Below are 72,089 nucleotides of genomic sequence, written 5' to 3' on the forward strand. Positions count from 1 at the left end.
ATGGTTTGGTGCCATCTCAACCATCAGTGGGGCACACTTTGAATCTGACTGTTTAGCATCTTTTCTGCCTTAAATTATTAAAACTCACTTAGGCCTGTATGGTGGAATTAACAAAAAGTAAATTAAAGGTGGGTTGATTATGAGCTCTTCAGATGAGCTTTTCCTTTTTCTTCAGATTTTACTGTCAGTTGCTTGGAAGGAAAATCTTTAGACTTTAAGAACTGATGAGCAGATCTCTTTACAATTGGATTTTTTTGCCTGATAAAATATTCAGAGAGTTTGTCTTTTTTCTTCACCTGCATAATGAAAAAAAGTCTTGAAATTGCTTAGAGAAAAGAGGAAGGCACAGTAAGAGAAAGAGGGGAGAAACCCTTTTACTTAAGCAATATCAAGTTGTTCTGTGGTCATGAAATCAGTGTCCTGTAGCTCAGTTAAACTGAAGTTGCTGGCATAGACCAAGCAGAAAGGTAAACTGAATCTCAGCTGCCCCCATTGTAGGTGGGTGCTGTCACTGCTGGGCCACTTGCTGGTCCAGGAATTACATCTCTGCTGCTGAGCAGCCATTCCACTTTGGGTGAATTTGGCTCATACAATGCTGCACAAATTGATTCTGACACATCTCTGATTCTGAAGAAAATTTCCTTTTATTTGTTTTTGTGGTGAACTGTACACACGTTTTTCTATCCAGCAACTCCCTTGAAAACTATTAATAGTGCTACACCATCCAGCTGCAGTAAAAGCGTCTGTCCATCATGAAAGAAAGTTATTGAGATGTCAACAGGGATTCAACAAAATGATGGAATTGTGGCCAAAATCCAATCTATGGAAAACTAATTACATGTGAATCCATTACATATGGCATATATTTCTGTTCATTTCCTTTGTGCACCAAGTAAGTTTGACTTGATTTTAATATTATGAGAAGGCTTTTATCATCTACAGCACAGCTCACTGTAGGGCTGAGATTAGGAAGTGGTTTTATAACAGTTCAGTGAAAGTAATATGTGTTACTGCTCGCTGGAGAATGCTGTCATTTGAAGAAAAATACAAAGTTCAGAGATCACAGTTCCAGGAGGGTAGAAGAGAATCAGTCTTAGCCTGATCTCTATTGCCTTTAGCTTAGGAACAGTTATGGAGAAGCCTGACGCAGTCTACGTACCGAGAGCAGTGCAAGTACATCTTAAATACTTGTAGACCACCCCACTTTTGACTTTTGTACAAGCATTCACATCTGTACTCTCTGTTTGTGATGAACAGATGTGCAGAATAATTAACACAAGCCCAAAACAGTAGGAAACACCCCTTGATCTTGATTGGAAACACCAAGTGCAGCAGCATGAGAATATGCAAAAGTGGTTTGTAGAGGGGGAAAAAAAAAAAAAAAAAAATCCATCCTTCAGATGTCTTCTCCAGCAAACATTTCCTGCCCCTGAACTGCTTTCAAGAAAGAACTTTTCTGTAGAAGTCTCTTGACAAGATGTCTGATCTTTTAAGGCAGGAGAAAGAAAAAAACCTAAGTTAAGAAAAATTGAATTAATGGAATGTATTAATTCTTATCAAGACATTCCATCTATTACAAAAACACAATATAAACATGTAATTAATCATGAATATTGTGCCTATATGATGAAAAAGTAATGCCATATCTATTAAGTTAGATAATTCATTCCACAGATCACAGTCAGTTTCAGTTCTAATTAATTTATTAAAAAAAAAAAAAACTACTAGAAGCTTCATTTTATGCAGTCGAAATATCTAGAGGCTCCACAAAGGGAGAAAAGGAATGTGAACTTATGTGTTCATATTGGTGTTTTTGTATCTGCTTACTTAATTGTCATGTGCAAGACAGGTGCACAGGCAGAGTATTTGTCTAGTTGTGGGGTACTTGCTTTCAAGATATTAAATCTTAAAAGGCTGAACATATGGTAAATTCTTATATTATTTATCTAAAATGTATTACTTTATGCAGAAAGTTTTAAGCTTAACAGTTTGTATGGGATATATCTGTAATACTTCATGATTTTTTTAAAAGCTGTTTGCAGTCTTGTTTTGTACTTTCCTTGATTAATTTGCTCATTCACAGATGTCTTTACTTTTACAAGGTCTCCTCACATTGCAGCTGCAACTTAATCTGCAGAAGTACTTCCCTAAATCTTAAAGAAAAAAAAAAAAAAAGCACTTTGCCACTAATTAATTCACATATGGAATTTTCCTGATGCCAACACCATCTCTTTCATCCCAAGAGCATCTAGGGTTAAGTGCTTTTGGGCAAAAAAGAGACCTTACCTCAGTGTTTTTAAAGCAACTGTTTTTTAATTATAGGGACAATAGACCAGTTCCTTAATTGAGCTAAGTCTCCAGCAGGTATGTGCTCCCAGGATGGCTGTTACAATTACCACCCTCACATTTTTCCATTCAGTACTGTTCTTGTAAACAGAGATCTTGAGCAGGAGCAACATTGGACATTAAATGTCTCATCTGGTCATTCACTGACTGGCTATCCCAGAGGGTCAGAAGGTGAATACCTTGGTCCCAGATCAACACTGATGCCCCCGTTTAGAGACAAATGAAGGAGAGATTTAATACCCTTCTGAGATGTGTGTGATGTTTTAGGTGGTATGAGTGATGGAAGAGCTTTTGTATGGCCTCTGCAACTCAGTGAAGTCATGCAAAAATATGTCCTTTCTGTGCAGTGAAGTATAAATTAGATTAAAACTTTTATGACAATGTTTCTATGGTAAAGCAATTTACTATTCCATGATAATGTGCAGAAGTGAGGCAACTGCTGCTAATGGTAAATTTACAAGTGTGCTAATTTTTTAATGCACTGATTATTCTAGCCAAGCATAATTAAAAGCTCAGCAATCATCAGCAAACAAAATATACATCCCATATGAAGAATCTGGAACAACTATTTAAGAGCAACTGCTGCTGTGTTTTTTTGTTTTTATTTTTGATTTTTTAAATGTCATTTATTCCATTCATGCCAATTACTCATTTGTTTTCTATCTCACTGATGCTTGACTAATCTGTGTTTAAGCAGGTTGTTTGGAATATTGTGCTCTTTTGAACAAAATATGTTCAAATATGTCAAATCAAAGTTGGTCTGGTGCATTGTTTCCAAACTGGAAATACTCCTGTTCATGTAAGGTAATACACCGTGGTTCTTAAAGTTTCCAAGTGATAAAGAGTAGACTTCAACAGGAATTATCATGGTAGATGCATCTCTCCTAAACAGACAGAGACAGGTAAGGAACTAGCATGTACACTCTCAGTGCCATGATATAGAATTTATGAAGTATGTACAGTTGCATAAACATTAACATTTGATTCCCACATAACTTCTTTTAAAGTCAAATCTTATTATCTATAACTGCTCAAGTAAACTTCAGTGAAGCACACTGTGAAATTCATTTACTAGCATTTGCTATTTAATTCAATCTGGACTAAGAATTTATATAGAAAAAGGGAATAAATGCAAATAAAACAAATAGTTGTTGCAAAACATTCCATTCAGATGAGAAAAGATTACCCCACAATTTTATCTGGAAATTAATAATTTTTTCCAACACTGAGGAAAGCCTGGTGTTTCATTAACTACTGATTTGTGGTGATCTAATTTGGGAATTTTATTTTCTAACCCAGATGTTTCCTTTATTACACATCTCTCCTTTGTTACAGACAGGGAAGAGCATATGGGAAGGTGTTGTCCTATCTCCAACACATGTTCAGAATTTAGTCTTTTTTCTTTGTCTTTTGCTTACAATTTTTAAGTCTTCAGATCTATTGTATATTCTACTAGGTCTCCCCTCCTGCTCTTTTTTTCTTCATCCATCCACCAAAAGCAAAGCCACCTAAGCAAAACCCTTCAAATCCTGACAAGACAGTATACACAATGACATTAATAACAAACCCACAAACACAGACATGGAGTAAGAGGTTGTTCCACTAAGAAGTGATTTAAAAAAAAAAAAAAAAAGAGGAAAAAGGAAAAATAATTAGGATCTTTAAAAAGCTGCTGATTTAAATGAGCTAGTACATAACTTTAAATTAGTTCTAGGTGTTTTGTTTTTAGATATCTAATGACTATAGATCTGTGCTAGAGGTCTGGGTTCATCTCATTCACATGTAGGTACCTAATTGAACCACAGATGTTAGGAACCGAATCTCCCTTTGCTCTTTCCCTCCAAAGGAGGAACTGAGTGCCCAGCCAAGATCTGGTGGGAAGAAACTCCTATATTGACTGAAAAGGAAGTGTGGTGCTTTGGGATCTAGCTGGTTGAAGTGAATCTGGTCAGATGACTCTTTTCAGAAAAGTTTAGAAAGCAAAGCGCTGCTAACAGTACCTTTCAGCTTTCCATCTATTCTCACTATGGTTGTTAAATGGTGAATCAACAGTTGTGCTTATGTAGAGCACAGAAGGTAATAGCATGTGGACTTTTACATATGAGCATTTGCACTACTCAGTATTTACAATTGCAAAGCCATAACCTGAGGAAGAATGTGAGAGGCTAGGATTTTTTGCTTTTTTTTTTTTTTTAAAGGATAAAAGTCTGGCCTCCTGAATCCCGAAAGGAATTCCATCAGTTCTTACATTCTTGCAGGGCAAAGAGGAATGAATTAAAACCAAAAGTCAAACAATCCATAAGAGCTTTAAAAAATATTAGAGAATTAATTTTAAAAATTGTTTATTGATAAAAGTTTCAAAATGCTGATAAGGTTTCATTTTAGTATTAGAACAAAAATTTTTAAAATTTCCCCTCATGCCTGATTTCCAGTGGATTAAAATGTCTGGTGGAAAGATACTGAGAGAGAAAGAGTTCTTATTCTTCCCACAAAAATGAAGTTGTGAAAAGGAGATTTAAATTCCACCTTTCTGAAATTTCATCAAAATTAGGCTATTTCTCCTTTCATACATGAACATATAATTTTTCAGCTGTTTTCCATAATGAAAAAAGCTGATGGAATGTCATGTATTCCTGTTTTTTTGAAGCCAGATACACCAAAGTAATAGGCTTAGTCTGGGAACAGTGTGTAGAGTGGAGAGGTGTTATGCTCTGCATTAACCTAAATCCTCGTTGACATTCCACTGTGCTACTGCCTGTATTACCCACCAAGTCTCTTTATGCACTTCTAAAGACCCTATAGTGAGATTCTTAGATTGCTCTGTGTAGCAAACATTACGGAACAAGATTTTAAAGGGTGGGAAATAAGGGAAACGTGAGAGTGCATTTTTCAATACCTTTCTGCTTTTACCTACACTCTTTTCTTCATGTGTGCCATAGTTCTGGTGATAGTATTTCTACACTGAATTTGTGTCTTCCTCGACCAAATTCAAACACTGCTAATCAGAAAATTCAACTTAAATGTAGTTTTGTCCAGTGACCTAATTAGAAAAACTAATTAATTAGTTTTATTCATATAATATATAATCTGTAGTATTTTTAACTCTATTTTGTATGCTGTTATTAAATAAGTGGTTTTAATGGGCCAGCATAGGGGTTCATTATTCTATCCCTGCCTATTAAAGCATCTGTACTGTCATGAGATGATAGGAATGTCTGCACAGCTTTGTGGGCTCCTTAAGTTGGTTAAGGATGCCTATCATTCTCTGAGACATTTTTGTTTGTTAAAGCGTTTTATTGCTGATGGATAGGGATGAAATGTGGTACTTCCAGTTAAAACCCATCTGAAGTTGAAAGCAAAGTATGATTCCTCACAATAGTATAGTTTTTTTCAGCCTGAGAATATTAAAGCCCTTTGGATCTGGATCTTTTATTTTATTTTTCCACAACCCCAGAGGACTGGCTAACATTAAGATATAATAGGAAGATGGAAAAGATGGCTACATTTCAGGTGAATATTCTACTTTCTTGACCAGCTCTGTGAACTCTAGCAAGGCAGCTATTTGATGTCACTAACAATGCTCCCCATGCTACTTTTAGGCCATACATAACTGCCTTCAAGTCTTTTCTCCAACAGAGAAAGAGGAAGAGACTGAGGAAGAACTTGGGCAGCTTAAGCCTTTCTGCTTTAGGGACTAACTGTTATGTTCTGTTCAGCAAGTGCAGTTCATGGCTCTGGGGTGGGTGCCAAGGATCATGATTTTAGGACTATCTTGGGCCCTAAAATATTTCAAGAAGTGAGTGAACCATAGAGCCTGTAGACAACGCTGTGGTGCTAAGGTAGTGGTGACATTGAAGAATGCCAGAGCTCTGATCCTGCGTTTGCCAATACCCAATGCTGCAGAGAGAAGAAAATATTTTGGGTTGTAAAAAATGTCATCTTCTAGTTGGGGTTCACATCTCCAGATTTTGTCCAGGTGTCTGTGTACCTGCCCAGCCCTTACTCGCAGATTAACAAGAATGCAAGTGGTGACCACAGCACTGCTTTTTTATTCCACACCTTGGAGGTGCAAATGTGGGAGATTCAGACATGTACCCCCTTCTCTGTCTTGAGGCATCCTGGCACCAAAAAGTAATGTTTGAGTAAAAATGATTACTCTCCCCATCTCCTTCTAAACCACTTCTTGTTAGAATGGATTACGTAGGTGTTCACTGGGTTCAGAGGAAGAGGATTGAATGGATGAGCCTGTTATGAGGGCTCTCACTCAGGAAGGACAGAGCAAAATTTCCATCCCTTCTCCCCTGAAGAAACACTACTGAGGCATATTTTTATTCATCACACTCTGTCTAATCATGATTATTGAATCTGGTCTCCCAGTTAAGGAATATGAAGAAATGCATCATCTGTGAATCCTGTTAGAGTTTAGGCTTATTTACTGAGCATTTATGGACATGCCCTGTATCAGGTACTCAACTATTCCAAAAAATAGAAGACAACATGGCAGCCTGTAGGCCTTAATCATTTTCTAGGTCAGGTGATCACTGCAGAAGAGTTTTAAATATCTGCATTCTCAACAAGGTCCTCAAGGTGGTGACTGGGCCTTTTGTTTTCCCCCAGTTCCCTTTCCTGGCCCTACACTATATGTGTCTCTAAAATCACACTATGAAAACACTTTTGGTGAGGTGGTACTACTTGTTTTTACTAGCTTATTTTAAAAGCATTCAATTTGACTAAATCACTTGCTTTAACTCCCAAACAATGAATAATTCTTAACTTAATTTTTTCGCTGGAGGCCAATCTTTGTTTCTATCAAGGAAGGTTTTTCCGTTATGTGTATGGGCAGCTTGGTTAGTCTAGTTATTAGTGATAAAACAGTCCTTTTTCTCATCTAATGCTGGATCATTTCTCTTTTCTCCTTTCTCTTGTTTGAGAGTTCCTTATTCTGGTACAAAGAGGAAGTCAGTTACAACTGTAACTTCACATAGTTCCAATCTGTCACCCATTATTTTAGGCATAGGCATATGTATTGCATAGTTCTGTAGATTACTTTAAAGGAATTCTACTTCTGCTTCCACTAAAGTAGCAACTTGGTTACATTTTTATCATTCTCTTGTAACTACTGCCTTTCTTTAGCTTAGAATTAAAATAAATGTTTTGCAACTGTCTTCAGGGGGAGCAATTCATCCTGAAGTTCCAGATTCATTTCACTTTACTTTTCGTTTACAGTGAATTTGGTAGTTCTGCTTAATGATCCAGTTGCCTCATGTCATTAGGTTAACTGTTATTGTTCTCACCTTGTGCACAACTAGTGTAGGTCCATTAAAGTGTCAGTGGACCACCGATGTTAGCACAGTTGAGGACCAGGCCCAGGAAATTTGTGAGGAAACTAAAACCATAACACTATGTCTTTAAAAGAATGTGGATAAAAAGGCATGTGAATAGGGTCCATACATGTATTTTTATTTTATGTGTGGTTTTTGTATGCCGTGATTACCTCCTACATCTTGGAATACATACATGTTATTTCTTTTTAAATTAATCTGAAAAGTGATTAAAATTTCTGGCTTGTCACGTAGCATATTACTATACAGTGACATATGTAAGTCATCACTAAATTAAAAAAATCTACTTCGTCATTTTTTTTCAGAGTTATCTTGTTAGCATTTGTGAATTGATAGCACAGAACTTTTGCTTTGAGGAATCTTTTTGTGAAAAAAAGTAATAATCAAGCTTTATAGTCTACCAGTTAGCATATGGGGTCAAAACTATACTGATTATTGGTCCTGATCAGGAGTCTGCTGTCAGAGTTTTCCTACAATTGGCTTTACTTGTTTTTGGAACAAATCCATGCACGCACACATACACAAGGAATGCATTTGGCTCAAGACACATAAACTGTTTAGAAACAAACTGTTGTGTTAGAAATTTTGTATTATTACTTCTAGTATTGCTTACAGGATTTCTACTTATTTCAAAATGCATAGTTTACACTTCTTGGACTCTTGTATACTGACTCATCTTTCACATCTGATCTCACATTGTTTACATAAGACAATTTTCCTGTTTACCTTTTATTAGAAAATAATAATTAAGTCCTGAAGATGTGGTTTAGACCAAAAGTAGGAGGAAGATGATTAATAAGAATTTATTCTTTCCTCCAAAGAAAACATTTACATGAGTGTTTAATAAAATTATCAAGTCTGCATTTGCATGTCATATGCTTCCTCGTCATGCCGAGCTGTCTTTCTTTTTCTTTCTTTTGGTGCAATTCCTGGATCAGTTTTAATGTAGAAACAGAAGCACAAAATGACCATAATATTTCTGTCAGTACTTCCAGACCAGCTGGAGCAAAAAATTCCTAGACACCATCTTCCTCAGGTCCATTGTCTGTGGAAAATTCAGGGTAGTTTTGCAGGTGCAGATGCTTAGATAAAGTAAATAAGGATATGTCCACATTTCTCCAGTGTAAATGTTTCCATTTTGTGGAATGGTGCCCTATGCAAACTAAAAGTCCCTTCCCCTTAAGCAAGTACTGTTCTCTTATTGTTGAAAATTATTAACAAAATCTGTCAGATGTTCTATAATGATACTGAGGATGTGGAAAAAGTTGCTTTAACAAGTTAACAGAAGCTTAAGAATATTTTAGATCTCTTACATGAACATCTTGTGCACATATCCTCTCTCTTTTTAGTCCTGGTCACACACAATTTGGCTTTACCGCATTTGTAGGTATGCACTCATTAAATATAAGCATCCATCAAATATAGCTTCCCTAAAATTGATGTTTTAGTTGTTGCTAAGTAGCACTTATCCTAAGTCAAGGACTTTTCAGTTTCCCATGCTATGCTAGCGAGGAGGTTCACAAGAAGCTGGAAAGGAGAATGTCCAGGACAGCTTACCCAAACTAGCCAAAGGGATATTCCATACCGTGGAATATCGACATCAGCTCAGGATATAAACTGGGGGGAGTTGGCCAGGAGGGGCCGATCGCTCCTCGGGCACTGGCTGGGCATTGGTCAGCAGGTGGTGTGCAGCTGTATTGTGCACCACTTGTCTTTCTTGGGTTTTTATTTCTCTCCCTTTTTGATATCTTCTTTTTCATTGCAATTATTATTGCTATTATTATTAATATTTTATTTTATTTCAAACTGTTCTTACCCTAACCCACAAGTTTTTGTTTTGGTTTGGTTTGGTTTTTTTGTTGTTTTTTTTTTTTCTCTTCTCCACCCCCTCCATGCCAGAGGGGGAGAGGAGTGAGCAAGTGGCTGGGTGGTGCTTAATTGCCATCTGGGGTCAAACCACTACAACTCTACAGCATCATCTCAGACACAGCAATTCTGTGGCTCCCTCACTTTCAATTTCAGGAGAGGCAAATTACAGTGCAGGCAAATTCCACAAGTAAATTTCAGGTCTTGGATGTTATTGCTCTCAGGCCTAATATCCATGTGATCACTGATTAATCTATTTCCATTTCTTCCATTTTGGCAGAGTAATATAAATTCTTGAGAGGAACAGCCATGACATCTGGCTTGAAATAAAACATTCTAACCTACCTATTGTCACGTCTAATACCCTGGACATCACATCTGAGCTCTGTGACTGCATGGAAGTGATATTTGTTGAATATTTTTATTTTTGTGGCACATAAAAACCACCCAGGCAAGGACTGTGTTATGGCAGATGCTGTATACAATATATGATTATGCTTTGAATATGCCCCTAAGGATCTTCTGTTTAGTATCTGGCCTTTATCCACACTTAGATGCTTAGCCAGCCAGAAACAAATACAAAATTCATCTCCTTATTGCTAGCATTCTCTCAAGTATTGGAATTTGGATGTATGCTTATTAATTGAGCAAAGATACATGAGAAAGGGAGTGTAAAATAAACTAACTGAAACATATTGTTGAACATGTTAAAAAAACTGCAAACCTCTATAACATCTCCTGAGGGACTGAAATTCAAAAAAATTAATGAAGAAAACGATCTTTTTCAAACATGATTCTCAACCTTTTAAAAATAGCAAGCACCTATGCCTTTAGATGTTGTTTATACTTTATGCTTTATACTTATGGGAATATTTTATACTCAGCTCTGAGTATGTCTTGTTTAAAGTAGATATTCTGGAAATAAAATGGACTCCAAGAAAATTAATGAATTGAAAGACATCTTGAGGAGGCAAAGCTTATTTCGTTGTTATATATATTTACAATATTCTTTAAAATTTTGAGAATTTTGTATTTTAAATACTTTCTATATTTCTCATCAAGAAGAAGGAACATTGAAAAATAAACTGAAACATGAAGCATAGAATAAATTTTTTAGTGAACTTTAAAATCTACAATCTGAATAACAATTCAAGAAAACCTGAATCTATTTTTTCTATTTACTGTTGATATTAAACATTTTTTAAAGGAAAAATATTCATCTCATCTTGATGTCATCCAGATGTTGATTAAACAAGCTCTTATATATTGTTATTACTTTAATTTTATTTAAATTTATTTTATTTTAAATGATCCTCAGTGATATTTGAGGTATAATCTATGAAATGCAGTAGTGGGCTGCTACTTGTATGAAATGCAGGAAATGTTTGCATCTTCAGTTATATTGCTTCCAGAATGTAAACTAACTGATGGAATATGAAATAATCAATATAGTCAGAAGACTATCTAGGATAGGTACATGTTATTCCCTTTCAACCTGAATCATCATATAAACCTATGAGTCTAAAAATCACACCTTTTCTCCTCCTTGCATTTGCTTTAGCCAAACTCGGTGATTTATTTTCATATTTAAACTTGGCAGAAATAAAAAATAAAACCCAAAATGGCTCAAAGGGAGAAATGATTTTAAGATGAACCGTTTTAATAGAACACATGGATTAAGGAAGTACATCAAAAAGAGAGAAAAAACCCAATGTGTTGGATTAGAAGTGGTGAAACTATGTAAAAAACTTTTAAAAAACATTTCAAACTAATTAGATGTTGGGTGTGGCTTCAGCCTGTGCAGAGAGCTTTATTGTTCAGTAACATTTGTGAATAATCTGAGTAAACTTTTGTTCCTATGAGTGTTTTTGGACAGCAGATTCCAGATCCATAAGTCATGGTTTTGTCTCAAAATGCGTTCCAATAAACAGGGAACCAAAATTCACTGTGGGTGGAGCAGCTGTAGAATTTGGCTCTTCCAGTCAGGGAGCAGAACCAAAATCCTGTGGCATGGCATTTGGAGAGTAAATATCAACGGCCTTACTCAAAGGATGTCTATGCATACATAATGAAGTTGTAAGTTCAAGCAGACCAGCAAAGACAACAATTGCTCATTAATTTTGATTACCTAACTTCTTTGTAATAATAATTTCTGGTTATTAATAAATAGATGTTAAATGCAGACAGCACTGTTCTTATTTTTATTTTCTCTTAATGCCCAGTCAGTTCAATCCTGCCAAAAGCATAATGCAATCATTGACTAGACTGGCTATCCTGTATATTAAAATCCATATGCTTGCACTTAGAAACATACGAATTCTACTGATTTAACTCCAGTTGGTAACTAAGCCCCACCCAGCTGCTTGCTTACTCGTCCCTGGTGGGACGGGGGAGAGAATCGGAAGAGTAAAAGTGAGAAAACTCATGGGTTGAGATAAAGTCAGTTTAATAGGCGAAGCAAAAGCAAAGCAAGGAATTAATTCACCACTCCCCACAGGCAGGCAGGGACTCAGCCATCTCCAGGACAGCCAGGCTCCATCATGTGTAATGGTGACTTGGGAAGACAAATGCCATCTCTCCAACCCCCCCTTTTTTTATTCCCCCAGATTTATATGCTGAACATGACACCACACAGTGTGGGATGTCCCTTGGGTCATTTGGGGCCAGTTCTCCCGGCTGTGTCCCCTCCCAACTCCTTGTGCCCCCCCAGCCACCTCGCTGGTGGGGTGGGGTGAGGAGCAGAAAAGGCCCTGACTCTGTGTAAGCACTGCTCAGCAGTAACTAAAACATCCCTGTGTTATCTACACTGTTCTCAGCACAAATCCAAAGCACAGCCCCATAAAAGCTACTATGAAGAAAATTCACTCTCTCCCAGCCAAAACTAGCACATTCCCTTTAGAGGTTTTTGTGCATGTAAACACAATACAGTTAACAAAAACTAGAAAATTTAAACAAATTTGTTATTTAAACAAAACAGAATTGAAAAAGAATGCCAATGTAAGTATGCAGGTATAAATGGATAAAACCATCTGAATTTTTTAAAGTGAAATCTAAATTTAATTGTTAAAATATGTGACCTAAAATACTTTTTGTAGCCCTGAAAACTAATGATTTTCAAACAGGGTTCTTACATGGAAATATCGCTTGGAAGAACTAGCAAAATATTAAGAGGATAAGGTTCATGTGAAAAACAAACAAAGAAAAAAAAAAAAAGGCAATAGAAAAAAAGGAAAAGAAAAAAAGCCACTTCACTCTTGAGGGTGAAATTCTCTTGCAGTATTTAGTAAAACTGGCAGGGGATGAAATGTCTTCCACAGTGCTGGTCCCTATAGATTGGGATTTAGGGCCAAAATTAGGATTGCCCGAGGAATTTACATTGAGGATCTCTGTTTTGTAAATGTTCTATTAAAACCAGGATTTTTCAATTCAAACCATTCAGCTGGTATGGGGAGGAGGGTTTCCTGCTCACTCTCCCTTTTGAAGTGTTTTGTGTTTCAGTGTTTGCTCTTTATTTCTTGCTTTTGATGTCTAGATTTGTGGCTCCCTTCATGCCTGAGAAAACAGACTTCTTTCTTCTCCTGCTGGAGAACTCAGTGAAGCCCAGAATTCAACTAGTCTGGCCAGGAAAATAGGTCTAGAGGGGAACTTTCCTTCTTTAAGTGTGATTTAAGAATCTCTTGCATTCTAAGTGGCCAGTGGTTCCTGAACTACTCCAAAGAAAAAAAAAAAAAAAAAAAAAGGGAAGTGGGAGTAAAACTGGAGAGAAGAAACAGACACATGGTAATTGTCAAGAAACATAAACCTAGTAACAACACCAGCTAAGACTCTCTGTTCAGTGTTTGGATCAGGCATTAATTCGTTATAAATTATGAGATGTCAGAAATGTTTCCCTGTAATTTATTTCTTCATTCAGCAATATTTGTTTTGAACAGTGCACAGATATCTTCCTGGGTTATGTGGGAAGGTAAGATCTGTGTTTGAAGATATGTGTAAGAGATGATTCAAAAAGAATAGTCTAAAATGTGAGCTTTATGAAACATTTAGTAGTCTGATTTGTAAAATGCATATTTTATTTTTTTTTTTTTCCAGATAGCAATTCAAGAGGTAAGGGACAATGGAGCCATGGCCACTGTGTCCATGTTAACACTGTAATATAGACAGTCTGATAACTGGGGCAGCAGAAAGAATTTTAGAAATTAGAGTGAAGTAGGTATATAAACCCAAATCTACATGCATTAATATGTGTTTTGGTGTCATATCACTGCCATTGCAAGCGACTGACTCTAACAGCATTGGACTCTGGGATAGAAGAAAACTGTTTGTTCAGATAGTGAGGTACATAATAAGTACCCTAAATAGGAGGTTGCAACACTAAATGAGAGGAGTTCATATTTTTTACATTGTTACCACTGATCATTCTGTAAAAGTAAAGCTCACATTTTAAAATTCTGACTTACTGTGTAAATTGCCTCTTTATGAAAGTAGAAGTAAAAAAAACTTCATACAAATAACAGAAGATAAACATGATGATAATTTAAAGTTCATGTTGCAGTGTTTACTTCTTTTGAGACTTTATTTGCTAAAACTGAGTCTGTGGTGACTTTTTTTGAGACAGAGTTACGAAGCTCTAAAAACAGGGTTGGAAATGCAGAACAGCTGGAAACAGAGGGAATCATAGCTTTAATAATGGAGGAAGATGCACTGATGGAATATATTGTAAGTATGTAAAACCCACTGGGAACCACACAGTGTTTCACTGCTATCCACGCAAAGCAACGATTGCTCGGTGGCAAGAGCCCAGCAGGTAGCCTGCCGTAGGTGGTGGGGTGCAAGCTCTACAGATTGTCTAAGGTGCAAGGGCTGTTGTTCTTTTGAAAATAGGAATAGGGCTGTGTCCTTGGAGTCTTGTGACAGGGAAACTTCTGAGGATTGTAAAGCTTGTTATGGGTGTTTCTCTGTAGTATCCGAGTGGCCTTTTTTCTCTTGAATATTCCCACCAGCAAAGTTTCTTTGAAAGACATCTGTCCTTCTTTCCAGACCTGATTAGTGCTAGAACTGTCTCCCATACAATGTTTAATTCCCTGCCTCTTCTTTTCATGCTTTGGTCCATCTGTCAAACAGCACCCTGCATCAGACATCATTGTATTGGCTCTCACTGGCACTGCTGTGGTTGATGGTCTCTCCTACAGATGGCAATACTTGGCCATGGCCCCAGCAAATTTTAGAATGAGAGAAATGTTTTCTTAGCCACTACATAGAGAATGACAAAAATTCACTTTTCTGCTTACTCTAAAAGGTGAAATAAGCCAAAGAGAAGATTAACAGGTAATTTGCCTTAAACATATTACAGAAGTGTTCCTTTACATAGTACAGCTTAAGGAGAGCCTATGTTCATATGTTTACTATACAGCTCTGCAGAAGGCAAAGACACTTGATAGACTACAGGAAAATTGTTCATATAAGATTAACCAATCTTGTTTGATTAATAAAGTAGGTATCTTTGCAAAGAGAAAGCTTTTAATATATAGCTATGAAAGTTTTGTGGTTAGGCTAGATTAACTGAGATTTCTGAGATTCCTGTCAGCTGGAATCAGGGAGGCACAGCTGGGTCTTTATCTTGAGTCAGATACAACCTAATTCCCACAGGGAGTTTGGATAAGGGGTTTTGACCTATTGCCCTGGACCATAGCTTCATTTCAGAATTCATTGTAGCACACAAAAGGGCAAGGTCAGTTGAGCTAACTTGATTGGCATGCCACACGCTCAAGCTTTGCACCATGTCAGTTCAATTAACTTTTCGTTCCTACATAAAACAAAAACCCAAAGGAAAAAGTCTTTCTTCTGTACTTCAGAGCTGGATTGTTTAATTGTTTGGTTTTTTTTTTTTTTTTTTTTTTTTTTTTTTTCCATCCAGCTTTCAGAATTAGTCAATAGGTTGTAAAATATTAGTACCTGACTTACAGAAGGAAAATGAGGTAATGTTTCTGAGTACCGGAGTTACATGTGCACAACTGAGACAGAATTTGACTTACACTATATAAAGCTTTTCAAATCCATAACAAATCATGGATGTAAACAAAGGAAATAATCAGGTATGAATCTACAATTGTTTTGGAGAAAGGAATGGATAAATTTGGTGAAAATTTATACAGACATTAAAACAAAATGTGCTTTACACAAAAGGAAAGAAATGAAACTCTTCAAGCTCCGAGAGGTGTTCATCTAAATTTTGGTGGGATTGCCCCTGAGAGGCCTTTCTATCTCTCTCTCTTTCTCTCTCTCTTTTGTCTAACCCCAAACTGATAAAGTGTTTTTCTACTACTCTCAGCTGGGGTTGGGCAAGAGGGAAGAGGCCTATTTTACACTTGGGTAAAATCTTTTCCTGCTCTGGGTGGCTCACCTAGCCCTAAAACTTTGCCAGCTGAAATCCACCAACCAATGGCCCCATAAAAGTGGTGGCAAACAGGCTGGTTCATTATATAACAGCCAGTCCACTGGTGAAGGTCAGAATATGGGATGACTTCATTAGCTCTTGTGAAGGAAGCAGGGAATTGCTTGATTTACTGTACATACCAAACCTGTTACTCATGTAAAATAAAATTGTGTAATCACTATATGATTTTTAAGGTAACCTATCAAATTCTAATATGTGAACTGCTAGTTAAGTACACCTAGTGGAAAAGATACACATGCAGTTAAGAAATTTGTCCAATATATTCTGGACACTGAGATCTATAAAACATGTTGTCCAAAAGATTTTAATTATAAAAAAAGAGAGAGATTTATTTTTCTGTGTTCCAAAGCAAAACAAGGCTTCTATGACAGGAAAACCTGCTAAGTAATGTTGAGGAAAAGTCTTTAATTTTATTGTAACCCATCAATGATTTATGATGATTGCTGAGTAGTTGGGCAAGTCAAAAAGTTCTGAGATACATAACAAGTGTAGACGAGTTCACTCTTAACTTTGTGTTACTATTTTAGACACACAGGCCTCTATGCACAAATGGACTTACCCTGTACAGCAGAATTAAAGCCGTGTATGAGGTGGCAAGGAACTGTATAACACAGAAATTTAAAAAACTGCCAAAGCTAGTAAGATTATTTTCCTAAAGTAACCAACAGATGCTGATGAAGACAGCTGGCATTCTGTGCCACTCTAAATATGAAACTTGGTTGTTTCCCTCTGTCTTGTCTTCCCCTGGGATTAATCTTGACCCATCATTTGCAGTTAAAGGCTTAAGTACTGGGCAGGTGCCTCCTGTTCCTCCTTGCAAAACACATGGAGGAAGGTATGAAATATTTGGTCCAGTTCTCCTCATTGCATCTCTACTCATATATATTTTGTTCTGAGAAAGCACACCAACTCTGAAATAGAGCAGGGTCAACAATGAAGGCCCTGGGGCCAAAGACAGAGCAGCTTTTGAATGATGTTCAGCAGAGCCAGCAGCTGGTAGATCACTGAGAGACATTTGTGAGAGCCAGCTGTTTCCAGCTGCTGACTGCTGCTGTCTTGCTTCTTGGGAGACAGCATCTTCTGGTTCCCACAAGCACTGAAAGAGAAAAATGGGATGTGCCAAACCACTCTGGGAAGATTTTTGAATCGAGCCAATATGTTTGAGGGGTAGAGAGAATATTCTTCCTTCCCACTGAAGCTGTTCCTCCTTGCATGAATAGGCTCAGTCTTCCCAGTCTGTGTCCCCCTGCATCACCCACGAGTACAAAAATGATCCAGATCATGCTGTAAGCATGTGCCAACATTTCTGTCCTGTCAAATTAGCTAGAGTGCATGATATGGAGCTCAGGCTGTCTGTGTACTTTTGTCCCAGCTTGGCTATGAGTGTGCATGACCAGATGGTCCCTGATACAGTTTAAAGCCTCTGAGTGCAAAGTTAGCCTGAACAAATCCAAACCTCCTGGACATCCTTGACTTGGATCAGTGCTCTGTGCTCTGTGACCATTCTGTGTGACCCAGACTTACTCATCTGATCAAAGATGGTCACGTAAACACTAGGTCCCAGAGAAAGTACGCTCATATATCATGTTAGCATAGAAGTTAGGACATTTACTTCAGGCGATAGGGAAGGCAAGGCAGGATGGAAGTACTGTTATCCAGTTCAGGTACCTATCTGTAAAATATTTGCATAAGCAATATTCATAGACATGTCTCTCCTGCACACAGAAAAGAGAAAATAGTAAAATTTTATGTAATGTCTGCTTCTGAAGGGGCAGTGTTTTTATTTTGGTGTTAAATTAATTGTCTATCCAAAGATGTTTTGTATGATGCACTTTGCAACACATGCAGTTTGCAAGTAGTTTATCAGTTTGCCGTCTGCCTGGGGGCTGTCTGTTACCTAGAGGACAGAGATCCTGCAGCTCATCCTGTACGTGAAGCCCTCTGGTTTCACTACTGCTTTGGAATTAATTCCAAATTTTCCATGCTGTTCAGACAGCAGGACTACCCAAAAGTAAAGGCTCAAATAACTACACCACCGGTATCCTGAGAGCAGGAAACAGTCCTGTATGTCCTTTTCTCACTCTTTCAAAGATGACAACCAAGAGTAGCAGTGAGAGATTTTGAAGAATAAGAGGCAGCAAAAGCAACTGGATGCTGGTGCCTAGCACGTGTTCAAACATTGTGAGCAACATTTGCGTGTTTTGCCTCATTGACAGAGCACATGGAATAAAGACGTGAAAAATGAGACAGAATTGAAAGACGTCTGATGAATAAGGTATCCAGGAGGATTTGCAGATACTTCATGAATGAGACGAGCAGGAAGTCATGTTATCGGAACAAGCACACAGATATATGTGAGCACGGGACAATCAAGGTGCAGGAACTCATGGTGGGGAACTGAGCGGCAGACGAGATCTGGTACACTGGGGGATACAGAAAGGAAATGGAAGATGCAGAGGTAAAACAGAAGATGAGGGCATCTACTGCCATAAGAAAGCAGGAAGAGCTGTGGCATGAAGATAGTGGAGACGGGACCCCCATGGGAGAGAGGCTGATATTTAGGATATCTTGAGCAAGAACAAGAGAAAGCATAATCTACATCTAGAAGAAGGAAATGGAAGAGAGAAAGGATGTGAAATATATGCCAAAGCCAGGAAAAGATTACTCACTTTATGGGAGCTACCTCCTTTTAAAGAAAAACGTCAGGGCTTTTGATGAAGGGATATTTATAGGAAAATCAAAGAGTAGATACTACTGAGAATTATGCAATTATGAAAAACAGTAATTTATCAGAAGGAGATGATACTAGTAATGGTAGGATGTTTGTATAGGAAATGATAAATATATTAATCAGCTATACAGCTGGAAAGAAATTAAGCTGTTTAAGATTTGTTGGAAAATAGTGAAGATACCACATAGAAACTGTATGTAGAAAGTAATTTTAGATGAGGTCCTAGCAAACCAATTGAGTTTAAATAGAAGGAAAAAACTTGAAGTAATTAAACAAAAGAACCCACCCCCCCAAATAAAAAAGTATCTGAGATTCAATAGTCAATATTTAAATATTTAACATTCAATATTTAAAATAATTTAATATATATATATATTTTAAATAAGACTTGTTAAACTGTGTGAACTAGTTAATGGAATTAATTAGAACATAAAAATCAGGGAGCTGTATGGGATAAGTCACAGACTGTGTACCACTGATTAAAAAAAAAAGAATTCCTAAACTGTTCTATTTGGAGTTGTATTTAAATCACAGAAAAACTTTGTTACTGAAGATCTCTTGACAGAAATAGCTTAAAATTTAGGAGTAAGGGAAGTTCTTATTAAACTGGGGCAAAAAAAAAACCCAAACAAACTGCTTGGGAAAGAAAGCTTATTGTTAGGAGAATAAAAGTTCAAGGAAAAAAAATTGAGAAAAATCAATTTGAACTGGTCATTTGAAAACCTAAGATATTTCAGAGGAAAATTTTAGAGATGAACAAATTTGCATTTTTTGATCTCCCTAACATGAATTTTGTAAAGTATAGTCTTGTAAAAAGAAAATAACATATAAAATGATGAGGAACATGTATGAGGACAGATGTTAGCAGCCATCTAACCATCAGAGGATTGAGGTGCTAAAACAACCTCTCCACAGGACAACAAGAGCAAAACCCAGTTGAAAGTGGAGAGTGGTACAGGTTATAGGATATAGCACTTGGACCTGCTCTATCTGTGATTCCATAAATATATAACTTTCTTAATTTGAAGTAGAGTAGCCATAAGAGGGACACAGAAAGTCATCTTTCCCTAGAAGACTTGAATTAGAGCACTCCTATAAGATCTAGTTCTAATTCTTTTTTTTTGAAGAGACAGCAACTGACAGAAGCATTGTATCTGTGAGATGAATTTCCTCCATGAAAGTATTAATTACAGATGTTTTGGTTGGGGAGTAGAAGGGGGAGAGGGAGATCAGGGAAGACAAATGCAGGAAGACCGTGTTTATCCATCTCTGTCTTCTTAAAATTTGTGTAGACATCAATGGGTATTAGTCCCCAGAGCAAGTACATTAGGCTTTAACTTGGGACTAGGATTGAGGCAGACTGTAACTGCACAGTATTGTTCGTGTTGAGTTTTCTCTGGACAGAATTTCAGTCAGCTAGGGAAAACTAGTTTCAAAAACATAAATCAGATATGGATTTGTGGGTCAAATATTTCATCCTTCCAGCTGCAGCCTAGCCCTGAAGTAATGTAAAATATGAGTCAGGACTATGTGCTAAATCCTTCAGTAGATCTAGTTTGCAGATTTGACAATGTCTGCCTTTATAGGTAATGCTATATCAGTTCATTAAGAATTAAGCTGCCTCTGATTTTGCCTGGGTTTACTCTAGATGTCTTTTCTCCTTTAAATACTAAAAAAAAATGTCTGATTTCCTTCAGTAAATCTGCTTTTAGTTCTGGAGTGATAGGAAACAAAGCTCAAAGATGTACTGCATGCTTGTTAAAAGTATTGGTCTGATTGATTGGTAAAATGATAACAAAACCTGACACAAACCAAGCAAAAAAGTTGTGGGGAGTGCATTAGTTTTCATGCGAGAGATTTACAGAGCTAATACCAAAAAAGTTTGACTCTCTGCCAAAAAAAGCTGAAAGGGGAGGGATTTTTTCCAAGTCAGGAAAGGATATCTCAGGCTAGGAAAGCTATTGCATCGCAGTGTACTAAACACAGTCATGAATCCAGCAAAGTTCTTAAATGCGTGGGTATACCCGCTTTGACAATGGTTGACCAGACACCTACCTAAAGTGATGAGTCAATAACTTTAACTTTTTTCTCAAGGACAATAACCTGAAATTTTTTCCCAGATCTAGACTTCATACAAAATCCCAGACAAATGGAGAAGGGACCCTTCCTTATAGCTGTAGCTGAACAACACATGTTCTAGTTACCTTACTTTGTGGCAGCATTTTAAACCCTAATATGTTTTTATATAAATCATTCTTATTCATAGTAGAGGAAAACATATCAACAGCTATACTCATTATTAAAAATCTTTGTCATATTGTGAAAGGAGAAAAAAGTTTTCTAAAAGTAATATATCAATCCCCTTGACGTATAATGTCAGGGACATTTTTATAGCAGCAAACAAAACCAGTGGTTACCAAATGTGAGGCCAGTTTCAGCAGATACAGCAGGAGAAATCAAAGAAAGTTTAAATGAAAGCTCCAAAGATTCTTTCAACTGAAAATAAATGGATGATGAGCACAGAAGACTCCATAGTGTATAAAATAACAAATACTTCAAAACTGCTGACAGCAGGGCTGGACTGCTAAGGTGACGAATGCTCAGGAAGCTATACAGTATAAACAAATGCATGTTGTAAGTATCCAAGTGAGACCACACTTTGAGAGCAACATCATGTCATTTCAACCTCTGGCTGCTTGTATCTAGTATCGTCTTAGTGGCAGTAAACTGGTTGTTTACATTCAAGTCTCAAACACACTAAGACCTCAAAATAAAATACAAGTCGGCTGCATTAAGACCCTGGTCAGCAATATTTCTTTTATTGAGTATTCTTTTTAAATAAATTGGTGAGAATGCAAGCCAAAATTCAGTAACTACTGGCCCCATTCAGAAGAAGATTATTATTGTGTAGCTAAGATACCGAACCGAAGATCTATATTAGAAATATGTCATCAGGAATCCCAGAAAAAGCATAATTTAACTGATGGAGGAGACAGGAAATCCTAAATCCTAGAAATGCAAAGAATGAAGGAAGTAAGGTTAGAAAGAGTCTTGTGTTGCAAGATACATGTTAACGTAATTTAAAGGTCGTAGTAATTTAAGAACCACTACTTAGGGTAACATTATGAAGCACTGTGAAAATATACCAAAATGAAGAGAATAAACAAGGAGAGACATGTAGGCACACAGATTTCAATTGCATCAGTACACAATTGAAGAAACGATCCCTACAAGGTGAACACTGAGCAGCTCCACAGTGCCTGAGGGTTTTTTTTTGTTTAAAAGATGTAGCAAAATAACTTCCTAGCCATAAAAGGAACAATAGTAACACAGAACTGAAATAAATTCTGGTATTATGGTGTTTAATTTTTTAAAACAGTCTCAAAATTCCATACAGATTCAATCTGTTACATAGTGAATGGAATACAAGCTATCTCTAATATTTCTAACTCCTTCCAGTGAAAAAACATAAAAAGTAGATTTCTTATGATCCTCATAAAGAAAACATAAGCCAATCTTGTCAGATTTGGTTTTTTATTTTTTCTTCCCACCCCCTTTATATAGATCATACTTTGAATTCATAAGACTTAGACAAGTACAAATCAAGATCTGAGACTGGCAACATGAGGGTGGGACAAATGGGAATGATCTTCCTTAAATTGATTTGAGGAGAGAAAAAAAGGAGGGTACTCAATATTGTTAACACATCTTGAAATCCTCTGTCCTGAGAAATTTAAAACCAATGTGACAGATTTACTCAGGAGTGTTTAATTTTTCTAATTAACATGACTTCTCCTCATATTAGCCCAAACCATATCTATTTTGTCTAATTTTAGACAGTGCTTAAGGGAACAGTGTTGGAGCCATAAAGGTTTATTGACAAAAGCGAGACAAGGTTAGGAGAAAGAGAGAGAATATATTTTATAAAGCCGACTAATATAGGCAGAACAACTGAAAGATACATTAAGCACAAAAGCCTTTCCTGAGGTCATGATACATCTTAAATCCTGTGTTCACTTTTGGGTACCCACATTCCTGAAGTAGAGTTTTGGAAATAGACAGTGAGCTGATCTAATGCCAGTGTAATGTCAGTATAAATCAGTGTAACATCTTGCCCATAATTACTACCTTGCAGAAGCAGATTTTGAAACATAAGAAAATTCAATGTGGTAAGAAACAGGAAGCACTAACAATACCACAACTAATTAAAAGTCTGAATTAGAAAAAAAAAGTGTAATCAAAAGCAGTGATTACCTATGTATTCTGCTAATATACTCGTGAGTTATTTTCCAACTTCATTCTCACTATTAGAAAATATTAGTTTGTTTTGTTTTAGAGCTGTTTTATTTTGATAAATACATGTAATACTTCTCTTATTCCAAATAATCTTTAAACAGTATGAAATCTGAAATAACTTTTTGACATGCAGAAGTATTAGCTTTCACACCTCCTTTTACTTTGATTCAATGCCACTATGTAAAACACCCAAAGAATAAGGACACAATTACGTAATTATATTATTTTCAGTTTTCAATCTCTGGTATGTACATCTGCTTATTTAGATATTGTTCTGGGCATACAAACCACCTTTTACACTTTAGATAAAGGGCAGCTAAATTCCAGCTAGGTTTCACTTCAGACAATCCTGAAAGAAAGGAAATCAAATGTATGGCTACTACTGTAGTCATCACCTAGTAATCTTAATCTTTTGAAGCAGATATCCTTCCTGACTATTGTGTTTGCCTGTCAGCCAAGTAGGCTCTATCTTAGGTCAAGAAAAAAAAAAAAAAAAAAGGAACCCACAAATTTTCTAAAGCAATAAAATTTTCTTCTTAATCTGTTTTTCAATGAACACATCTTTTTTCATTGCTGAGCCCAGTATCCTGTATTCATATTGAGGCAAGATATTGGCATGTCAGCCACCTTTCTGCTCCATATTTTTTTTTTGTTTGTTTGTTTTATAGAAAGGAGGTCTGGACATGTGAACTTGCAGGGATTCCTGACATGCTCTGACAGATGTCTGAACTGGAAGACCAGGAGACCAGAACCTCGGTTTTCACTGCAGTGAATCCCAGCAGGTAAGTCTAGACAATGCATTTCTTTTTCAACTGCACATTGTGTTATAAAGCAGGAGGGATTTGATCACTCTAGCAGTTCTACTTCATTTCCAAGACCTCAATCTCAATGGAAATAAAACTGGGGAAGAGGGGGACCTCTCAATTGCCATATGGTTCGTTGCATAAAAACATCTAAAAGAGCTATTCTGCTAAAATGATTATTTCTCAAATGTCTGAAAAAATTTAGTAAGGTCTCTAGGAATATCATGTTTACCCAGAATTTTATAATGTGGCAATATGGGTTTACAATTAATTAGCACACTATCTGGGGACCTGAGGCCTCCATTTCATCTTCTTGCTATGCCAGGTTGAGGTTCCCTGAACAGCTGTAAGTAGAATTACTGAATCGTAGGTATCTTCATTCTCATGTAGATGTGGGACACCTTCTAGAAGGTTATGGTCTTCTGACGCTTGCTTATCTTTACATTTTACTTAGATATTTGTTTTATTTTTTTACATGGTGAACTCTTAACTAACAATGTACTAGATGTTGATTTCAATATAACTACGTTCATCAAAATCATCTAATTTAAAAACTACAGTCCTGTGGTATCATAGATTCATCTTGATTTTCCATGTGGATTTTTTTTTTTGTCTGCTTGCTTTCTTCTCCTTTCCTTATAATCTAGTTCAGCATTTTAAAAGGTTGCCATACTTTGTAAGCAGCTCAAATCATTATTCAATTTAACTTGAGGTTTATTTGGGCACAGTGAAAAGGCTCAGCCTATTCTGAAAGATGCTGAACATCTGTACATGTGGCAATTTAATTTTAGGTTCTTGTTTCCCAAGTTGGAATCTGGAATCCTTACAGGATGTGGGGGCACCACTGAGAATTTAGTTCACAGCACTTTCTTTCTGGGAGTCATATTAGCCAATGTGTTGTTCTACCCTTATACATATCACTTGGGGTAAGAAGGATCCAGCTGAGATTGGGATGTAAAACAGTACACACACATACCTCTTTGATCCTAGATTTATTTTCTTCCAAACATCATAGTCTTCACCAAATGCTTCAATGAAATAGCTGGAAAATGTTTGCAGTATTGGCAGAAATTTTTTCCTTAACTTAATTTTTGGAAACAACTGAGCCATTTTCAGCAATAACCTTTAAGAATTACAAAGAAACAAACTAAAAATATAAATTCTGAATCAGAAGCAAAGGACAAGCATGGAAAATTTCAGTCCAAACAATTAGTTTAGCAAAGTTATAAATATCTGCAAACTGAGGTTTTCAGTGTTTCCATTGAATTAGGCAACCTCAATTTAGACATTACTGCTTGCTATGCTTATAACACAATCCCCTGCCCCTACTCCCCTCCCCCCCCCCCCACCCCACCCCCCCCCCCCAAAATGCAAAGGCCACAGTTACTGGATTACCTAATTGATGGTTTCATACTCGAACTCTTTCAGAGTCTTTATGCAGCTAATGTAGAAATAAGACTCTGAGTGACCTAATCTAATGAACACATGAAAAAATAGAGTCAGACACTAGCGAGTTCAGGTAGTTTAGGCCGTTCACTTTTGAACTACTGTTCAAATAAATCTTTCAAAGTTTAACTTGATATAAACAATCCAGTGGTTTCTGGTGCTATTCTTGTTCAACTTGTATGTTCAATTCTCTTATTCATATAATTCTTTCCAATGCTTTCAGTGCTTGTTTTTAATGTACTATTCTTACACAAAGATCTGCCAGCTACTGTCCTGTGATTTGAAAATGGGTGCCAAACATAATGACTGTTTTATATGTTTCCTGAACTAAAAACTAGGAGGATAGTACTGATGCTATAATAATAATAAAAAGTAACCTCCAAAAAAAAGTATCTTTCTACCTTATATCTGAGAGTCCTTAGTTGTTTGTGTCCTCTTAATTATTCTTCACTGAAGAGTCATTGTCTAGGTTTGAGTGTACCATGTTTATGAATCAGGTGAGACCACAGGCTAAAATCTTTCCTAATTTTAAACTATCTAATCTCACCAAAATCAATAGGATTACACCAACACGAAACAAAGCAGTATTTATTCACTTGCCTCTATTCTCTATCAGCCTGTTATAACAGCAATAATTCTTTTGATGACTTCTGTGTGTCTTGCCTGTTGTATCTTGTAATCTTGCTTATTATCTTTCTCAGCATGTCTTGCAGATTAGTACAAAAGTAGAGGGAAAGCTTAAATAGAAGTGCTGTACAAATATCCATCACCAGCCAAGCAGGCTTGAGTTCAACAAGTTTCTCCCTTGCTGTGTTAGATATAGGTTTTGGCAGTCTTGAAAATAGTGAGCTTTGTATTTCTAAGAAATGCAGCAAGACCAAGAAAACAATCAATTAAAAACTTCATCAATACCCTTTTAAAATATGTATTTTTAAATTTACAGTGTGATCCTCCCCAGCTTATTTGTATGACTACTAATCCAAAGAAAATCAAGATGGATTTTTAAAAATCTATTTTCTTTATGTAGATTGTAAATCTCATTCAAGTGACAGTAGTAGATGCTAGTTACTGCTAGCTACTGCTAGTGTCTTCTCTGGATCATGCTGGCAGAATATAAGATAAAAGACTTCCAGAGCTGAGAGGATTTTTTGCGATGATCAAAGCATTGCACAATTTGCTGTTTCACTGTAGCATCTGCAGCTGGGTCATCAATTTCCACAGCATCTCATGCTGGCTGAGAGGAATAAAGAGAGGCTATTCAAAGATGTGTTGGAAGATACTCCTTTGCCAGGAAAAGCAATAACTGAGCCCCTGAGTGAGGTGGAATAGCTAGGTACTTCCAGAATCATATCAACTAGCCTAAGGCAAGCATGTATTCCAGCATGTTAGATCACTATCTGGTCTTCCTCAAATCTGAGATTTCATTGTGCAGGACTGTACAGTACTTCATGATTTGCAGTTAAGGAAAACGACATGTTTTTTCTTATCAGGCTAAATAAGTTTGGACAAATTTCCTTTTAATTTCTTCAGTGTATCTCCTACATTTTATCTTCCTCATTTGCCTACACAGAAAGTCTACATAAATAAAAATCTATGTATGCACATCTGTATATACATGTATGTGCAATGAGAATACGTGTATAAAACCACAGAAAAGATACACATGCATGAAGATACACACACACATATCCATCTAAAGAGAGAGTCATACAAACACATGTACACATACCAGGATCTTCACCTTTGGAGAAAACAAATGTAAGTGCAGAATATTACCCTTAATTTATAATTAACTTGATATAATGGTTTAATCCTGAGGTTTGGATCTGAGAATTTAGTCTAGGTGATGACTGGAAGCAGATTATGATACAGTGTGCTGGTTTTGGCTGGGAACAGTTAATTTTCTTCATGCTAGCCAGTATGGGTTGTGTTTTGGATTTGTGCTGGAAACAGAGTTGATAATTCAGGAGTGTTTTCATTATAGCTGAACAGTGCTTACACAGCGTTAGGGCCTTTTCTGTTTCTCACCCAACCTCACCAGCGAGGAGGCTGGGTGGGGGCAGAAGGAGTTGAGAGGGGACACAGCTGGGACAGCTGGCCCCAACTGACCCAAGGGATGTCCCACACCATGTGACATTGTTCTAAGTATACAAAGCTGGGGGAAGAAGAAGGAAAGGGGGGACTTTTGGAGTGACAGTGCTTGTCTTCCCAAGTCAGTGTTAGATGTGATGGAGTCAGGCTGTCCTGGGGATGGCTGAGCCCCTGCCTGCACATGGGAAGTGGTGAATTAATTCATTGGTTTGCTTTGCTTGCATGTGAAGCTTTTGATTTACCTGTTAAACTGTCTTTATCTTAACCCACAAGTTTTCTCACTCATTCAAGTGTTAAATGTGCCAACCAGGAATGAGGCACTGCTGGACTTCCAACTTACAAACCAAGAAAACTTTCTTCGTAATATCTCGGTTAGTGATAGTCTTGGCTGCAGTGATCACAATATTGTGAAGTTTGTGATCCTTCTGACTACACTTAATGTTAGTACTAAGACAAAGTTTTTAGATTTTAGAAGAGCAAACTTCAGCCCACTCAGAACTCAGCTGGGAGGGGTTTCATGGGAAGCTTCCATGGCGGATAAAGTGCTGGTAGTTTTTCAACTGTAAGCACAAAAAGAGTTCATTCCCTTTAAAGGGAAATAGGCAGAGGAAGAAACCTGCTTGGCTTAACTGTGAGATTCTGAATCTGCTCAAAACCAAAAGACAAATGTACCAGAGATGGAAAAGCAGATGAATATCCATTGAGAACTACAAGGGCATTGCCAGGGCATGCAGAGATGCAGTTAGAAAAGCAAAGGCTCAGCTTGAATTGAAATTGTTCAGAGATGTCAAAAATTACAAGAGGACGTTCTTCAGGTACATAATCAACAAGCAGAAAAAGAATGAAAATATTGGCTCACTGTTAAACAGTAGATGTGAATTAGTCACCAACAGTGCTGAAAAGGCAGAGGTTCTCAACACCTTCTTCACATATGTCTTTATCAGAACTGTTGGGCATTGGGAACAAAAACACAGGTTGATGCAAACACAGTCCCACTGTCAGTGAAGGAAGAGTTGGCATGTGAACTATTACAGGAAGCTTGACCCCTACAAATCAATGGGCCCTGACACTATCCACCCAAGGGTGCAAAGAGAGCTGGCTGATGTTGTTGTGAGACCATTCTCCATAATCTTTGAGAAGTTGTGGAGATTGGGGGATGTCCCAGAAGACTGGAAGAAGGATAATGTCATCCCATCTACAAGGAAGTCATAAAGGAGGGTCCAGGAACTTTTAGGCTCATCAGTCTTACTTCAGTTCCTGGGAAAGTTATGGAATGAGTCTTCTTGGGAGCTATCACTAGCCAAATGAATCATGTGATTGGGAAAATCCAGCATGGGTTCACCAAGGGAAAACTGTGTTTGACAAGCCTGACTGCCTTCTGCAATGAAGTAACCTGCTTGGTTGATGTGGGACAGTGCACTTTGTCTACCTGGATTTCTCCAAGGCTTTCAGTACAGTTCCCCACAGTCTCCTCCTAGAGAAACTGATGCATTACGGTCCAAACAAGTGGTGGGTGTGGTGGGTGGGGAACTGGCTGCCAGGCTGCACCCAGAGGGTGGTGGTGAATAAGCTCCTTTTCAACCTGGCAGCCTGTCACAGGTGGGGTCTCCGAGGGATCCATATTGGGCCCCATGCTGTTTAATAGCTTCATAAGTGATCTGGATGATGGGATCAAGTGTAGCCCTGATGAAGTTTGCTGATGATACCAAACTGTGTGGGGAAGCAGACACTTGGGAAGAGAGAGCTACCCTGCTAGGAAGACCGGGATAGGCTGGAAGTGGGGGCTAACAAGAAACTTACTGAAGTTCAACAAGGACAAGTGTGAGGTCTTGCACCTGGGAAAACATAATCCAGTTTCAGGATCTACCTGGCTGGGGGGCAGCTCTGGGGAAAGGGACCTGGTGGACAACAGCCCCCTTGTGTGGGTGTCCTGGTGGACAACAAGCTCAATCTGAGTGAACAGTGTGCTGCTGCCAGCAAAGCAAGCCAACAGGATGCTGGGTGGCATCAACAAGGGCATCACCAGCAGAAACACAGAAGTTATTATCGCCCTCTGCTCAGCACTTACCAGGCCACACCTGGAACACTGTGTGCAGTTTTGGTCCCTACTATACAAAAAAGATGTGGACAGGCGGGAGAGGGTCCAGAGGAGGTCCACAAAGATGGTCAAGGGACTAGGAAGTGTTTCATATGAGGAAAGGCTGAGAGAACTGGGTTTGTTCAGCCTTGAGAAAAGAAGGCCTAGGGGAGACCTTATCAACATGTTCTGGTATTTAAAGGGTGGCTACAAAGAAGATTGAGACTCCCTTTTTACATGGAGTCACATGGAAAAGATGAGGGGTAATGGGTACAAGTTACTTCTGGGCGATTCCGATTGGACACAAGAGGAAAGTTTTTCACAATGAGAACAATCAGCCACTGGAATAATCTCTGCAGGGAAGTGCTGTATTCTTCAACATTGGACAAGTTTAAGATTTGGCTGGACAGGATGCTGGGACATCTTGTCTTAGACTGTGCTTTTGCCAAGTAAGTTTGGACCAGATGATTCTTGAGGTCCCTTCCAACCTGGTGTTCCTTGATTCTATGATATTACACTTCTGATTCTCTGTCCCATCTCACTGCAGGGGAGTGAGTGAGCAGCTGTGCGGTGCTTACTTGATGGCTGGAGTTAAACTATGACATACATAGAGCCATGCTAAATATCATAACAGGATTACTTGTCACTATGACTCGGGCTATTAGAAACTGGCCATAAGCAACAGCTTCTAGCATCCTCCTTTTTTTTTTCCAAAAACATTGAGACTCGCAGAACAGCTATAACAATGGGGATGGCACAATACATTTGTATCTTGTTGAATGTGAGACAGACCATAGACAATTTGTTTTCCTGTACCCAGGAACATACTTTCACATTTCAGTCTATATTTAGTAATAACTTGGTGCATATGTAGGTTTATCAACTTCAACTGAGTTTTACAGAAAGGTCATGTCAAGGGTGGCAAAAGCTAGTACATTATCCTCATGACTCAGTATAAGAAATTATTCAGAGGTACATTTTGCTCTCAGGGATGGTCTGGCATCTCTAATTACTGCTAATTTTTGTTTTCCTCACTGTGGTGGAAACCCGTACAGTGTCAGGAAGCACAATTCTAGTATTCAGTAATTGAATTTGGATGGTTGGCTACATCAGCCAGTATAAAGAAATCTCTAATGAAGAGGAAGGGCTCAAGCCAGTCTTTGCTAAGTAAGTCTATCATGATCAAGTAGTTTTGCTTCCTATATTTTTGTATGTTATGCATGCATGTGTTACCCTGTTTTATGGGAGGTTGTTCGGAGAAAAAAAAAAAAAAAAAGAAGTCTTCTGATCCCTTTAACTAAGAACTATTAAGTCTTTCAGCATTTGCTGTGTGTGATTATGCAGAAAGAGCCTGTTTCTTATTTGTTTTGGTTTTTTATGAGCTAGGAATCTCCCTCAGATTCACTGACATGTTGCATGAATCACCATGACTATTTTTATTCCAATAACAATTCTTTTCTAAAAGTTGAACTGGATAAGCCGAAAACTCTTAAATGTTGTCCAGCAGTTTAAGAATGGAACTGAAGGCTGTAAGAGGAAACCGTAACAGGATACACTTTGTTTTAAAGGCTTGGCACCACATAGCCCAAATACATTCAAAATGAAGTCTGAAATACCAAAAAAGGTCACAGTGAAGATCACTTCTAACTCTGTCCCCCAAACCTTTTATTGCAGATAGGTTTGATGCTGTGGAGTCATGTATCGAGTCTCACCTCAAGTATTCTCTCCATTTAACCATTTAAATGACTTTCTTTTGACACAGCAAGAAACCATTTATATGAGTCAAAACACTATGATTAGTGGAACAGCATGACATACAGCATAAGTTCACGGGGTCAGCTGGACCTTTGTTGTAAGTGTGTGTCTTACAGTGTTTCCTAGGGTACGCAAAATGTTCATTAATGAGGGGAAAAGGAATTTTTTCTTGGGACAAATGCTTTTCTTATTATTGTTAGCTTCTTGGCCGTTACTAAACATAATCGTCTGTTCAATGTGCTATGGTGAGTCAGGTATGGATTAATGTTTCTTTTGTTGTACCAGGTTATAAAAAATGCTGAGATATGATCTGTTTGAGAGCAAGTCTTCAAGTCATCCAGAATACAGGGAAAAATCTGTGTAAACTCCTCTGACCTTAGAAAGCTGATACAAAGAGTTCCTCCTTTATAGTCTAGAGAATATGAAATTAAGTCACAGTTTGTGAAAAACAAAGAAAACTATTGTAAAAGAGAATTTGCCTGAGTGTTCTTTTTCTTACCAACTCTGCCTTTTATAAAGATAACGCTTCACTAGAATGATTATTAGACTGTCCAGCTTTCATGCTATCAGGAGGAATGAATACATCGTGCTTCTTACAAGGAGGTACTGGTTCATTATGATCCCAGTAAGAAAGGCACTCTGTAGAGTATATCTTAAAATGACATTTATTAGAACTAGCTCTATCAAGAAAGAGAGGGTGGTATGGATAACCTTGCTTCCTTTCAGGTGCTGGAAACCCTGAGTTGTGCAGCACTAAACAGGCTTCTAATCAGGCCCTATGTGTGAACTTGTTGCTGCACTGTTAGATAAAGGCAAGGCGATGCAGGTGGTGCAATCGTTGGTACCAAGTGGGAGCTGCCTGCTGGCTCCTCTGTTGTAATTACTGGCAAAGTTTATCCTACAGCTGAAGGATGTGAGCAGCACAAGATGGGTCTGAAGGCCACCCTGCATGCAGAGATAGCGCTGCATGGGCCTGCACCTGCTCAGGTTAGCTGTGATTGTGGGTCACTGACTCCTCCATCTGCAGTGGTCTTCTGGTCAGCATCACTACATACAGTTATAATGTACACCTACATATGCATCAGGAAAGCATTCACAGGGCTATACAAAAGCATGTATATTGAACAGTTTAGGTATAATGCAAAAATCTCATTATAATCTAAGAGATATTTTTCCCCAGTTACTCGCAGGGCAAAGTCAGATGAAATGTCAGGGCAAGCTTATCAGTTCGCTGCTGTTGGAAGAAGTGCTCCTGATTCCCCTCGCTTCATTCCAGATCACTGCATATTTGCTTCTTGCTTGTGGGTCTTTCCTAGTTACCTGGATGAGCCAGTTCAGCTCACTAACCAGGCAGAAAACTATACACTCCATGAGCCCCATGCCCTCCCACTAGTTTTTTAGCAAATTAATGAGTTGACCTGGCTGAAAGGGAGCCCACATTAACAAAAGACCTGGTGTAAGGGATCTAGGGGAAATTTTCTGCTGGAACAGGGAAAGCAGTGTGGTTTGGTTTTGTTTTTGTAGCAGCAACCTGATAGATCAGCTCACCTCACCTTGCCTGACTGCATTGTAAGCAATCTTCTCCACACACATACCATACTGTGTTACAGATGCGAGACCTAAAGATGATTATAAATACATTTTTATTATATCAATGTCGCAAGTTACAATACTTTACTAAGAATGTATTATAATAAGATACCTTTTATAAGTTTTTAATAACTATGTACATTTATTCATGTACACAACCTTCCATGGATGCTCTAATAACGGAAGAGTAATACTGTCACTATGACAGCCTAATAAGACTTTTATTCTGATTTTAAGTAAGATATTATCAGGATTTTTAAAAACAACTGAACAGGTTAGTACCTGTCCTTCACAGTGTGAAGAAACTTCAAAAAGATGTTATTTTTTTAAAAGAATACAATTAAATGTTATCTGCCATTTTATATAAGAAAGGTCCCTTGTATCAAATATCCAAGTCCCAATTACCATATATTTTCCTTTGTTTTCAAAATACTCAGATTTTCATCTTTCTTAACAGTTTCTTGACAAGCTTGAGAGGTAGGCCCGTGCGAACTTCATGAAGTTCAAGGTCATGTGCAAGGTCTTGAACATGGGTCAGGGCAATCCCAAGCACAAATACAGGCTGGGCGACGAGTGGGGTGAGAGCAGCCCTGCGGAGAAGGACTTGAGGGTGTTGGTGGATGACAAGCTGGACATGAGCCAGCGATGTGCACTCACAGCCCAGAAAGCCAACCGTGTCCTGGGCTGCGTCAAGAGAAGTGTGGCCAGCAGGTTGAGGGAGGGGATTTTCCCCCTCTACTCTGCTCTCATAAGACTCCACCTGGAGTAATGTTTCTAGCTCTGGGGCCCTAAGCATAAGAAGGACATGGACTCGTTTGGGTGGGTCCAGAGGAGGCCATGAAGATGATCGGTGAGCTGGAGCACCTCCCCTGTGAGGACAGACTGAAAGAGTTGGGGTTGTTCAGCCTGGAGAAGAGAAGGCTCTGGAGAAGCCTACTAGTAGCCTTCCAGTACTTCAAGGGAGCCTACAGGAAATTTGGGGAGGGACCCTTTATCAGGGAGTTCAGTGATAGGAGGAGGAGTAATGGTTTTAAACTGAAAGAAGGAAGATTTAGATTAGATATTAGGAAGAAATTCTTTACTGTGAGGGTGGTGAGGCACTGGCACAGGTTGCCCAGAGAAGCTGTGGCTGACCCCCCCATGGGAGTGTTCAAGGCCAGGTTGGACGGGGCTTTAAGAAACCTGGTCTAGTGGAAGGTGTCCCTGCCTCTGGCAGGGGGAGTTGGAAGTAGATGATCTTTAAGGTCCCTTCCAACCCAAACCATTCTACGATTCTATGATTCTCAGGCCCACTTTACTGAAAAAAAATTAATCAGTTACGAAACTGTTAAAAATTTATTTTTATAGACAATTTGGAGTCGAGGTACTTTCCTATTGATTTCAGTGGGATGTTTTGCTTGCTGGATCTATGGGATAGTAATCATCCTTGATTACCAAGTCCTTTTTCCCCAAGTTAGTAAATAGGAGTTTATGGAAATGTTGCTTATTTGATCTATTATAATATTCCAGAGAATTTCATAAAAGCACATAGTAGTTCTTAGTAGGCAAGCAGAGTGGCTTAGTCGATTGACCATTTGTGGTAGAAACAAGAAAAAAAAATCTAGTTTTGCATCAGAGCCTTAATGGTTTTTTAACTAACACTGGGAGTAAAGGTAACCATGAAGCCCATGCATGTGTTGTTAATTCTGTGGTTATAGAATGTGCATATGGTATCAGGTGTGCTTTGAGTGATACAGAGTACCACAGGAGGTAATTAGGTGTGACAGCACCACTTATTGTTTTAATTTTATAATCTGACTATCCGTTTTTTGTTATTCCACCCCCACACCTCTCAAGACTCATACTGCTGGCTGCCATCTCCAGTCCCCAGCAGCTGGGAGACATCACGTATTTATGCCTCTCCCACTTGGTGATCTGGCACATCAGACGTGGCCACTCTGTGAATTCTTTGATATTATGGCCAGCTGTGCTTGATAAATGGGGTCATGGAGTAGGGGAGAAGACATATTGTGGTACTGCTGCCAACACGCATTTCACTTTATGGAGGCCTCATATTCAAAGAAGTGCTTAGTAGGTGGTACACAGCTGCAGCTCAATGTCATAGCATCTGCAGTTCAGTGTCATAGAGTCTTCCCTGTCGCATTACACCAGGTGTCAGATGCATCACTCTCACCGTATGAATCATAACAGCAGGTCTTGCTGATGGGAAGGAAAGAAAACATGAGAGGTCTGCCTCCCAGACAAAGAGAAGTTTGCTTATTCAAAAGAAAGAGTAAGTTGAGGGTCAGTACTTCCCATGTGCAAAAGACTGTTGAAAAATAGGAATGTCCTCAATTACCGCCACACTGTCTATTCATCGCACTCTCTCTCACTCTTACATTACCTATGAAACTCAGCTTCCTTTCAAAGAAAAAGGTGAGGATGCTTACAGAATGGGTGAATATTTTGAGTGGTTCTTCAGCCAGGCTCACCCAATTTATGACAGGTGAGATTCTAACCCAGATATTTACTAATGTTACTAACATTTATGATAATTAACTGTTCAGTGCTGGTGTTGCTAGACTGAACCAGCAAGAAAAGGTTTTCAGGGAAAAACAATACCTTTTGTCAGGCCAAAAGGAATAGCTGAAAAAATTACACCAGATTTTAGAGCACACAAACCAATCTTCAACTTTATACATCAAGAAATAGCAACAGCTCTAACAAGCCACTATTGCTACCACAAGATGATAATCCTCCATATTCTACTTTATGTGTTTCCCCACTGTGTGCAATGCCTTCTGTCTTACTATCTTTTTTTGGGAAACACATTTAAGGGATGATTAATGGAGTGTTAATTGTTCTCTGTGAGGATTTACACTTCATTTCATCATTCAAAATACAGTATGGTCAAGTTGCAAACAATAAAAGAGAGGGAATGACAGTACAAGCTATACATATGCTTATACAGCTTTTCATGTTAGCAGGCTACTCTGAAAGATGGTGAATGCTTATTTGAAAGCTTATGGATAGATAAAACCCAGGTTGGGTAAAATGAATACCTAAAGTCCTTGCAGTTCTTTATTTCTGCTTTGTGCAATTCTGTGAATGGTCTGGTGTGAGATGCCTTTGTAAAGTAAACTCTTTCAATGGTAAAGAGATCCTGTGACACAGCTGCTTCTAGAAATCCCTCCATGAGATCTCCATCATAAAGATGTGGTCACAGTGGCCATATTTGTCATGTGCCCGCATTTGTCAGGTGTCCATATCTGCCGTACACCAAACAGTTAAGAATGTCTCAAAGATTATAATGAAGATTACATAGATAAAAATCATAAGCATAGTCTAAAATTAGCAAGCAAATCTTTCTTTTACTGGTGTATAGACTTAGTATCTACCATAGTCCTGGGAAAATCTAGGAAAGATAGGAATGTAGATGTTGAAGGAACCCTAAGATTTCTCAGTTTCTTGGACAACGGTCTTAACTACCTGTGACAGTTATAAGACTAAACTGCTTTTAACTGTCTCCAAAGATGGTAATTTAACAATATCCTCAAGAAAAATAATACCTTATTCAACTGCTCTTGCCATTCTTAGTATCTTAGTATCTTGCTTTCTTAGTATCTAGACTAGAGCTTGCTTGGAGTAAGTTAAGACTATTGTTTCTCATACTAACCTCAGTGAAACTGAAAAACAATCGACCACTGTCTCTTTAAGGACTTCCTACACATTTGATTAACTGTTGTATTTAATACTTGACCTTTTATTCTTATGCAGAACAAACTCATCTTATTTGTCCTTGAAGTGATGCAAATTTGTCATTGTTTTATTTAACACAATTTTCAGATAACTACACGGAAATAAGAAGTTATGATTTAAATTCAGTGTCCTATGATTGCCTTCATTTCATGGATGATAAAGGACATGGAATGACATGTAGATTCAGGCCTAAGAACAGAAGTCCTGGAACATATTTGGTTTCCCCATGAACATCTTTATTTCTACAAAAGGAACTCAAGATGGATATCCTGGACAACTGGTATCTCACCAAAGAAAAAAATATGACAGACAGGACATATGGCCAAACACTGCTTGAGTTCAAAAAAGTGTTCGTATGATATTTGTTAATCTGTATCTATTTTGGAAGATAATTATATTTTATAGGCCTCTCATTGGGAGTATGTTTTCATAAAAGGGCTAAAGGGAAGCATCATGGAAATTATAATACATAAAAAAATGTTAAGTCCAATTCTGAGGGAATTTTGCAAGCACGCAAGTATTGACTTGAATTAAAAAGAGGTCTTGAGCCAAAGCTTTCATTTATTGTGCCTCCAAAACTTCCACTGGCACCAGTGGAAATTCTGGATTGATGAATAAAACATTATCAGATGCTTTGTTTAATTCCAACAGACCAAATGTTTGATTTTGGATTCAATTTTCTTCCCTTAACATAAAAAATTCTGCTTAATGAAAATATATATGATATTCAGCATCCAAGAACACCTCTAAATTCATGTAAGTGTTAACTAAGACTGGACAGACAAATGAATAAAAGTGCTTGACCCCTACTCCAATGCTATAATGTTGACTTCAGATTCTTTTGAAAGATGTATTGTAATTAATAATTGTATTACTGTTTTCCAAGAACTACTATAAAATAAAAGCGCTAAAATTAAGTAAAGGAACTAAAGACACACCTAATCCATGACATGTTCAAGAAAAATAGCCAGATCACAAAAGACCGTATGAGCAATCCAGTTAAGAATCTTGAATGCTTGGTTCCTTTCTTCATTAGCTACTCTCACATGCAGCTACATCCCTGACAGGTATTTAGGCACATGCTTCACCTCAAGCACTGATTTGCTGATTTAGGGCCCAAGGGTTTAAACAATAAAGGAGAAACTAAGACATAAATAAGTGTTATGCTATTAACATAACTGCAACTTTAATAAATGCTTGTGTACAAACAACTTTTTAGCCTACACCAAATCTAAAAAAAAATGTTTTAAAAAATATTCTAGCACATAAATTAAGCCCCTTTTATCTTCAGCAATATTCATGTCCTTGTCATTTAGTTCAACATCCTTGTTCTAATCAAATACTCTTTACTTCAAGTAATTCAGTTCTGTTTACCATTATGATAAATAGACATTTTGCAACAGCTTACAATTTTCCTAAACTGGATAAACTTGTGGGGTGAGAGAATCTTTGTTTCCAGTTTTTACAAAATGTAAATATTAAAATAATACTTTACCTTCTGTCATATTTTGATCAAGACAGAAACTAAAAATAAAGCCTTTATTCTCATCATATTCTAAAAGATGAGCATAAATTTTATGAACAATCAGAACTTTAAGAATCTAGGAATATCTCAGAGAATCTATATGTTTTAAAGGTGAATTAACATTTGCAGAATTCTAATGGGAGTACTTTGTTTAAACATGGGCACATTCATCATCTTGTAGCACTTATTCTGTAGCATAATTGATAAACCTCATTAAAATGATGTATATTATCCCATAAACCATCCCTGATTGCAGAAGAAGTATTGAAATTGTAAGTGTATCCTGAAATATACATGACAGAAGTGTTAAGTTTTATTAGGAAATTACAGTTGAAAAGATAAAGAGTATGCATAACACTACAGGACTTGTTTTTGACTTCATACTCTCACTGTTTGGAGTTCCCTATTTTCTCAAAACAAAATGAAAACCAGTGAATATATTTGTTGGAAAATATTTTTTATTATAAAATGTACAGTATATTGACCTTAATATTATAAAACACTGTAATGTATCAGAGTCTTGTAAAGACCAATAATTTATCAAATGAGACCAAGTTCATTGTTACTCTTTCTAGTCTCATAGTCTGATTTAAAAATATATATAAAATATATAATGAATGATTTGACTGTAGTGTCCTTAGTAGCTGGAAAAGGTTTGTTCATACCTTAAGGTAACTAACGTCTGCACGTATTTTTATTAAAATAGATCACTCTTATTTGCTAAGTTAGTCCTTGATTTTGAAGAGCTGATAGAAGAATGAACAGAAAGGTTAGTAATCATATTCTATAAGGCTAGATTATGTATAAAAGCGCTGCAGGGTATAAAGAAAATTATGTTTTACTAAAGCACTTCTATCACTGCAGCTCATTTATTAACAGTTAATACTTCTTTGGTACTTTTAAGGTGCTTGTTAGAACAAGGAGTAGCTTTGGACTATTGACAAGAATAGAGTACTTTAGGTCTCAGATGCTACTGGATAGCATGAAAAACAACACTTTGCTGTTTTAACAATTTAAAGACCTTTTCCAACGTGTTAGTCTCCTCACTTTCAGTATGTCTACTGCCTCCTCTTATTGCAGGTACTTACTACCCTATTGAGTACAAAAGCAATGCACTTTTAATGAAAATAGGATTATTTCCTTTTTTTTTTTTTCCTGCCCTTGGCCTCCCTGGCTTTGTTGCAAGCTGTACTTTCCTTGTTGCACTCGCTTGGCAGTGACTTGAACACTAGTATCCAGCCAAAGACATTTGTTTTAGCATTAGAATATGTGTATGTAGGTTGTTTTCGAATCACTGCCTAGTATATTTTTAGCAGTGCATTTATAGAAGCCCGCATCCCTTTGAGTAGACTGCTGGATGACTAATGACCCCTGAGGGTGGAGGAATTTGTTTCCATACAGACGGGATTGAGGTCCTGTTGTCAGATGTGATTTGTCCGGAAGCTCCCACGTTATTTCTGCTTTAGGAATCCCAATGGCCATGCAGTTCAGTTTTACTGAATTTCCAGGCCTGGCATAAATGACAGGTGCCGGCTCACTGGTGATCCGGGGAGGATAGGCTATCACAATGACAGGCACATTCATAACAGAAGTGCCGTACTCCGTGGACACCTTGCACAGGTAAGTGCCCCTGTCAAATACAGAAGCCTCGCGCACCGTCAACGAGCCATTCTCCAGCAGGGAAAAGCGACCCACAGCTTGCGGGGCATCCAAAACCATCCCACTGGGCAGCGTCCAGGAGATCTGCGCCCGCTGATTCGGGTGGGTGATGCAATGAAGCTGCAGAGTTTCTCCATTAATGATGCTCACCAGGTTGTTGTACTGGTTGCTGATTTCTGGCCTGAGTCCCACCTTCAGGAAGACTACTCGTTCCACATAACCTCCCGGGTTTCTGGCTGTACAGCGGTAAGTCCCGGCATCCCCAGCGGAGAGGCTGCTGATGTGTAATATCCCATCCCTCTTATGGTAGAATCTGTGCAGACGGCTGCCACTTGGCACCTCAGTGCCGTTGGGGAGGATCCAGCTTGTGCTGGGCTTGGGGTTTCCCTGGACCGAGCAGTTCAGATTGATGCTGTGCCCAGCAATAGCAGTGATCCTTTCACTGACAGGGTCTCTGAAGGAGGGTTTCTCCAAATGGTCTGTGATGAGGAGCTGCACAATCAGTCTCGCTTCCCCTCCTTCGTTCCGCCCAATGCATATGAGCTGCACTGCGTCTGTCTGCCTCACCCCTCTGATGTCCAACGTACCATTGCGATGCACCGTGATCCTGTTCCCATAGTAGGGAGCTGGCAGGATTACTCCTTCTGGAAAAGCCCATAAGACCCGTGGAGCAGGGATGCCTTCAGCTTTGCAGTCAATAAGTTTCCGGCTGTCCCTGATGGCTGTCTCCCTCACAGATGTTATTGCATTGAGATGACCATTGATTCTGGGAGGCTGAACGTTAACGTGGATCCAGACGATTTTCCGATCTTCTCCAGCGCTGTTCCGCACCACACAAGTATAGTTACCGCTGTCAGATCTTTGGGCCTTTTGGATGAGGAGAGTGCCATCCCTGTATACCTGGTATTTGTCAGATAGGGCAGGAATGGGTCTGTTGGTTGGGGAGAGCCAGGTCACTTTGGGAGTGGGTTCTCCTTTCGCTTCACACGCTACTGTGACAACGTCACCATATGGTACATTAATAATGACATATGTTTTGTTCCTGATTGTTGCAGGCTCGGCCACTACTTTCACCCGCACTTTCATCTCATCCTTCCCAATCTGGTTCTCAGCATAGCAGGTGTAGTCCCCTTCCTCTCTCAGTCCAACGTCATTGAAATACAGGGTTCCATTATTGAAGACCACGTATCGCTTTGTCCGGCTGCCGCTGTCATCTGACTGCATGAAGGTATTGATCATGCTGCCATCCGGGAGACCCCAGGAGATCTCAGGATTTGGCAGACCTGTCGCTACACAGTCAACTTTCAGGTCCCCTCCGTACTTGACCTTGTGGTTGTTCTCATTCTTATGTTCTATTTTTGCTGGTTTCATCATCACATTCACTTTGAGGACCACGTAGTCATCCCCAATCTTATTGCGGGCCACGCACAAATAGTCTCCTGCATCTTTATCTGTAACCGAATGGACAACCAAAGTCCCATTGCTGAATACTTTGATTCTAGTCTCCAAGCTACTGTAAAGCAAGAAAAAAGAACAGAACACAAGCTGCAAAATCACATTTTAGATAGTAATTATTGAGTGAAACCTGGGGAAAAAAAAAAACAACTCAACAATACTGAAATAAAGGAGAAGAGCATTCCTATTGTTAGAGAATTAGATGGTCTGAAATGTCCAAGATATTCACCACCAAAAAGCAAATGGAAAAAAATAATTCTACTCACTTGCAACCAAGATATTCTGTTCCATTCAATGACTTTAATGGTGGTTTTGATCATTAAACAACCATTAAAGGTCAAATGACTGCATTTTTGACTCTCTGGACTGCATGTAACATTTAAGTACGGGATCTCTGAAACATTCCACACAAACCTATCGGGACTGTAACTATGGAGTCTTGCACTTGGGTCCTCAGCTAAACAAGTCAAGATGAGCAACTTCCTCTCACATCAGGTATAACATTTTAAACCTTTAGAACAATCACAAAGAAGCAAAATACTGCTTAGCTTTGAAATATGGAAAAAAAGATTTTCAATGTCATAAAAAGCTATTATTCCCTTCCACATCACTATGAAATTGGTGTATTGTGCTCAAAACTAATTTCCTCAGTAGCCCCAGCTTTGTCCCGAAAGAAGATCTCCTGTATATGAAAAACAGCCCCCATAAAGAAATTAAGGAAAAATTGTAAAACCCAGTATTTTGTTGCTATCACTGTAAGGCATAAAATGAATCCTGAATTCTGTGCTATCTATAGGCTATATACATTTTTTGTCAATATGAAAAAAATGATGACTACATTCAGCTATTAAGGAAGTTGTTGACAACTGTGCATTTTAGGTTCCGTATATTTCTCATCTGTCTATAGCGGTCAAAGAATGAGTAATGTATAATGTATAGAGCAGAAATTGTGTTTTCAGCAAAGTCTTAGAACGGCTATTGTAGGTTTGGAGATGTGATATTTTAATTGATACTATGAACATTGGAGAAGGTATTGTTTTAGGCATTTATATGCAACTGGGTTTACACAGACCCTATTGCAAGGTAACATTTATTTATATGATAATTAAATGATCATGCTTACTTAAATAATTATAAGATGATTTATTTGCCCCATATTTACTGTGTATAATGGTTTGTACAACAGATAAACAAAGTTCAATGATCCCATTTCTCCTGGGGAAAAGCAGGCACCTATGCAACTCTGTACAAACTAAGCACAATGGAACAAGCACTACACAAGCTGTGTATCTTAACTTTTGCCATTAGACTTTTTACTACAAGTGGCTGTAAAAGACAGATAGTGGCGGCTTATCCTAAACACTTGAAGCTGACTTTTCAAGACTGTTTTCAAGAAAATTATGCTAAGTTATGACCTGGCTATCTTGATGTAATTTCAAATTCTTCCTTAAAGATTGGGGCCTTATTCAAAACTCACTGAAGTCAAGAAAAAAACTTGACAAAATATGGTCTTTTTCCGTAAGTTCATCTAAACTGTAATTTATCTGTGGCACCTCAAATAATAATTTACCTGTGTAAGGCATCAATCATCCTTTTGGAAGGTAGCCTCCATAATATCCGAGGCCAGGGATCACCAGAAGCACTACAGTCCAAATGCAGGATGCTGCCGTATGTTACATCTGTTCTCTGAGGAGAGCTCCCAGTGATCTTAGCATTCGATGCATGCTTCTTCACATGGAGTTGTATTGTTCTCCTGGCAGCTCCCACCATGTTAGCAGCAACGCACTCGTAAGTCCCACTGTCCTTGGGGGAGATGTTGCGAATATAAAGAGTTCCATTGGGAAAAACAAACAAATTCCCATTGACAAACTGAGAAGGTCGGATCTGTGTGCCATCAAAGACCACCCAGCGGATGCTGGGAGAAGGTGCTGCTTTGGCAGTGCAGTGGATGTTAACACTGCTGCCAAGGGGCAAGGAAATGTTCTCTTGCTTATCCTGCTGGATGATGGGGGGTAAGGCTGCAATGTGCAGCCTCACTGCAATGCTGTCAGCTCCCGCAGCATTGCTTGCTACGCATTTGTAAACTCCTCGGTCTGAAAAAGTTGCTTGCTTGATAGACAAGGTTCGATTTTCATGAAGCATTATCCTGCTTTCTGTGCTGGTGACTGTCTGCAAAATCTTCCTATCTGGGAAAATCCATGAAATATGTGGGCTTGGAGTCCCACTAGCCTGACATTCCATTGCTATGGTTTCTCCAAAATAGACTGTGACATCTCGATAGCGGGAAAGTAAAATTTTGGGCTGGTGGGCTACAACTGTGAGCACAATGATCATTTTATCTATGCCATGCAGGTTCTGAGCTGTGCACAAATACTGCCCACGATCCTGAAGTTGAACATTTCGGATAAGGAGGGTACCGTTTTTCCAGACTTCAAACCTTTGTAACCTGGTGTTGGCTGTCATTAGAGCTCCTGGGAAGATGAGAAGAAAGAAAGAAACAGAAAGTCAAAGGGCTGAAGACAGACATCGTTGCTTTGAAAAAGTCTTATGTAAGATTTCAGATTTACTTAACACCAACTACAACTTCAGATGGATCATATGCCATCTTCTGATATAGCTCAAATTAGTCTTTTTTTCTATTGCAGGACTAACCATACCAGCTTGAAAACATGTACAGTCTGGGAACTTTTAAGGGCTTTATGGTTTAGGATTCCTCTTAAATCTCTATGCAATTTCTCTTTTCCTTCTTATGGAGATGACACACACATCAATATTTAAGGCAGCAATGTTGTCATCATAAATTCTAACTGCTGTGAATAATCAGAGCTGGCTGCTATTCCCTCTTCAAAAAAAGAAACATTAAATATTACAGGTTTTCTTTTACTACAAGAAATACCGCCAAGTTATTTTCACCTGCAATGATTAGTTGCAATTAGACACATTTTATCTATGATTGAGACAGAAATTACTCTCCCGTGTTTTGGACTACTCCTGCAATAATGCTGCACTTCCTTTCAATAACCCAAGTGTTTCTACCCTTAAAAATCATGTGGAAGAACACATTTTTCTCTGTCTTACCTGTAGAGACTTTTGTCCAAGTAATAAAAGGCTTGGGTTCCCCTACTGCATCACAAGGGATAAAAGCATCTGCTTCAGCAAGGATGGACATGCTCTGAGACCCTTTTGTGATGATTTTAGGCCTTTCTCCGCGTACCCCAAAATTAGTAGAAGACTGAATTACAGTTGAATTGTGTGGCATAGTGCCTCCCAAATAAGGCACAGATGGAACTTTTTGATGACGATGATGGACATTTTTAAAAGGGTGAACTGTAGTGGGTATCTGCGGTTTTGTGCGCTGAGAGAGAAAGGCTGGAGGGGTAATCTTCAAAATCACTGGTGGTGGTGATGTGGTGGTTGTGGCGTGTGGCACTGGAGGCACTGGAATAGCTGTAGCTTTCTGCACTGTAGGGGAGACCTGGGCAGACTTCTCATTTGTGTCTTTTGGGACTAGCTGACTAGGGACCACTGGTTTGGGATGCATACTTAAGTGAGGGAATATCCTTGTTCTGTTGAAAAGGAATGGCATTCTGGAACCGGGATAATAGGGGGTCCCTTGACTTGGCAGTCTCCCTGCTGTGCCTCTGTTATCTGGAACATAGTTATTTCCAAAAAATCTTGAATTAATATTATATCTGTTCTGACCCAGATTACCAAACTTGCTTTCAGTGAATGGATTTGTTTTATGAAACGGAGAGGCTTGTGTTGGGGTAGTTGTTTCCCTCTGAGAGGTAAAAAGTTTTTTGTCCTGGATGGTATGTGCTGCATATGCTGTGATCTCTGGTTTGTTTGTGTAGTGAGGAGGCTGGTGTGTTATAAAATAGCGAATTGAGCCTTGTGTTACAATATATGGAGGCTTCATCGTGCCTCTTAATGGAATGTGCTTTGGAGGCACAACAGGCAGTCTTTGGTTTAGGCTCGGTATCATTCCAGCAGGTGGATGGGGAAGGTTTGGATTTAGCAGTAAACTGTTGTTTGACTTGCTACTATACAACTCTTTGAATTGCTCCTCTTTCAACTGTATGCTAATTCTATTTTGGCTAGAGGAAGGAGTAGGGTGTACATTCCATCTTGAGCTCACCACCATTTTGTCACCGTCTGCTTCAACTTGTTTTGTTTCTGGGAGCCTTTCTTGATTGAAGGCATTACTTTCCTTAGTGGTATAATCAAGAAAAGGATGTGAAGTGCTTGAAATGGAAGGGGGAAGAGTGTCAAATTTTAAAAATGGAATAAAGGCAGTGGATGTAGTTGGAAGCTTTTCAGTTGTCTGCAAAGTGGGATCATGACGAAATTCATGTGACGTAGCTTCCTTTTTATCCAAAGAAGATGTCTTTGTCCCAGTCTGAGAAGAGATTGATTTCTTTGTTTCTCTAAGTGGAAAAGTCTGAGATTCTGTCATGCTGAAGAGGGAGGACAAAGTAATCATCTCGTGTTGCCAAGGTGGCTCAGTTACTGCTGGTGTTTCTAAAGATTCTGTGGACTTCCATGGCTCCTTTGAAACTAAGAGGTCCTTAAAAACTTCCACTGTGCCAACAGGAATATTTAAGTCAGTCATAGTGGGATATATCAGCTGGAATGTTCCAGCAGTTGTATCATTAACCACAGTTTCTGAGTCAAATAGGATAGGCTCTTCTCGAGATTCTGGTTTTGTAGATAGTGTCAAGCTGTTCATATTCTCGGAAGCTGTTGTGCTTGATTGTTCTGCCTTACTATTCATAGTTTTAGAATCTGCTTTAACGCCCTTCTCCTCAGATATATTGTCTAACGAGTGGTATGTTGGCACCTCACTTTGCTCTGGTTTCAGAGGTACACGTGACTTTTTCGTGGGTACTGAGTCATGTACAACATATGATGATAGAATCGTGATAGGTGCAGTCACTGGAAGTACCAAAGTTTCAGGAGCAGTAGACAGTGTCACATGTTTTGCTTCAGTTGGAGAAGCAGTAGGCCCAAAGAAGGAAGTTGTGACCACCTCTCTGATTTTGGTAATTTTCTCTAAGACAACTGGATCAGTAACTAATGAAGGAGTGAATTCCATATGCTCCTCTTCCTTAGCCTGTATTTTGAACCTGTTCTTAAGATCAGGACTTTCAAGAGTTGCAGAAGTTCTAGTCACAGTTTCAACTTCAGGTGTCCTTGAAATGATGGGCATTGCCTTTGTGGTTAAAACAACATGGGGGAAAGGCTTTGGTCTTTGTCGGATTCTGTTTGGCCTCAATCTCCTTCTCCCATAAGGTCTTTTCCTAGCATGCTGAGTAACAAGTGAAGGCACGGTCTTTTTATAGGGAGCTATTGCTGTGGCCACAGTGGTCAATCTACTGATGGAGGAGGCATTTCTTATCCCCTCTGCTGTTCTAGGAATAACATTAGTACTATGCAAAATGAATGTGGGATCTGGTTTTGGAGTAGTCAGGTTTCTACGTTCTCCTCCCTGAAAACTCTCTGCATAACTCCTGGACACGCCTTCTTGAGTCACTGTATTCCTGTGGGTCTCAGGTTCTTCCTTGCTCTGAACCTTGATGAGTGTGACAGCTGGAAAACTTGTACTTAAGTCTGCTATTTTTGTCTGATCCATGGATACTTCTTTGTGCTGGTATAGCAAGCCATTGCTCTTTTCTGTAACAAATGGAGAAATGGATGAAGAAATGGTAGCAGTGCCTACAGAATCTGTTGGGGTAAACTCATCCAACTGAGAAGGTGTTAAACTTATAGTGTCAACACTCATCGAGCCCACTTCATTTAACTTCACGGTTGTCTCTAAGATGCTATGAAGATCCACAGTCTGAGATTCAGCTAGGACAGTAGCATCAAGTGGTAGCTCAGCAAAAGCAGAATTTTCCTCTGATGTAGAAGATATAGTTCTATCTGAATTTTCCAATGTGAATGAACTGCTCTGAATATTAGGAAAGCTTGTTACAATTTGTCTGGTTAGAGGTTCTTCAGTGACAGCATGGGTATTTTCTTTGAATACGACTAAATCATCGGTCATGACATCAAGATGCTGCTGGCCTTGGGGTTGCACAGCTGCAGAGACAGGAGTCAAATATGGACCCAAGCCAGGAATCTCTACAGAGTATATACTTGCAGGTGTCTCTAAAGCCCTGTGGTTAAAAAAGGATTCAGTTTCTGATCTTGTTAATATGGACTGGACTGAAAATGCTTTAGTGTTGTGGGAAACAGTGACTGAGAATGGCTCATCTTCACCCACAGGTGATGAATCAGCAGAGGAATCTACCACATCAGCTACTGCCTCTGAAGGTGGAGGGCTGGCTACTGGCTGAGGGACTGGAGTAGTCTTATGCATGATTGATGGCAGTTCAGTTGTTAAAGGAATGGCTGTAGCTGTTGTTGTTCTAGGAAGATTCTTCCCACGGACCTTTGCCAAAATGTCAGCCCAATGCTGTGGATTAATCTGCTTGCTGGCCACATTAATCCTCCTTCGAGATTCAAATACTCTCCGGCCTTCTGCAACATTGCTGTCTTGGGTTCTATCAGTACTTTTCCAGACTTTCATTTTCCTTCTGCCTTTCTTCCCCTTTTTAATTTGAGCCTCTGGCACCTGTTCACTTTTTTGTTTAAAGGGTACTTCCCAGTCTTTCAGGTGGCTCTTTCTGTGTGTGAACTCCTCCACCCCTCCTGCCCCTGATCCCCCTCCGTCATCTATGACTGAACCTCTTGTTTTTGACAAACTTTTTGAGCCCAGGCGCTTTTTTAGTTTTATCCTTTTAAATGACCTGTCAGACACCATTTTATTTACTGTGACCCTTACAACAAACTGGTCTGATCCCTGCTGATTGACAGCCACACATCTGTAATGGCCACTATCACTGACATGGCTTTTTGGAATAAGCAAAGTACCATTGTCCAACATATATCCTTTTGAAGAGTTTGATAAATCGTTAAGTACCCGGCCGTTTGGAAGAATCCAGCTCAAGTGTGGCTCTGGGATGGCAACTGCATTGCACGGCAAAACTATTGGATCTCCAACATTTTTTTCAACTCTCACTACATCTGAATCAGCTACCTGAACAGCTGGAGGCTGCACCAGAAGTCTGTAAGCCATTATGTCCACATCATCTCTCACTTGGGCAATGCAGTGGTACAAACCTCCATCCGTGTAACTCACTTCTTTGATTATTAGCTGGCCGCTACTGAGAACAGAAAACCTACTGTCTTTCTGATTAAATGGTGCCTGCAGTTTAGTCCCATCTGGGAAGAGCCACTGAACGGAGGGGCTCTCAGAGGCTTTCACATTGCAGCTCAGCTGACACTCTGACCCTTCCACCACACTCTGTGCTGTCCTTGTGCTCTGGTTTTGCTCTATCATTACCCAGCTCCTCTGCTGCCCAGTGTCTTTGGTATGAATTATCTGAGAAAATACAGTAAAAAAAGATAGCACCACTTTTTTCCCTGTACTCTGGCGCCTGTTTAACTGGATATTTATAAGAGGTTGCATCACCCAGGAAGGCTCGGCCAGTAATTGAGCTTTTACACCTGTGTAGTAAAGAGCATCATAATCAGAGCCTTGCCTGTACCGATAGCTTATTTTAGGCTCTTTGCTGAGCATAAGTTCCCTCTCTAATTTGACAGGCACTTCACTGTAATAAGCTATAAGCTTCCACAGTTTTTCATAGTTTTCTCGATTCATTGGACATTCAAAATCCAGTGAAATTGTAGCATTTATATCAATCTCCTGAGCCTGGATTTGATTCCACTGAATTTTGGTAGAGCCTGTCGGTTTTTTGATTTCACAGTTCAGGTGGACTACATTGCTGTGCTCATCAGTCATATTTAGAGTAATGTTCCATGGAGAGGACTGAAGGTCTTCCAGAGGGAGTTCGTAACTGTCACCATCTTCTTCATCCTGAGTGCTGCTATTCTGCCTCAGTGAGGACTGAATGACAGGCTTCCTACAGGAAATATCTTTCAAGTTTTGAATATCTTCTTTCTGTAGCTGTTTCGGGCTGTTGCACTTTGGGCAGAGCTGTCCCCCTTCATAGGCTTTGTCCTTTTTGCATTTCAAAACACCTGCAAGAAAAAAAAAAAAAAAAAAGAAAGAAAATGGGTGGGGAGAAACAAGTAAGTGAAGAACTCTGTTCTAGAGTTAGAGAACTCTCAGGTGTGAAATGGATCACATGAGGAACACATTATGGCACATGACACATAAGAAAAGGCTTTTAAAATGGCAGCCCTTTATCTTCACAGTTGAATGGGCATGTGATTCTCAAATCGACCACAATCTCTTCTGACTTTAATGAGAGGATTGAATAAGCCATCCTTCTGAAAATTAGATTCATTGCCTCTGAATAAAATGCCTAGAAATTGAAGTCTTCAGAGCAACATTTTGTAAGTTAGTAAAATTCTATGCTGTGTCAAAAAGTCTTCATCTGTACAGTGACAGCTTATTCATCTAACTCGTGGATCTAATGTGGAGGACTGGGTCCTCTCAGCTTTCAAAAATGCAGCATTTACCTGAGAAATGCTGGAGTTCCTCGTTAAATAATCCAGGAAGCTTTTTATTTTTCTCTATTCTTAACAACGGTACTGGCAATAGCTACCAAAATCCGCTGACTAGTTCCTGCACTTACAAGCTATTCATCAGCAGCAAAAAAAAAGGAGAAAGTGCCACGTCTTACCTGACCTCCGAAATAACTGTAAACTCTGTAATGATAAAATAAAAGCTAAAACAGAGGAGTGCTAAAACAGGAAATGATAGCCTTGACTCCTCTTCTACCAGTGCCAGAAAGACTCTTGTCTGCAAAGTAACAGTCATATATTTATTAAATTGTTCTGATCGCTAGAATGTCAAATGTGTCCTTACATATTTAGTTTGGAAACACTGTAAATAAAATGTATTCCAGTTATTCTAGGAATAAGTGTCATGCTGATCACTCCTGAGGAAGGAAGGATCTTTGAATGAATGAACAATATATGGGTGGGATATAAGGCAAAATGGTAGGAGAAGGGGAAAAGAGTGGCAAAATTTCATACCATTTTTTAATTCAAAAATATATGCTTCTTGAGAAGTTCTTACAAATGGAATAATTAACTGAACCAGTCTATCACTTGCAGATTCAAAGATAAGGAAAATACGCTTCATGATAGAACTGGCCCACAATCAACCTGGCAGTGTCCACACTGGTCTGAAGAACTTTAATAACTCTATATGGACAGAATTCCCAAAGAAATTAATGTTATAGCTGTATAAAGTTACAACATCTGTCATACATGAAAATATCATGGATGAATTCTTTTCTCTTTCCAGTAATCACTACTGTTGTAGTGTAAAAAAGCAATCTAATTGAATAAAAATGCTAACAAGCCAAAACCACGCATTGAAAGAAAGTTCCTCTAATATTTTGTTGTTGTAGCTTACAATGAAACTTAAGTACACTTAATACACATATATACAATTTATACACAATAGTTGCAATTAAACGACAATTTCCTCTTAATATTTTAGCAACAGCTCTGGTGTAACACCAGTCCCTCTGGCCTACTATGGTAAGCACTCCGTTACACTAGATGGGGCATGGAGATGCCCAAATGGAAAACTGACATTTGAAAACCCCCTCATTTAGAGTATTTCTGATATAGAGGCATTACAGAACTGGTTTGTTTGTTTGCTTGTTTAATTTTGTTTCTGGTATTTCACTTCTGCATATGACCAGAAGCGTTACAGCCAATGTGGCATTTATCTCACATCTAAGCCTAATCAAAGTTAGACCAGTCATTCTAGGAAAAAAATGGCAGGATTGTAGGTGTTCTCTGAAAATACTTAGAATAGATTTGCTCCATCATATAAGGAAGCTGTGGTCGATGAAGAAATACAGATAGACATAAAAGATGCATATTACAGCCTTAACGTTAACAGCATTAGAGGACTCATTCAGGAATTTGGAAACTTGATTTCCATTCCTTCCTTAGACAAACAAGTTCAAATCCAATGTTCCCACCTCCCATGGGAGCACATAGTTACTAGCTTTGTTGGTTAAGGGTAATTGCCAGCCCTTAGTCAAACGGGTACCGCTGCACAAAGGAACACGCTAACAGGTTATAACCTCTCCTCCTTCCAGTCATAAACTTCATTATCACTGTTTCCACCTTGAATATAACAGCTAATTCCTTTGTTGTTGAATACAGATTTTTAGCTAGTGACACACAACTGCTTCCTCTTTATACTGTTTTTTAAATGCATGCATTTAGTGAATGGTAACAGAACATAATAGTGCACACAGGCATCATGTAAGTAGTAATAGGAAGTAAAAAACCCATCCGTATGCAGAACAAGAAAAAAAAAAAAATCTAACATTATGAGTTGAAGAAGCATTGGTGGTTTTGCTCTTACCTCCAGAAACTTCATTCCATTCAAGAAGCCACTTTAAACTGCAGTCACAGGCCCATGGATTCCCATGAAGGTAAAGATTTTCCAGCAGTGGCATGCCTTGAAACATCCCTGCAGGCAAGGTCCTAAGAGCATTTTCAGATAGGTAGAGATGTCTTACAGTTGACAGTTTGAAAAAATCAAGGACCATAAATGTTGAAAAGGTGTTGGGGTGAAGCTGCTGGAGCAAATTTCCTTCTAAGTGGACCAGTCTCAGAGAAGTTAATCCATTAAAAGCATTTGGATGAATAAATTCAATTCTGTTGTGGTCCATGTGCAGTCTCATTAAGCTTGAAAGTCCTTGGAGAGTTTGGCCAGTTATGACTTTCAATTTATTGTAACTAATTTTGAAAACCTAAAAATAAAAAAAAAAAAAAAAAAGAGATTAATTTGGGGTTTTGATCTAAATACAAACAGAATAGCAAGCAAGCAGAATTTTTCCTCCCACATTCAAATATCTTTTTCACCACTGAAAAATTATATGCTGGTCAAAGAGGGAGAATACAACTGAGTATTAGTTGGCATTATTAAGTATGACATAGGCATACTTAATAGATCTCCAGTGTATCTGGGGGGAAAATGGTATCCTAAGAAATCTTAAGAAAGGCACTACAAAAAATGCTTATTTTTGTCTTCTGTTATTCATGAAAGTTAGAATTTATGAAATTTAGGAAGACTCGAGCATTACCTGTAGAGACACAAGACCTTTCAAAGCACCATTAGGTATATTCTGAATGTCATTTCCATGTATCATGAGCAATTCCAGTTTTGTAAGTCCTGCAAAGGAGTTTTCGTATACAGACTGTATACTGTTAAACCTGGAAAAGAATCGCGTGTGCAGTTACATTGTATGCACTGATTGTCAGGGACTGCAAATGTAAAATTAGTATAACCTAACTTTCAGGAAAAATTGGAGGGCTCCTAATGCATTGTCAAAGGGCCAGAAGTTACTGAAACATTTTTACAAGGCCAAGTATACTTAGTTCATGTTTATATTAAGATTTCTTTTAACTCAATTTGTGGCACTTTAGCCATAATTTAGGAGTAAGAGTAATAAATAGGCGTTTAAGTTCTAATAGTTGTCAGTATGTTTTTCCATGCAGCTCAGTTTATGGAATGGTAATAAATTAATGGCCTGTAGCCAACCAATGATGCTATGGAGCCTGGCAACCTAGTCAGGCTGCAGTGTTGCCAAAACAGCATCTAACAATAAATGAATAAATATTTGGAGGGAGAACATTAAAAATGGAAATCTCCCAAACAGCACGAGATGCAGGAACTCACATCCTGCTTCACTCACTGTTGAAACATGTAATTGGCTATACCAACTCATTACATAAGATCTAGGAATTGACCTTTCAATTATATAATCTGAGCCGAGAAACTCCTTTTCGAGAAGGAATACAGAAAACCTACTTTAAAAAAATAATTCCATTTCACTTTGGACAAATAAATCAGGTTTTATTTGCCAAGATGGAAGTCTTACGTTTGGCGGCCTAGCTCTACATTTGGGTTTTCCATATGTAGACATAAAATTAAATGTATGAGCTCATCTGGGCATGAAGCCTCTAAATTAAGTACAGAATTTTAAAGATTTTTCCTATTTTTTAACACTTTCTAGAAAGGAAGAGACACCAAGAAATTAAAATACTTTGAATATGGAGGAAATACTTTTAGATTCTTACCATGTTATCTATCTGAAGATTCTGAATTTGCTAAAAATGTAGACTACTGTTTTGATATTTTTAGTTCTATAACAGATCTACTAGGCTTACAGAAGTCATCCTCTTAAAATTCCTTATTTCAACATCAGCCCTTCTAAAAAATATAAACTTCTCTAAATGAAAATTTTTCCTAAATTGTTTCCAGCTAGGAAAATAATATTTACCTCCTAAATATATAGCACCTCTGAAATAGAAATATGGTAAAAACTTTTTTCCAAAACGAAACAAACACAACAGATAGGTAAAACTTTCTTCCTGGGAAAGGATACAACTCAGAAAATGTCATTTGTGGTGCTTAAGTTCCTTGGGAAAAAAAAAAAAAAATCCTACAGGTCCAAAGGCAATGGAATAACTATGGTTTTACTGTATTAGTTCAAGATATGCTGCATCTCATTGTTCTCCAAAATGCTACCCAGCTACATCATAGCATTTTACTCTTACTGTATTTTTTTACATCGGGTATAAAACTTGACACTTAGCAGAAATACCACAGAAGGTTTAATTCAATATATTTTTTTTTATACAATATAAAAGACTACACGTCTTATCTGCCAAGAAGAACTGACACCATGATAGAAATATTTATTTGCAAATAATAGTAACTTCCCTTTGAAACACGGAGGCTACACTAAAACTTTTTCCCCGCCAGCTGAGAGAAACAGCGCCTGCAAATAACCACCCATCTCTGCAATTCTACACGCAGCGACCCCGGCACGCCACACGTGTGCGAAGCCTTCCGCGATTCCCCCCACCCCCCCCACCCCCCCCCCAAGAACATAAACCCGTTTTTTCCGCACTGCCATACGAACCCCAAATTGATTCTTTCCACGTGTTTCGACATCCTGGCCGGCACGGCTGCTAGGGACCGAAAGGTGCAGTGGACTTCGGTGGGGAGGTAGCAGGCGCAGGGGTGGGGGCAGCCCAGGGCGGCCGGCGGCAGCCCCAGCCCCAGCCCCAGCATCAGCACCACGGAGAGCGCCCCCGCCGCCGCCCGCTCCCCCATTTTGTCGCCTCCCCTCGCCTCGCTCCTCCTGGGCCGTCCCGGGGATGCGCGTGTGGAGGGGGGAGGTAGGAGGAAGAGAGAAGAAAAGAACATTTTTAAAAAAAAAAAAAAAAAAAAAAATCCTTTAGAAACTCTTTATATACCTAGCGATGCTCTGCAGCGTCCCGGGAGGTCTGTGGACAAGGCAAAGGTCAATCGGAAAGAGGTTTTCTGTCTCTCGCGTCATTTGATACTTCAGAGTTGACTTTTCCCCCATAATTCGCTTTTCTACTAAATGCCTGTTCTGCTAAAGTTGTGCCGTCTCCCTGTGGTAAACAGGTTTGTTCTATATGTCTCTCTAAGTCTCTGAAAAATTAGGAAACTTCAGCGGAAGCATCTAGTTGAAGCAAATTGCCATGGCTCCCTCTACAGTCAATGAAAGAAAAAAAAAGCTATCCACAGTCACTTGAAGATGAATAGTATCAGGCATCCACCAGATCGGATACCTAGAAATAGTACAGTTCAGCCTCATTAGGTCCCTAATTAGCTAACCCACCTAACCTAGCTGCCTAAATTTTAGACAGGCTACTAACTGCCAGGAGGGCAAAATGTGGCTGAATAAATCCCATTCATAATGTATATAGGAAATGGTTTCACTGAGAGAGAGAAAGAATTGGCTGTCCATGTGAATCTGGGCTCTGTCATCCTTTGCTGCGCACTACTGTGCGATGTTGGATGTGGTTTTACATTGGAATCTTAACCAAACAGGAGTTGTGAGTAATCAGAATTGATAAAACTTGACAATTCATTTAAAATCATAAGCATAGACCTCGGAGGAAATATAAGCAAGAGAATGTATAATCTTGCCTTGCCTATCAACACTAAAGTTCAGATTTTCAGAACTGTGCATCTAAATCTGGGTGGCTAGACCAGTGGAGAATCATTTAAAAATGCACACTGTACTAGAACACACAAGAAAACACAATTGTTACTGACCTTGAGTACTAGTAATTTCTGAAAATAAACCAATTTATGTAGATGTCTAATTACAGACAAAGTTACAAACGAAGTTAGCAGCCTAACTTTATCCCTACCATCAGAATTGGAGCTCTTCAGATTAAAGCCATACAGGAATGCAGGCTACTATTAGTAGCAGATATTTAGTATTCCTGCTCTTGTACAATTGTGTGACAACGATGGAAAGGCATTCAGTCCTACTAGATATTACGGGTTCCATTAGTCATTGCTTTTAGTATAAAAGTCAGCTTTTCTCAGATCTGCTAGCAGCGAGACACACATTTTTTCTTTTTTCCTAAGACCATCATGTGCAAACCATTACAGTTCAAAGGAGAGGCTCGTCGGGATGAAGAGGTTTCTCGAATATCTGCGGTCAAGTTAATGAGACGTTTACCATTCTTTACAAGACAAATAGCTTTTAATTTGCTTAAGAATATTCAGGTGCTGCTTTCCTTAATGTTCCCTTTAATGAAAACCCCCTCTAACCCCCACCCTCCCCATTCCAACTCCCTTTGGGGAGGGGGCACCGCACTTCCTCACGGGAGGTGCTCGCCGAGGTGAAGAGGCAACCGCAGGGGCTGGGGAAGAGCGGGCCAAGGGTAAGAAACAACGTAAGAAACCACAACGGCGGCGCGCGGGGCCTCCCACGCCCACGCCGAAGCCGCGCGCCGGTGTTTTGGCGGGAGAAGCCCCCGGCGCGGCCGCGCCCGCTCCCACCGCCCCGCCCCGCCGCACGGGGGCGCCCTCCGGCGCCGCCCGCCATTGGCTGCCTCCGCCGCCGCCGCGCAGGGCGGCAGCCAATGGGCTGCGGCTCCGCCACGGCCGGCGGGGCGCGGCTGCGGGGGGGTGGTTTGGAGGGGGGTCGTTTTGGTGGGGGGGGTGGTGGTTTGCGGGATGGGGGGGGGGTTTGGGGGGGGTCGTTTTGGTGTGTGGGGGTGGTGGTTTGCGGGATGGGGGGGGGGGGGGGGTTTGGGGGGGGGAGTTGCGGGGTGGGGAGCAGCCAGGCGGGGCCGCGGCGCTGCCCGCGCCGTTCGTCGCGGGGACCGCGCCCACCCCGCGGGGACATTTGCGTGGGGAGGGGGGGGGGGGAGCGGCGGGTCCCGCGCGGCGCTGCCCCTCCCGCCGGGCCGGGCCGTGCGCCAACCGCGGCCATGGTGGAGGGGACCGGGGAGGAGGAGCGGTTCCCCCCCCACACTCCTTCCCACCCGTGTTTTTTTTATTTTTTTCCCGTACCGGAGGGCAGATGCTCCCCACTAAGGGAGAATGTCCCCGCCGGGCTGAGGGCAGGGGCTGACACGGCCCACGGGGCGCCCAGCCGGGCAGCCGCGCCGCTCCCCTCCCCTCCTCCCGCGCAGTCCCGCGATGAACCCCCCCACCTACCCCCCAACACAACCCCCCCTACACCCCAAACCACCCCCCCACGCACACCCATCTGGTCCGCGGCAGCCACCACCGGCCGCGCGTGGGCTCCTTACCTGCAACCGGGCGCGGCCGTCTCAGCGGGCTCTGCCCGCCGCTCCCATGCCCTCGGGGGGGTGCGGGCGGCCGGCGGCGTGGGGCGGCCGGCGGCTACCCGGCTCCCGGCCTCGCCACCGGCACCGGCACCGGCTCGCCCAGAGGCATCGCAGCCCGCGGCGACCCGCCTCGACGCCGCTTTAGGACTCCCCATGGCCCGTCATCCTGCGGGATCCGCCGCCCGGCCTCGGTCCCCACGAACAAGCATAAGCGACGCGCGGCAGCCGGTCAGGACGCCGTCGGGGGCGCCGGTTTTTGTTGTTTTTTTTTTTGTAAGTTTTTTTCTTTTTTTTTCTTTTTTTTTTCTTTTTTTTTTTTTTTTTTTTTTAATTACTGCTCTTTTTCTCCGAGAGCTCGCCTTCTCCGGGATGCCCCACGTCCCCCGCGGGAAGCCGCGGCGCTCGCCGATCCCTCAGCCCCGGCGGGTGCCGAGCGCGTCTCTCCGGGAACTCCGTGGGCGAGCGGGCGGGGGGGCGATGCCGGCGGCTCCCCGCCGCTTGCCGGGCGCGCAGCCTCCCGCCGCCCGCCGCGGCATGGGGACGAGGGGCGCGGGGTGCCGGGGCTCCGCCGCTCCGCCCGCCTCCCCGCGCGGGGCGCTGTGCCGGGGGAGGGCGCGGCGGAGCGGCTCCTCTTGCCGGGTGGGCGGCCCCTCCGTGGGGTGGGGGGGGGGGGGGGGCTGCGGGCGGGCCCGCGCCTCTCCGCGGGGCGGGGGGGGTTCGGGGGGGAGGTGGGCGCCGGGGCCGGCCCGGGGCGGGGGCGGGGAGGAGGGGGGGGGGGGGGGTGGGGAGAGTCGCGCCCGCTCGTGGGTCCGGGACCCGAAGCTCACGGAAAGTTTGTTTCTGGGATCTGGGCGGATCCAGCGGTCGGGAAACACTCAAGAGGAGCAGCTGGTCGCGTTTTAGCACACGCACACGCACGCAGGGTCCCGGCGTGTAACCCCGAAACTGGAGCAACCAGCCGGGATTTCTGCTTCTCCTTCTCACCGTGGAATCGGTGCCCCCTCGCAGCACAAAGAACCAGCCTCATCGCGGCCCTTGGTCCCTACTCGCACAGCCCTGCTGCAGGGACCAGTCTGCGTGTGAGAATTCGATCTCCTGCATCCTATTATTCCAGGAGATCCACTCGAAAAAATGCGTGTGAACAGAAAAATCTCAAAACGGGAATGGAGAGGCAGTGGCGGCAATACAGGGAAAGGCAGCAACCAGCAATAAGACAAACAAGACTGAATGTAGACTCGATCATGAATAGCCCTTTACCTTTAAAATCCAACAGAGAATAAAACTTCAGTTTGGAGTCATTAAATCATTAACATCCCTCTCTTCAATTTCCCTCCTGTACTAGCAGTTTTTTCAGCACACAAAAGTAGGCCCACTCCTGGTCCAGTGAAAAATTCAGATGTACCACAGAAGACCATGCACTATAATCTACTTGGTTCCACTGTGTGGCTTTTGGATATACACAATTTTCTGTTCTCTAGACAGCCAATGTGACAGTTGCCCTCAGCTGTTCTAGAAAAACAACTTAGTTTTTCAAGACACAAGAGTGTTGTAGAAATCAGTACAGATGCATCATAAGCCATAAGAATCCCTCTGAGTTTTGGCACGGAGCTTCTAAATTCCATCTCCACAGTCAGTAAATATATTGAATGGCATTATGCTCTAGACTGTAAAACTGTGGCAGTGTACCATCACCAAATGAACAGACTCAACATCTGAATTAATGAGCCATTTCTGGCTGTGAAATATGCAAGAGATGTGATTATTTAAAAAGTTGGAGGGAGGGGGGAGAAACCCCTTCAACTGTTATTGATAAGCTATTATCAGCATCAGAATCTGGACAAGTCATATCTTCCAAAACCACTAATAAAGATTCACTTTCAGAAAAAGACTCATATCCATGCTTTTACCTGTGGAACGTCATTCGTGTCACGGTTTAACACTGGTGGGCAGCTCAGCCCCACCCGGCTGCTTGCTCCCTTCCCCACAGTGGGGTGTGGGAGAGAATCATAATTCAAAAACTCATGAGTTGAAGACAGTTTAACAGGTAAAGCAAAAGCCACTCACGCAAGTAAGGAAAACCAGGAATTCATTCAGCACTCCCCATGGGCAGGCAGGGGCTCAGCCATCCCCAGGACAGCCCGGCTCCATCATGTGTAATGGTGACTTGGGAAGACAAACGCCATAACCCCAAATGTGTCCTCGTTCCTCCTTCTTCCCCCAGATTTATATCCTGAACATGACACCACGTGGTGTGGGATGTCCCTCTGGTCAGTTGGGGCCAGCTGTCCCAGCTGTGCCCCCTCCCAACTCCTTGTACCCCCCCAGCCTCCTCGCTGGTGGGGTGGGGTGAGGAGCAGAAAAGGCCCTAACGCTGTGCAAGCACTGCTCAGCAGTAGCTAAAACATCCCTCTGTCATCAATGCTGTTTTGGTCACAAATTCAAAGCACAGCACCATACAGGCTGCGATGGACAAAATTAGCTTTGAGGTCTTCTGTACCACAGAGAATATTTCCACCATCCTTCTTTGTTCAATGTGCAATTATTTGGTCTCTACTAGTGTATCATCCAGTGTATCATCTGATCCCCCTGACCTATCTCAGCAAAATTACAGTGTGTAGAGCCAGTTTGAATGTAGCCAGGAAGAATCTGACTTCACTAAGGTCTTATTGAAGACAGCAGTAGTCAACAGTCTCATATCTATTTGAAGGCAACATTTCCTCCCCACACAAAATCTGATAGCCTATAATGACGGTAGGAAGAAAATATTTTGCCCGAATGCAAGTAATTTCTTGAAGAAGTGTCACATAATATATATAGAAAAGCTTTTGCAGATGGCCTATTACAGGACTCAAAACTTTGGCAAATTTAGAAAACATTCTTTTTTATTAATTCATAGATAATATTACTTTACTCAGATAAATTATCAAGCTTAAACTGGTGTGTGAAGAGTGTATTAATATTTCTATTACTTTTTACTATTATTCAGGGTGAACTCATTTAAGCGGTCCCTAAAATGTTACTTTCCACTCCTTGTAGTTAAAATAACACCACTATCAGTTTTACTTTCTCATTAGGACCCTACTACCTTTGAGTAGACATCAGTTTGCTCTGATAGCTCCTCATCATAGCTCATGGCTACAGAAGTATTATTACTAAATATATAGTTTCTCTGTTACTGGGAGGAAAGCTATTTAAATACTCCAGTAACACATAGAGGAGGTTACAGATGACTTAGATGTGGTAGCCATTTACACCTGATGTACATAATGGTATGTTCGTTCTGAAAATTAGTGAAATTAAAATAAATCACATAGTAGGACCAAGCAGAACTAGAAATCTGCACAGCTAGAACTGGGAAAAAAGGTTGCAGAAGCCCAGATTGTTAGGTCTATTCAATAAATACCTCATTACTTGGAATCTGAAGTTTGAGAAGAGTTTTCATTCGAAAAGGTGCGCTAAAGTTTGAGAGCAAGTTTTTAAACTGTGTTATAAATAAGTATGAGAATAAAATATTGCAGTGATATTTAAAAATAGCATCACTAACAGAATGTTCACTATCTTCTACGTAAATAATTTTTCAGACAAGCAAATGTCAATACCGACCCATATTGTTGTATCAGCTGTGCATTAACAATAAATATATCAACAGTTCACAAGCTAAAACCACTCTACTTTGACAAGGAATCCCATCCAGCTCTATTATATGCTTACCTTTCAAAGTTTTACACTTTTTTAATGGAATCCATTTAGGAAAATATGAGAATGAAAAGTATTAAGGACAGGATTTTTTAAAACAGATACGTTGCAAATACAATTAGGGAGTTATCAGTAAAAGATTGTCCATGATAGGGAACTTGTAGATGTTGCATAGGCCTGGGCAGCCCTATGGTCACAGTACTTTTTGTAGTTTGAGGTTTCAGTTATATTTAAAGAAAAGATACTTATTGATATCTAGATTGACAGTATAATTTCTCTGATGTCAATCAAGCGATGCTAGGTTGTCTGGTAGCTGTTACAGTAAATGGTTGGAAAACCTCCTTATAAACTCTAGTTATGTTGGCTAAAGTTTTTACGAAGTGGATAGGGACAGGCAGAACAAATATATGGTGAAGATAGTCATCCATGTCACTGATATGTGCCATTTCTTCTGCGGTACCTCCTGCTTACACAGTGTTTACAAAGTGGTAGGAAAATGCCTCAAAGGAACAAGGGAAATGAACTAGAAATACCAGGGGACTGTAGGGTGCACCGAGTGAGTTTCTGATACAGCCATTCCCGAAAGATAGCCTGAAGGTAAAAGCCTGCTCACAGGAACAAGAACCTGTATGTTGTAGGAAGGTGATGGCAGCAAACTAATGACATGCTCCTTGACACGACTGGGAGGCAGTGAAGGGGAAATCAAAGACAACATTTTGAGAAAGGCTATTAGAGAGCTCTCCTTCACCAACTGTGAAATGCCTTGGCTTTGTTCAGATTTTCAGTGTTTGAGGGAACTTCCATCACTATCACTAGCCTTGTGGTTAGTTAGCTCACCGGTCTTAGAAGTTACCTTCTCTCAGTAAGAACTAAAGTCAAAGTAGGATTTTGACAACCTATTGTGCCTCTGCTACTCTCTCAGGAATGGTTTTGGGTTTTCTAGGAAGCAGTTAGCTTGCCTATGTTCTTTTGCCTAAGTATTTTTGACAGGATCAAGGAGTCCAAAATCAAGGACCAAAACAAAGCTTAGTCAGCTATGCAATAGTAGTTTGTAGGAAGCACATCCATGCTGTGAGGCGGTGGTGGCCTGCAGACATCAAGCCTGCACATCTGGAGTGAGGATGGAGTGGGATGAGGTTCGGGGATTTTGAAGAAAAATATCGTTGGTAAAAAAAAGGAATTTTGTATTTACATTTAATAGTCACCAACTACATTTCTGATAGCTGAGGATAAGTAGGGAAATGCGGTATTATTCAGGTTTTACAGATTTCAGTATAACCTAATTTTCAGAATAATGAGCATTTACTTAAGTCATGGTCTTACAAATCTTATCAGTCAAGTATTGTGTATTACAAGGTAATGTAGTATTAAAAACCTACAACTGATTTAGAAATGCTAGCACATGAACTGGTAATTGTAAATGAGCAAAAATCAGCAGGCTTTCATAGTCTGAAATCCAAGCACCATAGCAAATTAGGACTGTGGATAGCAAGCGATTATAAGGAAAGTTTGTTCTCTTCTAGAGTGGTATAGATCAGTACAGCCAAATAAAAAAAAAAAAAAAAAAAAAATCAGGGGAATTTTCAAAGCTTTTTGCTTGAGTTGAGAGATAAATGCTACTGGTTCCTGAGAACCCCTGTCATTACTGGTTTGTATTATTTAAAATGTGTTGTTGAGAGTGTCAAAGGGGGAAGATGATATCTGTACATCCCTGTGTTTTTTCTCACACAGGAAGGTTTGTGTCTCTTTCCCCATGACCCCATGGTTCACTGACTGATCTTTATTCTCTGAACCTCCAAGGTGAGGGACCATTTCTGCTCTCTCCTTGCAGCGGCAGTACCAGTATATCGCTGCCCTCAGCAAGTGCTCTCCTCTATACTCTCCTTCAGATAACTTTTCTTTTTGCCTTTAGGCCTTCCTGTTTGGGGTTGTTTTTCCATTGCTTAGCTACTCTTCTTCTTGCGCAGGCTTCTGATTCCTGACATATCAAAGTGTACTGCTCTATCTGATGGTCCCTGCTTAAAGAATAGCTGCATTCGACATTAAGTTTTCAGCCTTCCCTCTTCCCATTAGCTCCGTCCAGTGTCGTCCTTCTCTCAGGGATGAGCTGGGCTTCCCTCTCAGCTTACCTTGTCAAGCAGCCTCATGGAGGAAGGAGGGAGAGCCCTGAGTTTCTGTTTATTAAACAGCACAGACTTTTTGAAGCTGAAGCTGAATTCTTTTATTTGCTGTGGGTCAGCAATGAGAGGAATAGTCCATCACAGTCCCACTGATGAATATGACTGATGGACAGGTTGACTTTCCCAGCTGTCTCCTAATGAGCAGAAGGATGAAGCCCAGAAGACTGAAATCCAGTGTGTGGTACACGTGCAAAAAAGCAGCAGTTTTTAAATGCCTTCTGTTGGAGCTCATATTAAATTAACTCTTGCTTTTACCACTTGGCAGAGAATCGGGAATAAATTTCTGCAGATGAATTAGGACCTTGTTTAACTTCCAGCAGAAAAACGAGGAGTTCTAGAGAAGTTGATGGACTGCATTCAATTTTATGATGCAGAAAAACAAACTGTTAACTTACAGAAATAATACCCGTGCGCTGTCGTGACTTGTTCTCTACTTGTCTTCAGGGGCTGGGTATTTGTATTGGGAGAGCATGCTGACTCTAGTGCCAGTGTCCTTTATTTGCTTTTGACATTTCACGTGTTTGTACTGCAGTGCCTGACAAGTTAGATCGCAAACGAATTGGAGTAAATGCTGATTAACAAGAAATGAAGTAAAATGAAGGTCAGCGGTGTGGGAGGGGAGGCAATTGCCGGCCAAGACTCACTGAGGTATGCAGAAAACACAGGCGACAGGGGAAGGCAGGGAGTTAGTAATAGATCGTGTTACGGGTCCGCCGCAGCCTTGGTGGGCCCTCAGCTGCCATCGGCAAAGCAGAACAGTTTCTCGCGCCAGCGCAAACAAAGATGTCACACGATTGTCCTTGCTTCCAGTGCCTTTGGGCATGTCTGGTGGGTGGCTGGAGCCCACGGCTGGGGCTGCAGGCCAGCTCCCGACCGGGATTGTGTAGCCTCGTTAGCCTGCCCCCGGGTCTGCCTTTCCGCAGAGTTGGTTTGCTTGAGCACGGCGCTGCACTGACGCCTCTGCCCATCACGGAGACTTCTGAGCGCAGGACAGCCAACTGTTAGCTACACTGACGGAGCTACAGGGGACTTTTTGGCTTCCCCCAAATGAGTGCAGCCCATCTGCACCTGCCTCGTCTGAGGGGTGGTCTGGATGAAGGCTTGGGGGGGCAAGTTCTTTCCTCCTGTTACCTTGAGAGGTACAGTGCTGCTTTTCCTTTGTGCTCTAAATGACAGAGCAAAAGGGCAGTAAATGATGCTGCACCTGAAAACGCTAACATGTAAAGGTATTTGAAGATGTACTGTGATGAAAAGGACAAAGAAGCAGGTTTAGTTTCCCCTGAGTGTATGCTGTTATCGCTCTTTTTCCTCTCATTTTTTTTCTATTTTCCAAGTGAAATGGTGTGAAGAGGAAGTTTTTCTTTCAACTGCATAGGATACTTCTATCAGACTGTTAATAACCTGGGAGTAATAACATGGAAACAGTTGTCAGGCATTTTCTATGCTACTTCCACATCTATGAAATGGAGCGTAACAGCGCCACATTTTCTTCTTTATGTTGTGAGCTAAAGGATTAACCAAAGAAAGAAAAATATTTCCCTCTTTCCAAAATAAAAGCTGAGATATAAGAGGTGATGAGAACTTTACTTCATTTGCTTTCCTTTCATAGCCAATAATTCAAGTTTATTAAGGTATTAAAAAAAAAAAAAATGAATGCAAGGGGGATCTGTAGCAGTGTGCAGTAAACATTCTCCACATGAGTCTCCTTCACTTTACTGGAGTGACTGTGGTTTGCACTGTATTATTTGGCATTGCAAATTATGAAATGTTCTTATACTTCCTCAGCTTTAACCTCCTCAGTCACTGTTGTTCATTTTATACTGAAGAACAACATTTCAAATTGAAGAACAAATTCTGTCCTTGTAAGTCTGCTGCCAATCCACTGCTCAGCTATGCAAGCTCCTTCTGCCAAAGAAACCTAGACCCAAATACTCAGCTCTTAGCAGTGGGCTTCCCTTTAAGAGCCAAGTTTTGCTGACACTCTTCTTGATGTGATCTCACTGTTAAGTACACACGACTCTTGGGCCAATTAACTTAGCCTCCTATTAACACAGACTATCCTGATGTACAACCTTTTCCGGAAACTTAACAAGGTTTTTTTGCAAAACTAATCTTTCCATTCTTACTTTCAGTGGACAGCTTTTCCAGCATATTAAGTTAGAAACCATTTTCCAGCTCCCAATTTTTATTAATCCCTGCTTTTGCAAAGACTGCCTTGATTTTAACAAGTGCCTCTCCTGCCTGTTTTGGTATTCTCACACGTGTATTTCTACATCAGAGACTAACAGAGTAATACATCAGAATCATTGGATTTTACATGCCTGAAGGGGAGCCTGAAATCCTGAAGTGGATGCCTGGATACATTGTCACTAGATGTATTGCAGCACTAAGAGTACCCATACTGAAATAGACTTTGAGTACTTGGTGTCAGGTAATTAATGACACTAGCAAGCACAAACACTGGAGAAGTGACTGAGAAATCATGAGATATGTCCTGCTCCATCTCTAAAGATTCCTGTAGGCACAGACAACACCCTCTGTAAGAACTGAACTGAAGGCAGCAAAACCAATGTTCAGTTTTAGTGGTTAGAGAATTTTGGCAATGAACACCTTTTTTGATTTCCTTATGTACAGTCTTACAGAATGAACAGTTGCAATTGTTTTGTATTACAGAATGAACACTTGCAATTGTTTTGTATGCGAGCTGTGAGCATGACAGCATGTGAACAAAGAGAAAAGATATTTTCCTAATGCTCAGTACGTCAAAGCAGATAAGTGCAGATTTAGATTATGTTTTGCTGTATCTTACTCAGTTTTGTGACGTTTGTACTAGTGCAGCATTAGACAAATCTGCATGATATGAATGGCTAAATGAAATCCAGTAGAGCGGAATATCAGAAATAAGAGTTTCTATACGAAGCGTGACATATGTATTTTTGTAGCACACATCACAAGCATATATTTAATACTACCAGGCTGCAAGCAGATTATTCTATGAGCATGGGACAAACAGCAAAGTGAGTGGCCACTTTGCTACCCGACTCCACGTTATTTATCCACATCTTTAGTTGTAAGGTGCTGTTGTTAAAAGAGCAGTCCAAATTCAAGCAGACTACAGATCCCATTCCATACCAATCCCATGCAGTACACAACTGAGGGGTCCTTCTAGGAAAGCCCCCACTTTTGATTTGTCTTCCTGCTGATATGAGAGAAGCATACAAAGAATACGTCTGCTCTGATAAGCAGGCATAGCAGAAGTCTAGGATTTCTCCTACAGTATAGACCAAATGACACTTAGAGGCCATATTTAGGACTGGGGTTAAATCTATCAGCACAGATGTAGAGTTGAGTTGAAAGTACTATGTCACTGTATTTAGAAATATGTTCTGAAAAATCAAATATAGCTACATCTTTTCTACAGAAAAAAAGTAGATATGCCTAAAAACATTCATTGCTTATTATTACCTCTTTGTTTGCTTTTTCTCAAGAAAAAACTGTATACCTCCACTGTCCCTACACTGCTGAGGATTTTAACATTTATCTGTACAGACTTACATGTAGAACATCCAAGTCTCTACGGTGCTCCCATTGAATCCAGACGCAGGGCTTTGGCCTTGCTTTTGTAATTGTTTCCGTTATAAACCCCTATTTCAGAGTTCAGAATCTGGTTATAAAAAAACTTCCAGAATACAATTTGGCATCTAAGATATCAGTCAAGGAGCAACTATTACTAGTTTGATTTCAGTGTGGCTTTTTGAACTTACAGATGTGTCCTGAGAGTTTTAGCTATGCTTTTAGATATTTTAGAGATTTAAAATGCTTTTGACTTGCAAATGGAAATCATCACACTGAGATGTGGAATGATAGCATCATCTTTACTTAAAAATGCAATAAAACTCCTAAGTGGTCACTTGAATTTTCTTTTAAATAGTAAGAGCATGACTACTTTGTAACAGGCTTGCACTAAGGGTAAATTGCAGCCTCACAATGCTCAAGTGGTCATGTTTTCCTCTAAACAAAGGGAAGAGAATCCAGCTTCTTCAAGCATACCAGCTACACTGTAAATAGATAATCAGATAAGCTGCTGATTGCAGCTATAGGGTGGAATATTGGCTTCTGTCTTTTTGGGCTCGCTGAAGATAAACTGAGCCAACCCCAGCAGGCTTCTCTTGTGTCAGCTTGTTCGAATTCTGCATGGAAGAACAACTTCCTTGCACTGGGCGAATGTGAAAAATTTGTCAAAAACTCTGCCCAAGATCTTTTATATATTGTAGAGCCTTAGCAATCCAGGGGCATTGCACTGGCTCTTTGACAAGAGTACAGAATAAGCCCTACATGCATTGAAGATAGGTCTCTTTAATCAGAATCACTCCGCTTTACAGGGATAGTTAAATCAGGTGGGTAAGGCAGATGGTGGAGCCAATTTGTCCTGCTGAATTGTTTCCTCCTGGCACACACTAAGTTGTATCTGGAGCAAAGAAGGAGTTTTCTGGTATTTCTGCATTTCATCACCTCTAACAACTGCAACAATAATAGAAAGATGCTTTTAGGCCATCTTACTGAGTGTGACTGGCCAATAAACCCCTAAAAATAAAGAAGGTTCAGAAGAGATGGACAAGGGCAATATGCCTGTGAAGCTCAGGGAATAAAGCAGCATGTGAATGACCACAGCTGTTGCAAAGAAGATGACTTTATTTCAGCAGAAAACAGGACTGGAGTGTGGCCTTTGGTTTAGATAAACAGCTATCAACAGTTGAGTGCATCAAGCTCCCTGAGTTCATTAAAAAAATGTGAATGTCTCCCTGAGCTAGCCAGACCAGCATGGAAGGAGTGAATACATGGCTTAGCCCAACACAGAGTATAACAACTAGACAACTAGCAAAAGAATTTTGAAGAGATGAATGGGATTGAGAAGGTTTCAGCCCGTGTATTCCTTCCCGGCAATGGGGTCTGCTTAGTGTTGTGACAGTGAGCATATTATAGAGACCAGTAATGGGAATCACACTGGTATTATTCTTGAACTGTATTGTGCTTTCAGTATATTTTTCATCATGCTGCTAAATCATAAATCCCATGTAACATCAACTGTCTCCAAGTAAGTAAACTTGATACCAAACATTACTCTCTCCATGTGTGGGATACCTAAAAGAACTTGATCAGTGAGTATTGGACTCCGAAACCGAGGCCTGAGCTGACAAGAATTTTCTGGCCTTGGATTTGCATCTAGAGGAAAGTATTTCCTGGTTGCAACTAGAAGGTGAAACAGTTGAAAGTGTTGAACATAATTCTTCATGTTGGAGCAGGCAAAAAAACAGTATTCACCCAAAGAGCTAGTACTGTTAAAGGCAAAGGCCAGGTAGATGCATAGCTAATTTAAGATTCTCCATGTCAAAAAAAAAAAAACCAACAAACCAAGAACAAGCTCAAACTTCCATCTTCACTTCTGAAAATCCAAACTTCCTAACAGCAGCAAGAGATAATGAATTCTTCCTACTTCATAGAAAAGAAACTGCTCCTGTACTGAAAGGATATCTAACATCAAAGGAATATGTAAATGCCATGCATAACTTCACTAATGACTATGCAATGTCATAGTCATTTACGGATGTCTTCATTTACAAAAAGCTGGTGCCATGGCTATATCTTCAATTTCTTATCCCCCAGGTACCCCTCAAAGTCATCAGAAATTGAGAGTAAAATTCCAAATTACTGATGAAGCCATTTATAGCACTGATGTCTATATACAAACAAGCTAATTGTCCAGACTCCCTATATAGCCAGTACAGAGAGGTTGAGGCATCTGAAGTCTCTGTCTCTTAAAATGAGATGAATCACATCTTCAAGGTTCCTATTTCTCTCCATTTCTTGCAAAGGAAGCTAGATGACTCTTAGATGTAAATGTCAAATAATAGCATCACTAGCTAAATGAGACATACTCCACCTTACACATTAAATGTCCTCTGTCAGTCTTGGCAATATTATCAGGTTTTGGGTGCCTCAGTCAAGCACATCCTGCAGACCCAGGACCATCATGCTATGCCATATTACTGTGGTTTTCTCACTGTAGGGAATGCTGAACCATTTGCCTAGACCTAGTCGTCTAGTGACCTTTGTGTCTCTCTAGGCTGGCTGAGACAGCACACAGGAGACCCAGGCTTCTGGAGTGGCAGCTGGAGGCTAGTGGCTTATGCTCTGGTATCTCAGGTGTTTAAGTTTAGGAAACTGAATCCAATGCGTAACAACTACAACCAGTATAGGCGGTTGTTTCTGTTCAGCTTCTGTTGCCCTATTGACTTGATTGTTTCTAGTTGGCATGACCATCTATGACAGCCAGGAGCTAACTGCGTGGCTGGCTTGTGGGCCTGATGAGTTTTAGCTCATCAGAGCTAAAAGATGACTTCACACATTGTGGCTATCAAGTGTAGAGGTCTGTTTTAAAGAGTATGTGTTGTCAAACAGGCTCACAGTTTTTTAAGATTTTAATGAGAACCACATTATTTCTAATGAATGACATCTTTAAGGAAGAACTGATAAAGAATTGATGAGTTTTGACCTGATATCAAAGGTTCTTGCTTGGGGTAAGTCTGGCTAACAGTACTGCTGTCCAGTTTGTGTGACTGAAAGAAGTACCATGCAGTCTCCCAGGGGTTGAATAGTCTCTGGCAAATTAAAATATATGATGAGAAGTTAGATGTGCTGTGGTGTCTCCACAGGGGAAAATAATTTGACCAAATCTTTTAAGTCACATTTAGGTGTTCAAATAAATGTTAAACCCTATTTTCTACGGTGCATTTCCACTTCAAATTATGGAAATCTTTGGTCTTCGGCCATCTGAAAAGCTACCACAGAACTTTCTGGATTAGGAGCTTTACTCCACCAACATTTGAAAGTATGGGTTTTCTTTCATAAGTGATTTTACAGCATTTTAGGTGCATGACTGTCTTTGATTCTAACAGGAATTCAATTTATAGGACATAAATATTTAAAGATCTTCTCTAAATTGGTAAACTACCTGAGACTGTTTGAATGAAGCTGTCTGTGAATTAATTAACGCATTATTGTTCCCTGTTCTGTTCAGAGTTTTAAAATATTTTCCTGTTCTGAAATCTTGATGATTTTCTCATGAAGGTTCTGAGAGCTGGAGAGCAATTCTGTCCAACCAGCAATAGATTTGCTGTTCATGAATAGCTTTCACAGTATAAATTTAGATACTTCCATAGTTCCATGAAGCACAGGATGAAAACCAATAAAGTAGTTATTATGAATAAATGAAATAATAACATTTTTAAACTATTACTTTTCATACATAAATATGGATTATATACTACTTTTCATCCATAAATCTCAAAGCTTTTTCTAAAGTCTCTGTTTTTTCCATTTTACAGATGTCCAGTATCCAAGATGCATGCCAGGCTAGTGGCAGTACAAAGAACAAGCGCGGTCTCTTGCATGCATGCTTAGTTGAACATCCATTAGGACTATTGCGCAAGTCTACTTAACACAGCAGGTATTTTTTTTACAGTACAGTGAGTATGAACTAAATACTACAGGGATACTGAAATTGGGAACCTTACTAGAATATGACCAAAATTCCAAGTTTGTAGAAGCTATTTAAACAAAACACTGGATTAAACAGGTCAGTAAAAGAAACAGTGAAGAACCACATGCAGAATAAACACAGAATAGAACTGGAGTGCATGTTGTTATAATTTAAAACTTAACAATTGCAAAAAGAGCATAGGAAGGCAGGAGAAAGCGGTGCAGAGAGTCAGGACACTAAGTGTCTGTATGCTTTTGTATTGTAGCATGAAGGCAGCATTCAAACTGACCACAATTTTTTGAATGGAATATTGCTTCACTGGAAAATGTTGATTTGCTGAAACTGTTTGCAGGAATGTAGACATGTCTGATGGATGAAAATCTCCATCCCTGGCTCCTTAGCAGAGCCTCCTCTCCAAGCTACAGGATCATCAGCAGACCACCTGGAGGGATATTTTTGAGCCAAGAACATGGAAGTCTTGAGAGGCCTGATCTCCCCAACCTTCTTGGCTTCTTGCAGCTCACTTGATAATGTGCCAGGTTTTTTTATTCTGGGACTTCTCAGAGCAATTAGGGCTCCCAAGCTCCCCAGGTCCATGGCAGTCCACCTGCAATATAAAGTTTTTGGCTACTCTAAGCTGGGATAGAAAAAGTTATGAAAAAAAACAATATTTTTCTTGGACTTGGAAGTCCATTTCCTTGCCATGTCAAGTACCACTTCTTTTGTTCAACAGATATGGCTTGACTATTATAAAACTAGTATTTTCAGGTTGTGGTAAGGCTAGGTTAAACTTCTCTGTATTGTCCCTGTTGTCTGACTCTTTATTCTGAAATAAGACTAAAACTATCAGTTTAGAAAAACAAGTTTAATGCTGTTAAATGAATTATAAAACAGAACTAAAAAGTCATGCTTTTTCATATTTAGAACATCCTAAATATTTTTGTGATATGGAAAAAATCACTTATTCCCCATTTCTAAGTCTTCATCCTGTGAGGGGGCTGTCTGCTACTGCAGTTGAGTTTGCATCTTCTTGAGAAAAAAGCCAAAAACAAAACCAAACCCCAGATAATTAAGAGCATTATAAAAATCTTTTAGATTAAACAGTCTCCATTGTAGATTCCAACAAACATTGCATTTTAGAAAGACAAACCTGATTAGCATCTTGTCTTGCTCTTGTTACTCAGAATGTAAGAAGCCTGAGTGTCTTGATTTTGTTTTTAAGCTCTCACAGATTTCTGAATATTTGCTGGTGAAATCTTGTCCCCATTAAAGTGAACAAAAATTTCATTATGACTTCAGTATATCCAGAATTGTCTCATCTTCGGTGGGGGTTTGTAGCTGTTATGACAGAATAACTCCCATCTTCTATTTTTGTCATGTTTTCTTCTTTCAAAAAAGTAACATTGTTCAGATCTAATTGGCAAAATTAAGCTTACCAACAGACCCATGTTTGTGATAGATCTGTTCAATGATCTCCCTACTGGGGATCTTTTCTATTGCTTATTGTTGTAGTGTTCTCATAAGTGTAACGAACTCAGCGTTTAATACAGAACCGCATAATGTGAATGATCAGATGGATCCACTCCAGCTTGCTCCTTTTACCTTTTTCTCTCCCGTTAAGTACAGATTCATGTTTTTAAGAACTGTATGTTATCTGAGAGGAAATTGGGCAATGGGGAAGCATAGGGAAGGAAGCTGCTTTCAAACACATACACAGAAAAAAGACAAATGACAGGAGGTGCAGCTGTGATTTTTTAACATTTAATGCTTTTTGTCAAGGGAATGGCAGCGTAGGAAAGATGAATAGTCCATAAATTTAAA

General features: G+C 39.8%; 1 protein-coding gene across 2 annotated transcripts; it reads right to left on the minus strand.

The window, feature by feature from the left end:
* Window positions 1-36,741: 36,741 nt before the first annotated feature.
* MXRA5 (matrix remodeling associated 5) lies at window positions 36,742-57,442 on the minus strand. 2 transcript variants are annotated; one of them, XM_042788684.1, is made up of 7 exons: window positions 56,814-57,442; window positions 54,149-54,370; window positions 52,304-52,433; window positions 51,580-51,970; window positions 44,253-49,259; window positions 42,745-43,645; window positions 36,742-41,229 (listed from the first exon to the last, which is right to left on the minus strand). In XM_042788684.1, the coding sequence occupies exons 1-7, from the start codon at window positions 57,005-57,007 to the stop codon at window positions 39,321-39,323; spliced, it is 8,754 nt and encodes a 2,917-aa protein (XP_042644618.1). In that variant the 5' UTR covers window positions 57,008-57,442; the 3' UTR covers window positions 36,742-39,320. The 2 variants fall into 2 exon arrangements, with proteins under 2 accessions (XP_042644618.1, XP_042644617.1); XM_042788683.1 differs by having other exon boundaries at window positions 36,742-41,232.
* Between the last annotated feature and the right edge of the window lie 14,647 nt (window positions 57,443-72,089).

This window comes from Tyto alba, unplaced genomic scaffold, assembly GCF_018691265.1.
Source record: "Tyto alba isolate M040663 unplaced genomic scaffold, T.alba_DEE_v4.0 Super-Scaffold_14, whole genome shotgun sequence".
Taxonomy (NCBI): domain Eukaryota; kingdom Metazoa; phylum Chordata; class Aves; order Strigiformes; family Tytonidae; genus Tyto; species Tyto alba.

Bases quoted from the DNA above. Each gene is read 5' to 3' on its own strand.
- MXRA5 (XM_042788683.1), bottom strand. From the start codon at position 57,007: ATGGGGAGTCCTAAAGCGGCGTCGAGGCGGGTCGCCGCGGGCTGCGAT. The intron at 51,971-52,303 runs GTAATGCTCGAG...TTTTATTTTTAG, and splicing joins AAGGTCTTGTGTCTCTACAG to GTTTTCAAAATTAGTTACAA. The intron at 43,646-44,252 runs GTAAGACAGAGA...TCATCTTCCCAG, and splicing joins TTGGACAAAAGTCTCTACAG to GAGCTCTAATGACAGCCAAC.